This window comes from Gastrolobium bilobum, unplaced genomic scaffold, assembly GCF_033153095.1.
Source record: "Gastrolobium bilobum isolate Gb01-03AN ecotype WA unplaced genomic scaffold, APGP_CSIRO_Gbil_v1 utg16899, whole genome shotgun sequence".
In the NCBI taxonomy this organism is placed as follows: Eukaryota; Viridiplantae; Streptophyta; class Magnoliopsida; order Fabales; family Fabaceae; genus Gastrolobium; species Gastrolobium bilobum.
Genome location: NW_026897411.1, coordinates 108,794 through 180,882, shown reverse-complemented (window position 1 = coordinate 180,882; position 72,089 = coordinate 108,794). Strand labels below are relative to the sequence as shown.

General features: G+C 32.3%; 5 protein-coding genes across 7 annotated transcripts in view; 1 reads left to right on the top strand and 4 right to left on the bottom strand.

Annotated features, from left to right (window-relative positions):
* Positions 1 to 18,328: 18,328 nt before the first annotated feature.
* Positions 18,329 to 26,213, bottom strand: LOC133306736 (polynucleotide 5'-hydroxyl-kinase NOL9-like). 2 transcript variants are annotated; one of them, XM_061507102.1, is made up of 12 exons: positions 26,080 to 26,213; positions 25,740 to 25,837; positions 22,835 to 22,883; positions 22,232 to 22,391; positions 21,768 to 22,045; positions 21,612 to 21,645; positions 20,894 to 21,063; positions 20,557 to 20,740; positions 20,265 to 20,445; positions 19,801 to 19,900; positions 19,331 to 19,458; positions 18,329 to 18,583 (listed from the first exon to the last, which is right to left on the bottom strand). In XM_061507102.1, exons 5-12 carry the CDS (start codon positions 22,027 to 22,029, stop codon positions 18,530 to 18,532), a joined length of 1,113 nt encoding a protein of 370 aa, XP_061363086.1. In that variant the 5' UTR covers positions 22,030 to 22,045; positions 22,232 to 22,391; positions 22,835 to 22,883; positions 25,740 to 25,837; positions 26,080 to 26,213; the 3' UTR covers positions 18,329 to 18,529. The 2 variants fall into 2 exon arrangements, with proteins under 2 accessions (XP_061363086.1, XP_061363085.1); XM_061507101.1 differs by having other exon boundaries at positions 22,835 to 25,837.
* A 10,917-nt stretch (positions 26,214 to 37,130) lies between these two features.
* Positions 37,131 to 41,230, bottom strand: LOC133306735 (syntaxin-132-like). Its single transcript, XM_061507100.1, has 13 exons — positions 41,039 to 41,230; positions 40,308 to 40,424; positions 39,994 to 40,050; positions 39,867 to 39,915; positions 39,510 to 39,598; positions 39,350 to 39,423; positions 39,223 to 39,265; positions 39,079 to 39,139; positions 38,900 to 38,925; positions 38,733 to 38,810; positions 37,790 to 37,870; positions 37,621 to 37,686; positions 37,131 to 37,519 (listed from the first exon to the last, which is right to left on the bottom strand). Exons 1-13 carry the CDS (start codon positions 41,054 to 41,056, stop codon positions 37,346 to 37,348), a joined length of 933 nt encoding a protein of 310 aa, XP_061363084.1. The 5' UTR covers positions 41,057 to 41,230; the 3' UTR covers positions 37,131 to 37,345.
* A 10,671-nt stretch (positions 41,231 to 51,901) lies between these two features.
* On the top strand, positions 51,902 to 52,462 carry LOC133306727 (uncharacterized). The gene has a single exon (XM_061507093.1). It carries the CDS (start codon positions 51,902 to 51,904, stop codon positions 52,460 to 52,462), a length of 561 nt encoding a protein of 186 aa, XP_061363077.1.
* Positions 52,463 to 64,495: 12,033 nt separating this feature from the next.
* On the bottom strand, positions 64,496 to 65,847 carry LOC133306750 (vascular-related unknown protein 1-like). Its single transcript, XM_061507125.1, has 3 exons — positions 65,277 to 65,847; positions 65,111 to 65,176; positions 64,496 to 64,807 (listed from the first exon to the last, which is right to left on the bottom strand). Exons 1-3 carry the CDS (start codon positions 65,604 to 65,606, stop codon positions 64,670 to 64,672), a joined length of 534 nt encoding a protein of 177 aa, XP_061363109.1. The 5' UTR covers positions 65,607 to 65,847; the 3' UTR covers positions 64,496 to 64,669.
* A 5,088-nt stretch (positions 65,848 to 70,935) lies between these two features.
* The window catches only part of LOC133306746 (RING-box protein 1a-like), a 4,318-nt gene continuing 3,164 nt past the window's right edge, over positions 70,936 to 72,089 (bottom strand). Inside the window, exons 4-5 of one of the 2 annotated variants that reach the window (XM_061507120.1) lie at positions 71,419 to 71,490; positions 70,936 to 71,321 (exon numbers count right to left, since the gene is read on the bottom strand). In XM_061507120.1, the coding sequence (XP_061363104.1) occupies positions 71,284 to 71,321; positions 71,419 to 71,490 (110 nt within the window). In that variant the 3' untranslated portion in view covers positions 70,936 to 71,283. The remainder of the gene's footprint in view (positions 71,322 to 71,418; positions 71,491 to 72,089) is intronic. The other variant, XM_061507121.1, reaches the window with a different exon arrangement.

The following is a 72,089-nucleotide window of genomic DNA, read 5'->3' as shown; positions in this document are numbered from 1 at the left end:
CCACATATCAATAGACTTAAGCAACAAATTCACAACAAGAGATCCGAATCCACTTATGATAGAAAGTCTGTAGCTTAGTCCATATAATGATAGATCTTCCCTTGCCATGGGCTTCTCATTGACACATCAAGGCCATTATCAAATCAAGACTAAGTTGAAAAAAAAATTATCTAATCAAATATATATGAAAAGTGGAAGGGTATAGTGCGACTCAGCTCAGCTTAACCTTGACCATCCCTAATTAAAACAGTATCTAAATAGTTAGGGATGTGCAAAATAACCAAAAAAATGAACCGAACCGAACTGCACTTAAAATAACCGATTTTTAAAATGAACAGAACCAGTTTTTACAATATCAGTTCATGAACCAAACTAATTTTTAAAATCAGTTCAAGAACCAAACCGTTTTCGAACCGAACCACTTTTTATTATTTTATTTCTTTATTTTTAATTTTTAATTTTTTTTTAGAAGAGAGTCGACCTGAATCGGTTCTGAACTGAACCGAACTGATTTTGAACTAAATCGAACCGGTTTCAAACCGAACTCTTTAAACAAATTCGATTCAATTTTTTAAAGAATTCATTTCAATTCGATCTATGCATACCCTATAATAGTTGATCCTATAATAGTTGATGTCAGAGCAAATAAATAAGTTGGGTAGTTGGTTGTAACCAACGCTCCGGCTGTTCAAGTTCGGTCTTAAATACCGTAGTGTTCTTCTCTCTCTCTCTCTCTTTGAAGATGATTAACTCACCCACCTTGTCTTTCTACGACTACCTATTCTGATGCATTAAAATCCAAAGCTTATTACTTATTAGATTGTGTTGAGTCGTGTTTGTGTGCGGGAATGAAAAGATGTGCACAGTAGATTAAGTTGAGAAAGCGAGATCAGGCGTTGAAGTAAACGCGTCAAGTCCTTGTCATTCATGCTCGAGCACAGTGCTATGTCTATGGCAACACTTTGCTGAATTGGCTGTGATGAGCAAAAGTCCAAATCATGTTATTGTTTGGGAATGTCGGAGTTTTAGGTTCAAGTTTTAATCAACAGTACAAGTCATAAATGTATGTTCAGTGAATCAGTATAATGTTTTGGTGACAAGAGTTTCAGTAATGCTTTTAAGAAACCTAAGCTGATATGAAAAATAATATTGTTATTTGTATTAAATTATTATTAGCTATGCAATTAAAATTTTACTTATAACTTAAAAAGAGCACATAACATATTCAATCAAAATCTAAATTTGTATTTTCCAAAAAAAATAAAATCTAAATTTGTAGTAAATATTTATTAATATTCAATTTTTTTAGGCTAATTAGGAGCACTTCTTCAAAATATGGAAGTAGGAATCTTTGTCTGTTCATTTTCCTCATGGTGAATTATTTGCGCTTTAATATGATTAAGAAGTCTCCCTTTTTTAATGGCTTTATTTTTGACGTCTTCTGAATTATTGGGGAGACAGTAATGATAATCAACCAGCTACCATTAACTCAACGACCACATTATGACATTATATAACAATATACTTTCTACTTCAATTTGAGAATTGTTAACTTTGTTTATGTTTTATAATGTGACACTTAACTAACCTATTATGAAATGTGAATATATTTAACTAACTTATTCTGAGAATTGTTAATATATTTAACTAACAATAACTGGGTTTAGCTCAAAACTAATCAGGACTAAGTTGAGTCTAGAAAAATTGTAGATATATATGTTTAGGGTAGGGTTCGGGTCATACTTCGAATTGGCCCGGTATTACCTTATATCATATAATGTATTAAAATAATTTTTTTTAATTAATAATAAAACCCTTAACTTGAGTTAATATATTTTATAAAATATAAATAAACATTTTAGATATCGATTATATTTACAAACTACATTATATATTTCGGGAAGTACATTTATAAGTAAGTATACTCTCAACAATACATAGTGTAGTTTCATAGTTTGTAAATAAAAAATTTATAAATATAATCCTTCCCAATATTTTATCTCTGTAAATTAAAAATGCGTTTAATGACACTTTCCATATTGCAAACTTCATTGTGAATAAACCTAAGCTATATATATATATAGACGAGTAAGTATGAAATTACTTAACTCGTTCAGTTAATTAAGTAATTAATTACACTTAAGACTCATTTGGTAGATAAAATAAGATAAGGACACATGAAGAAGACTAGATAAGAGAAAAAATATCTAATGTGTGAGCCTAAAATTTTTACGTTATATCCCATGTCTGATGGGTATTAAATAAACAATATATTATGATGTGATGTGAATAAAGAAAAATATCTTTTATAACATAATTTCATGTAATTTTTAAAAAATTATTAAAAATTTGTGAAGTGATGTGAATAACAGTGTTTTAAAAACTGACTCGGACTGACTGGATCGACTAGGGTATCGATGATCCAGTGGGTTCCTCAGTTCGAGCGACCATTTGAACCGGTTCTGCAATCAGCTCGATTTGGACTGGTCAACACTCGGTGACCCAGGTTAGACCGATTGACCCCTTTTTTTTATAAATCTTTTTTTTTTTGTTGATAAGAACTCTTGAATTAAATCACCTTCATATTTTGTGATAAATATAATTAAAAAGTAAGGTGAAAATGAAGGTGTTTGGGATTATGCCGTTCTTTTATATATAATTTAGTTGCATCTTATAATGATCTCAAAAAATTAAGTGGGGATGAACACTAATGGAAACGATGGGCACTTTCTCATTAATGCCTACCATTTGTTAACATAATTTAGTTTATCTGTGTTATGTTAAGGCACAAAAGGTACATTTAGCTTATATTGCAATTTTAATCCAATGTTAGGATATGGTCTAAAGTTAGAAGCCTAGAAGTATATACTATTTGCTATCATTGAGAATCAATTTATTTTTTGAAGCTCATTGATAGCTTTATTATGTGAATTTTTAATATAAGTAATATATTTATATATATTTTTAATATATGAACAATAACTCCAGTTGAATCCGATTGAACCAATGACCTATAGTGACCCAGTACCTCAACCGAGTCGATGACTGGTCCGAGTTTTAAAACACTGGTGAATAGACAAAAATTCATATAGTTTTAAAGTATTTTTTTTCTTTTGAGTTATAGATACATTAATTCCTAATTAAAATTATTAAAAAAGTTCTAAAATTCATAATTTTAAATAAAATATATGAAGACACGTCCACCAAAAAATATATATATGAAAACACATTAAAAAAACTTACAAAACTTTCCAAAATAAAAAAATATATTCTTATCAAATAAACTTTTAAAAATAAGTTTAAAATTGTTTAACACAAACATAATTCACAATCACATCCAACACAAAATAATTCAATTTGGATATAGCTCAAGTTAATTTATTTAATGGATAGAAATAATTATTAATCATGTCAAATATTCCGTGCTCAATATTTAGTTAGCTAGAGATTTATTATTATTCGGTGAAAGTTAATGAAAATTTTTTAAAGCATGCATGTCACGATGGTGGGGGTTGGGGGTGACAAAGGTTGTGATGAGTATATTGAGTAGCAATGATGGTAATGGTGACTGGTGATGACTAGTGGCGGTAGTAGGGATGACATAAAAGTTTCAAGGAAGCAGAAAATTACTTTTGGAAAAAGATCTTCTTATCTGTTTAATCATAACTCAATTCCTCCTTAGAATAGTTTATCAAATTATAGGTAAGATAAATGAAATAATATGATAAGTTTATTATATTATATTATGTTGATTTATCAAACAATAAATAAGAGTATAATATTATAATATGACTAATCTTATCCACCAAACGAGTCGTTAAATGAAAGATAAAACATTATTATATTGGGAACTGAAAAAGACATTAAATATTTTTTTTAACGAATTTGAAACATTTAACCAAAACAAAAAAAATTAACTGCTTCTTAGTCCGTATTTTACAGCATTTCTTAGCAGAAATAAATTTTAATTTAAAAATAAGTAAATTCTAGAATTTGTCTTTTAAAAATAAACATGTAACTATATTCAATATTTTTAACACCAAACTAGTCATTTAAAAATAAAAAACAATTACCAAATTTATTCTTTTATATTACCATTTTAGTTTTCACAAAATAAAATGCGATGACGTTTAAAATTTTTGAGAAACTATTATAATAACATTCTTTTAAAGACTGAAATATGATAATAACACCGCAATATATACTTAAAGAACTACAATAGGAATTTATTCATTTAGAAATAATTAACCACTCAAACTACAAATGTATTATTTATTAAATAGTTAATTGTTTGTGAATTCAAAAAATATTATCAGTAATTTTTTTTTTTAATGGATATGTGTGAATACTTCCTAGCTAGTTGTTTTAAAAAAGTTCTCTTCAACTAACGATGAATTTCTCAGCTACCTATCAAAGTGGTCAACTTCAACTACCATTCTTTTCTCTACTTTGCTTCCCTCTACCACCGTTCATTCTTCACTGGTCTATGAGATTACTTGCTCCTATAAGTACCTCCTAGTAACCTCTTCTTCATACACACAGTTCATTCACCGCGTCTTCAATATATATATACAACTCTGAATTGACTTAACATCTCTTTTTGAAACTCCTTACTCAAATGGCTGACACTGATCGCTCTTCTGATGAAGTTTCTGCTGATTCTACAGGTACCCTTTTTGAATCCATTTCTTATTTTGATTCATATATTGATTTTGAGATTGCAAAGTGCAAACTTGAGAATATATGGTGTTAGAAACTACTACAATTGAAATATACTTACTTATCATTAAAAATATTTTTTAAATGTTTAAGAAAATTAAACTTGTCACCTATAGCTACATCATTTTTATGGTTTTTCTTTTGTGAAGTGCAATCCAGTCAAGCATCCAAGGCTGAATTTTCTGAGGATGAAGAATTTCTCATTATCAGGATGCATAAACTGGTTGGGGAAAGGTGAGTATGATTTTCTTTTTAATTTAATAATTAGTGATCTTATCCCTTTTAAAACCATTTGAATATATATCAAGTTTATGAAAATTAATAATATCTTGTTTTTTTTAGGTGGTCTATAATTGCTGGAAGAATTCCTGGAAGAACAGCAGAGGAAATAGAGAAGTATTGGACTTCAAGACACTCGAGTAGCGAATGAAATACCAGAGAAAAACAGGGGCTCTTCACTCTTGGAGCAAGAAAATTTTTAGTGCTTTTTTAAATTGTGACAGTGGCAAAGTTGGCCTTATTATAGATATGTGTATTAGAATTCGACCATTAAAAGGGGCAGCAACTTCGAAAAAGTTTGCGTGTGTAATGTTATATACATCTCTTGGTGTGTGTTTTGAAATGTTACTTGGTGGCTGTCCTGTCGGCACCGTACTTATAGTGAAACCACCCACGTGTATCCTTCTTATCCATTTAGCTTCTTATCTTATATGCTTGGACCTTAGCTTGTAGCATTCTGAATTGTAAAATTCCAACTAAGGAAATGAGAATTGGATATAGATGCAGTTGTGTCAATCTTAGTTTACATACATATGATAGAGCCAAAAGAGACAATAATACAGCTGGCATGGGTTGGATTTATTATAATCTAAAAAACAATTGTGTTATGGACTCATTAATTGACAAACCTAACAAGAGGTAATTCAAGATTTAAATCAAGCATAACTATAGAAGAATATTCATCAAAGATATAATCCTAATATGACAACATAATATGTGGGTCTGGGCCATCATCAGAGGCATTAAAGGTCCAGAATTCACCACTCACAGGTAAATTCTATAAGTAAGAGGTAAAACCTACAAGTACGATATGCTCTCTCTCTTATTGTTATGTTGTCATTGTGCGCTCACACACACCTTTTTGGCAAAGTCGTTATAGTTCTTTGTGCACAGTGATCTGCTTGACTCAAGACTACCTCATCCATAGATACTTTGGAGAGGGCACTAGATCCAAGAGTAACATATTAGTCCATTGGACTAGACATCTCTATCTCTAAGACAGAACACTTGCGCTATCTGTGGAGAATCAGTAAATTCGATATTCCCACGATTTTGACTGACGATGGCAATTCGTACAAGGAGTAACAGCCAACAACCACAGCCTTGCAATCCTTAATTGGATCCCGTGTTGGAAGAAGTGAATCAACCTCAGACTCAACCAGAAAATGAGGTGGAATATGATGCAGTCCACGTCAGTGAGGACTTCTCGGACACTGCCTCTACGCCATCCCCCGCAACCGAGTTGTGGACCTAGCTCCACCTGTCCCCCTTCTCTGAATCCTGTGGATGCGACTTCCCGCATTGTGCCTGCCACATATCCTGACTCCCGCCTTGCATAGAATGCATTCGCCACGATCATACGACGGATGGAGGATATGGAGAATCGCAACAACCTCCAACGACGAGAAGATTTCAGGAGAATTGAGGAGGAAAAAACAAGGAGGATGCAAGATTTGGAGCGACGGTTGTTGGAGTTGAGGGGAATGGGACCTGAAGGGATGCAGATCCTAGATGGTAATGATCAGAATGTGGATCATAACCCCGATACTCAAATCAGGGTTAGAGAAATTGAGATCCAGGGAAGACTAAATGTCGGAGCAGCTGTGGACCCAAATATGGGGAAATTTGGAAATAATAATCAAAATGCGAATACGCGACCTCCTGCCCAGAATGCTAGGGAAGGAGGGGATATGTAGAGAAACCGGGATGAAAAACATCTCAATCGGGATGCTCAACCTATCAGAGGACGTGCTGAACCCGGTGTTTACAGAAGAAAATACAGTAAGGGGCAGTACAATAACAGTCCCTTTATTTGTGAGATACTAAATCTCCATTCCCGGAGGAATTTGATTCGGCACACTTGCTGAAATATGACGGAAGTCAGGACCCTCAGGTCCATATAGATGCATTCAACACAGACATGTACATCCGAGGGATTGATGAGCCTATCACATCCCGGATATTTGCTACAACCTTAACTAGAGCTGTGCAGGCATGGTTTTCAACCCTGCCTGCTAATTCCATTGGATATTTTGAAGAATTTGGAGAAAAGTTCTTGTTGAACTTCGCAACAAGCAAGAAGCGTCCGAAGTTCGAGTTCGCACTCGGAAAGATACGATAGCAACCCGGAGAAACTCTCCAGAAGTATTTGAACCGATTTAAAGATGCGGCGTTTCAAGTACCGGGTTTGCAGGAAAACGTCCATGTACATATAATTGTAGTGGGTTAGATGGATCATCTCGACTAGCAAAGTCAATCTATAAAGATCTTGTAAGGACATTAGAGGAGTTCAGAACCCGGTCAAAGAAGTATCTGGAACTCGAACAAATGGAGATAGGAAATGCATTGGGTGAAAAGAATAAGAGGATGAGCCGAAAGAGGAGAAGCCCAGCTCCTAGAGAAAAGGAACGATCCGGCAACAAAAAGAAGGATTCCCGCGGAAGAATCTCGGATGATAGATACCGAGTTGGAAGGTATGAAAAGTACACTCCATTAAATGTGCCACATTCTCAAATATAGAGGGAGGTGGCAATGACCGACATGAAGAAAGAAGAAAGACTTCGGCCTATATTTGACAGAGAAGGTTTGGACAAGTCCAGATTTTGTGCTTTCCACAACGGACATGGCTATACTACTGATTAATGTTGGGACCTTAGAGATGCTGTAGAAAAATTTGTCAGAGATGGAAAGTTGCGTCAATATGTTATCAAGACACAGGGCTTGAAAAATAATAAGAGGAAACCCAGAGGTCGGAGTAGAAGCAAAAGCCCAGCTTTCGAAAAGAAAAAGAAAAAAGATAGAAACAAAAAAGGACGACTCCAATAATGATGAATTCCTAGAAGCCGAGTTTGATTGCAATGTGATTAGTGGAGCCCTTGGAGGAGGAGGAGATAAAGTAAGTGCAAGACGAAGATATCTCAGAGAAGTGCTTTCAATCAGAGATCGACGAAAGTTTAAGGAGGATCCCAGTAAACCAGATCCTCCTCTACTCTATTTTACTAAAGAGGACATGCAAGGAATGTTACTAGGGCATATGGATGGTCTGGTTATCACTAGAACCCTGGTTAATTGTCGGGTTAAAAAGATTTTCATAGATGCAGGCAGCTGTGCCAATATCATCCTATGGAATGCTTTCAAAAAGATGAACCTAGATTCAGAAGATCTCAAGCCTTGTAAGACAACCCTAATAGCTTTTAATGGAAAAAATACATCCCCTAAGGGCTATATAGATCTCATATTAACCCTGGGAACCAAAGAGGCATTCAAATCAGAACGTGTAAGGTTCATCGTTGCCAACTTCCCCTCTTTATATAATATCATCCTTGGAAGACCAACCTTGCATAAATGGGACATGCTGGTTTTCACAAAACATCAAAAGATAAAGATGGTGAGCAACAAGAATGAAGTCATCACCATTCATGGGGATCAAAAAGAATCAAGGGAATGTTATTTTGAGGCTATCAGGGAAAATGAAGGTGAACACCTGAGTCCACCTCGGATTCGGCCAGGAGATAAATTTAGGGAAAAAGTCACCTCTCGTCATTCAAGTAGACTAGTCAATATAGTCAAATTGGATATGAGGGAAAAAACTGGCTTCCCAAGACCAAAACCAAAATCGGTAAGACCATTAACCCCAATGTCAAGGCAGAATTAATTGAGTTCCTCAAGAACAACAAGGATGTCTTTGCATGGAAATCATCTGAGGTCCCAGGTATTGATCCCAAATTCTGCTGTCACAAGTTGGCAATTTATCCCGGATCAACACCCGTGGCATAAAAGAAAAGAAAGCTGGGGCCAGAGAGAAAACAAGTTTTAGAAGAACATGTCAAAGAGTTACTCGATGTTGGGTTCATACGAGAAGTCCAATACACAACCTGGCTTGCCAACGTCGTTATGGTGAAAAAGCCTAGCGGAAAATGGAGGGTCTGCACAGATTATACAGATCTCAATAAGGTATGCCCAAAGGACTCTTGTATGATGCTTAACATAGATCAGCTGGTTGACAATTCAACCGGGTTCCAGTTGTTATCCTTCATGGATGCCTATTTCGGCTATAATCAGATCCCAATGTACCCAGAAGATCAAGAAAAAATAGCATTTATTGCTGAAAAGGAAAACTATTGCTACAACGTGATGCCCTTTGGGCTCAAAAATTCTGGAGCCACATACTAGAGGATGATAAACAAAGTATTTGAAGACCAACTCGGAAAAAATGTTGAAGTATATATACATGACATGATTGTTAAATCGTTAGATGTGATAAGTCATATCCGGGATCTGGACCAAACATTTCAGAAGCTCAGAACTCACCGCAACCGTTTGAACCCGATGAAGTGTGCGTTTGGAGTCCCGGCAGAAAAGTTCTTGGGTTTCATGTTAACCTAAAGGGGAATTGAAGCAAATCCAGATAAATGCAAAGCGATCCTAGACATGAAAGCTCTTAAGAACAAAAAAGAAGTTCAACAACTGGCAGACAAACTGGTTGCCCTAACCAGATTTATGCCTAAGTCGGCTGAAAATGCCCTTCTTTTTTTCAAGTTGCTAAAGAAAGAAGCAACGCATGGATAGAACCTGGACTGCGAGTCCGCGTTCGAGAAAATAAAAAAATGTTTGGCTGCTCCACCGGTACTGTCCAAACCAAACTAGGAGAAATCCTGATCTTATACTTGGCATTGGAGAATAGGCAATAAGCGTCGTGCTAGTAAAAGAAACGAATAAAGGTCAGGAGCCGATATACTTCGTCAGTAGGGCTCTGCAAGGGCTTGAACTAAGGTACCATAAGTTAGAAAAAGTGGCATTCGCCTTGCTTATCACGGCAAGGAGACTCTGGCAATACTTTCAAGGACATCAAATAATAGTCAGAACTAAACAACTCATACGACAGGTTCTGCACAAGCCGGATCTAGCTAAGAGAATGACTAACTAGGCAATAAAACTCTCTGAATACGATATAACATATGAAAGCCGACATGCCATCAAGTCACAAGCTTTGGCCGACTTTATAATGGAGTTCACCCCGGCAGATCAGAAAACTGAAGAAGCAAAAGACGTTTGGAAAGTATACGTTGATGGGTCATCCAATGACAAGGGAAGTGGAGCCGGGATCATACTTGAAAGCCCAGAATGAGTATCAATAGCGTACTCTCTATACTTGAGCTTCCCAACTTCAAATAATCAGGCAAAATATGAAGCCTTAATAGCCAAATTGATGCAAGTTAAAGAGCATGGGGCTAAGAAAGTTAAAGTCTTTAGTGATTCCCAACTTGTCACTTCCTAAATTGAAGGGAAGTACCAAGCGAAAGGACCTATGCTGATGAAGTACCTCAACAAAGTCAAAGAAATAATGACTGAGTTTGAAGAAATAAAAATCATTCATATTCCTCGAGGAAAAAATAGCAGAGCTGGCATCTTGTCCAAACTGGCAAGTACTAAGAACCCGGGAAATCATAGAACTGTGGATCAACAGAGTATAGCAGAGTCGAGTTGTGTGATGTTAATCACGTCTGCCAACGGTTGGAGGCAGCCAATAGTAGCTTATCTCGAAAGAGGAGCATTGTTAGAAGACGAATGAAGTCTAAGAAATTGGTCCGAGATGCAACACAATATACAATAGTCGAGGATCAGTTATATAGAAAAGGGTTGCATACCCCGATGCTGAAATGCCTAAACTCGGAGGAAGCTGAATATATCCTAGCCAAGATACATGAAATGAATCAACGGCCAACATATGGGGGCTAAATCCTTGGCTAGAAAAGCTCTTCGAGCGGGGTATTATTGGCCAACTATGGAAGCTGACTCAAAAGATCATGTTAAAAAGTGTAACAATTGCCATAAACATGCTAGATTAATGCTCTCACCTCCAGAAGAATTGAAATACATCTCGGCTCCATGGCCCTTATACAAATGGGCGATGGATTTACTGGGACTCTTCAAAGCTGTTGAAGGACAGCTGAAATGGCTAATTGTAGCCGTTGATTACTTCACCAAATGGATAGAAGCAGAACCTGTCACTACGACAACCTCAGCTCGAGTACACAGATTTTTCCAAAGAAACATTATTTCTAGATTTGGAATACCAATCGAGGTGGTGTCTGATAATGAAACTCAATTTACTGACAAAAGGTTCCAAGCTATTGAAGGACGGCTGAAATGGCTAATTGTAGCCGTTGATTACTTCACCAAATGGATAGAAGAAGAACCTATCACCACGATAACCTCGGCTCGAGTACAAAGATTCTTCGAAAGAAACATTGTTTCCAGATTTGGAATACCAGCCGAGGTGGTGACTGATAACGGAAACCAGTTTACTGACAAAAGGTTCTAAGAATTAATGAAAGACTTAAAAGTCAACACCATTTTGCATCTGTAGAACATCCCCAATCGAATGGGCAAGCCAAAGCTGCAAACAGAGTAATTATTGATGGACTCAGAAAACGAATGAAGGATGCTAAAGATAGCTGGATTCATCGGCTATACTTTGTTCTATGGGGATACAAAACAAGTACCCAAACAGCAACGAGAGAAACTCCATTCAGGCTTTCCTATGGATGTGAAGCTATGTTCCCGGTTGAGATAGGGGAACCTTCGCGGAGAATGATGAATGTTATCAAGAAAAAAGAAGAAGAGAATAGGAAGATACTTGCAGCCAAGCTAGACATCATAGATGAAGTCAGAGTTACGGCACATTGTCGTGATATGGCAACCAAACGGTTGATAGCAGCTAAATACAACATGAAAGTGAGACTAAGGGGATTTGAGAAAAATGATATGGGCAATAAGAATGCCAGAGATGGAAAGCTAGCTACAAATTGGGAAGGCCTTTACCGGGTTAAAGAGAAACTCGGAAAAGGAGTGTATATCCTGAAAACGACAGAAGGAAAGCCTATTAAGAGAACATGAAATGCGGATAAACTAAAGAAGGATTACAGTTAAATCTGGGATCCGAAGATCGACTATTTTGAAGTATATTCAATTTCTAGGACAATTATTTTCCTTTATAGGGATTGTTTAAAGCCGACTATATCGGCCAATTCATGTAATCAAAGTCTTTGATATCAAGAAATGAGAAATTTTTCTTTTCGAAACTTATCCTTATATGATTATGATGCATCAACGAAAATCTGATATATAAGTGTGATTTGTCATGCTGACTCTGGTCAAGTCGAAATGCTCCATACTAAGGTTGAATAATCGAGATAGGACATGTGATAATATTGCATTCACCTCGGAGAGAACCGACTTACAAAACCTGGATCATGATGGAAGGTGGCAATGCTCACCTTCATCAATAGTAAACGTTAAGTTAAGATAAAAAAACGTCATGAAAAATGACAAAGAAAAATGCGGAGTCTGTTCGATTTATTTTGACCCCGGCCAGGTCAATGAATAGCACTCGAGATATATATCCGAGTTGAATGTATAATCCATCTTGGATAGATAAAATTTTGATAAGATTTGAAATACTTAGAAAATTGTCTGAGTTATAAACCTAAATAACAGAGAGGCAGAGTTTGCTTATCAAATCAAGAAAGTGTCAAACTGCTTAGGCAAAGAAGTGTTGAAAAATGCTAAAGACCTAATGAAGTACATCAAGCAACCCGGCAATAGATAAATCTGAAATACTTAGAAAAATATATCTGAGTTATCGGGCAGGCATGAAGTATAAAATGCAAAATGCCAATATATGCAAAATGCCAGCATAAAAGTGAAATCATCGAAAGGCATGAAATAGGTGAAAAGCATCAAAAATATAAGATGAAAGGACCGGGTAACAACCTGGTAATATTCATTATAAACTTAAAGGGGGCTTAAAGGTCCCAAGAAAAGAAAAATGATTACAAAGAAAACTGGCATCCCGGCCCTTCACTTAGCCGGAGTCTTAACCTATTCCATTTGAACGTCATCTACCTTGGCAACAGCTTGATTAGTGACCTCCTCACCACCCTCAACTCGGTCCCCCTCAATCTGGGTCTCCGAATCACCGGCAGGGGATTCCGGAAGAGGTAGAACGATTTGATCGTTGTTGACGTAAGCCTTCGGATGCAAATCGATAGAATTAAATTGCAGACCAAGGTTAAGAACCTTAATTTGATTGAGTGCGTTATTAAAGGAACCCAGAACCGACTTCACCAGCTTTTCCCGACATAACTGGGTGTCATTCTCAGCTTCCTTTAACTTCGCCTCAGCACGCTCATGGATAATTTTAAAATCTTTTAAAGATTAACAGTTGTCGGCATGCAAATATTAAAGGCCATTATGCTCCTGTTGAAGGGTCTTGAGGTCCTCCTTCACTTTTAGCAGCTCGGCAACAGTCTTACCCTTCTCCTCATTAGCTACGCTCATTTCATTCAAAGTACGGATGTACTTATTCTTAAGAGAAAGCAAAGGCCTCGCCAGTGAAGCCATCTTCATCCAATTTACCTCAATATTTTCTAACTCCTTCACCTCATAAGCAGTAAAGGGAGTAGAACTGAAGAAATGGTCTGGTGGACAAACGACATCACAAAAATTACCACTGATCCCAGATTGCCATAAAGCATTTTTCGCGAGGCCAGTGGCAGGGTGATGAGCAGGAATTTTGACTAAAACTTGAGTAGAGGCAGGGGCACCCTTGTCAGCCTAGATCCTTTTGCCTTTATCGCCAGCAGTAGGCTTCTTGGCCTTGGGATCAGGGATTTTTCTTTTTTGGGTTATCAAGTCGACAACTGCGTCCTTCTTACCCCGGCTCAGGGCAGCCAAAAAATTAGGTTGCTCATTTTGTTGGTCTTCCATATCTGGAACTGCAAATATGAAATATGAAGTCGGGTTATGATCAAAACATCATATGACGAAACATAGAAGCAAATAAATAAAAGTTATACTCAATTTTGAATCAAGTTCCTCCTGGGATTTGAAAATGAAGGAGGCGACACTAACAGAACCATGTGATTGGACATACTGGCCCATGGAAATCACCGCAGCAATATCATCGTCTCTTAACTTGGTTTCCTTAAAATGGTAGCTGGACGAACTGAAATTATAATGGTCAGGAGACCAGGACAAGGGGAATTTCCCCACGACATCCTTAGAATCAGAACCTCTACGAAACCAAGGTTCTTTCCCGGGTTGTGCAGAAACTTTAAAGAATTTTTCCTTAAAATTCTTGAAAGAATCAGAATAAACATTAAAAAGTTTTCTCAAAGGGGCACCCCGAAGAATGACCCAACCCCTTCTCTCTGGGGGTTCACGGCCAGTACGGGGTGTGAGGGCTTGAAAAAAGAAAAAGAAGACATAAATGGTGCAAGGTAAGGCGAGGTATGCACAAAAATGCTCAAATGCCTTATCAAAACCCCAACCATTGGGGTGGAGTTGGGAAAGGGCTATATGGAGGTGATTCAAAATGCAAATTTGGAATTCAGTTAAAGGGAATCGAATGCTGGGTAACAAGATCTCGGTAGAAAAAGAAAAATAAAGGTTCATCTGAGTTCTTCCCAGAACAAACTGGCTCATCTTCATGTGGAGGAACTATATCTTAATTCTCCAGCTTCCCAACATTGAGCCCAGACACATCCTCCACGCTTATCTCGGAGGTAGTACTCAAAACCTCATAAGTCACTTAGGAAAACTGGGCTATTAAGGCGGCAGGAGGAGACTCAGAATCCGACTCAGCAGAATGAGACTCCTCTATAATCTCTGGTGAAGATGACGCCATAAATACCTAAAACAAGGAAAAGCATAATTAGAAGAAGTGAACAGATATACCTGAATAAAAAAAGCTACTAGAAGAAGAATCGCTAGAGGATAAAGGGGTGGATTTGTCCGAGATTGCAATCGGATCATCTGCTTTACCGAAAGTCGAGGTAGATCCCGAAACATCTCTGTGACGATAACTTGCCAAGGTAGACTCGGCTAGGGAGTCACATCCTTTCTCAATGAGTTTAGAACTCAGAAAGACACAAGAATAACAGGGGCCGACTTGCTTAGGCTAGGAGGATTTAAGAAGAACTCGGGAAGTGGATGACACATCAGGACCCAGGGTAGAAACAACTCTGGAAGGGTCTAACCCGGTTTGGGGAAAATATTGGGGAATACGTCTGTTAGCAAAAGGACCACCCTTACCCCGCCTAGAAGAACCACGACCCCGGCCAGTAGGGTTCTCATTTAAACCACGACTCGACAACCTAGATCTCCTCTTGGATCCCCTCCTACGATAACCACGAAGCATGGCTTCGCGATCCTCCTCCTCAGTTCTCGGTATCCCATACAACCAGAACCGAGCCCCATGGGGGACTTTCTTCTGTAAATCAGATTCCTCTTCCTTCCTCCCTTCGTCACGCACAATTGAAGAAGGATCTTTTTTTCCCCTCATTACAGCAAATATGGGAAACAACATAAAATTTAAAATGGAAGAGGAAAATGGGACAGAAAACTAAGAATAATCCAACAAGAATCTCAAAGTTGGGAGCAAATATATTTGCAAAGGAGAGTTCAAGTGGAAAGTTTGGACTACAAATTCAACAATTATTTCCAAGCAATATATATATATATATATATATATATATATATATATATAGCTTAAAAGTACTATAGACTTTGCCTGCAAAAAACATGTGCCTACTGGGAATAAGCTAGAACAAAAAAGAGCAATGTTCTAAAATTGAACCAGATCAATTAAGTTATTTTTTCTTTTACAATTGATTCTTGTGTTTATCCAAGATAAACATATAGACTCAGAGAGCTTACAAGGCCAAAAATGTTCATCGTACACTTTGTGTTTTACATTTCTCTTTTACAACTAATATCTCAAAAAAAAAAACAATTGATAACATAAAAACAAGGGAAAAAATGTGTCATTTTAAATGGCACACCTTATATCCTTTCACTCTCACAAAGAGGTGAGACCCACATCTTTAAAAAAATTCTCTCTCACTCTCTCTCCCATGATTTATCTTTTTCTCTCACTTAAAATGACACAACTTTGTGTCTTTTAAAATGATACACACTTTCCCCTAAAAAAAACAACAAACTACACATCACCTCACTTTCCCACGTCACTTTCTATCCCTACTTTTCCCCTATAAAAAATAGGAAAATCTTGTTCTTATGTTGATGTAGATAAATTATCTTATGTTAGTGAAACAAAATAAGAAGAGGGACCCACAAATGATTGGAGAGATAAAAAATAAAAGTGGGACACACTTTTGTTATGTGTGTGTAAGAATATGAGTTATCTCATGTTGCATGAGATAAATATAACCCTAAAAGTTATGTGCAAAAGGGAATCACGCAAAAAGTACAGGGATAATAATTTTGCTCGCGAAGCTCCGACCAGAACAGATATGCAGCCCTACCCATGTGAGCGGAGGTAGTAACTTTAAGGGGGCGTTTGGTAGAGGAGAAATTTTTATTTATCCGAGAAAAAAATATTACGGGAATGTAGCAGGGAATATATTTTACTGGAATATTACTAAAAAGCTGTTTGGTAGACTCATATTTTCCCAAGAAAATGAAGTTAATTTTACTGAGTTTGTGTTTGGTTGGTTATGAAATTTTAGTGGGAATGTGAGGTTATTTTACGAAAATAACCTCACATTTACCTTTCCATTCAAAACATAGGGTCATTTTGGTCTTCCTTTTCCCGCTTCAGTTTCCTTTTCCTGGGGAAGCCAACAATTCCATATTTTAATTGGAAATCTTCCATCGCAACTTCAACCACATTTAACACTCAGACCATTTTCCTGGAATGAAGTGTAGCCCAGGAAAATTTCAGGATCTCGCATACCAAACGTGGTATAACTATTTCTCCGTCTTAGTTTTCCCATGCATTCTCAGAAAAGTCGCATACCCAACGCGCCCTAATTATCAAACCAAGGCTCACCCAATTTACCTAAAATAAATGTTATAGTCATGTATCTGATAAAAACATTTACCTTTTCATTCAAAACATAGGGTCATTTTGGTCTTCCTTTTCCCGCTTCAGTTTCCTTTTCCCGGGGAAGCCAACAATTCCATATTTTAATTGGAAATCTTCCATCACAACTTCAACCACATTTAACACTCAGGCCATTTTCCTGGAATGAAGGGTAGCCCAAGAAAATTTCAGGATCTCGCGTACCAAACGTGGTATAACTATTTCTCCGTCTTAGCTTTCCCATGCATTCTCAGAAAAGTCGCATACCAAACACACCCTAATTATCAAACCAAGGCTCACCCAATTTACCTAAGATAAATGTTATAGTCATGTATCGATAAAAACATTTACCTTTTCATTCAAAACATAGGGTCATTTTGGTCTTCCTTTTCCCGCTTCAGTTTCCTTTTCCCGGGGAAGCCAACAATTCCATATTTTAATTGGAAATCTTCCATCGCAACTTCAACCACATTTAACACTCAGACCATTTTCCTGGAATGAAGTGTAGCCCAGGAAAATTTCAGGATCTCGCATACCAAACGTGGTATAACTATTTCTCCGTCTTAGCTTTCTCATGCATTCTCAGAAAAGTCGCATACCAAACGCACCCTAATTATCAAACCAAGGCTCACCCAATTTACCTAAGATAAATGTTATAGTCATGTATCTGATAAAAACATTTACCTTTTCATTCAAAACATAGGGTCATTTTGGTCTTCCTTTTCCCGCTTCAGTTTCCTTTTCCCGGGGAAGCCAACAATTTCATATTTTAATTGGAAATCTTCCATCGCAACTTCAACCACATTTAACACTCAGACCATTTTCCTGGAATGAAGTGTAGCCCAGGAAAATTTTAGGATTTCGCGTACCAAACGTGGTATAACTATTTCTCCGTCTTAACTTTCCCATGCATTCTCAGAAAAGTCGCGTACCAAATGCGCCCTAATTATCAAACCAAGGCTCGCCCAATTTACCTAAGATAAATGTTATAGTCATGTATCTGATAAAAAACAATTTTTCGTTTCGCTCATCACTTCATCTATTATTCTAAAATCAACACTTAAAACTTTATTATTCTCTGCACACAACCTTAAATTAACAGCCATATTTTTCAAATGACATTTGCCAGACTTGCAAACCAAATGACATCTTTCCAACTACGTCCCTTTTTTCTTGACTGGTCTGCAAGCAACGGATGCATCAATCGATCATTAAAATAATACATAGCCGAAGCTTAAAGGGGATTAAACACACTGCCAGTTGTCGTGAGCATAATTTTAATGCAACAGAGCCACAGATATAGCTATAAACAAAATTACCAATTTTTTTTTTAAGTAGAGAATTGAATAAATAGCTTGTAAGTTATTTCCAAGACATTTTTTCAGTAAAAGAAAATATTAATAAAACAGCTAGGAATCAACCCAATTTTGTAATTCCAATATTTAATTAGAGAAAAAAAAAATCTACATCCTCTTCCTAAAATTTTGTTAGAATTTCGTAACAGAAAAAATATATACATATATTCTGAAGAATATCTAAATTGAAATCCATGTGCTTCTACCATGGAAAGAAAACACCTATAACAACTATATGGAGTTGGCTACTATTACAATGGTCGTCTTTGCCAACTCAAGAAAATAACTAGCTTGAAGTCAAAGCATTTGCTGAAAAGTAAGGGGATACGCATCCTTGGACCTGAAAAAAAGTCATTCTTTATGAGAAGAAACACGCATTCATTAATAATGATATCGTGAAACAGAAATAACAATAACAATAACAAATCAATATCTTGAGCACTCCTCAACCTGCTAGTCCCACCGCAACATAGGTGATGACAGTGTATCCTCATTCAAAATAAAAAACCATTAATAAACCATCCCCCCACCCCCCCAAAAAAAAAACATTGCATTGAAGTTCTGAAACATGTGTCCCAAGCAAATAAACTGAAAATATTATTGATGGATGTGATGTGTTACAATGCCTTAATGTAATACTCATATTCATACTAATAATCAGGTTAAGTACTAGTACTCCTAGCATAAGCCCAAGCTAACTATCAAGAAGACTAAAACCTATTAAAATAAGGAAACAGATCTAGAAAGGTACAATAAGATAATTTAAATAAATCTTTAACAAGAATAAAAGATTCTCCAGAATTATGAAAGAGCAGACAGCACCCAATCCAAGCCACAGCCCCATGACATAAAAGACTGTAAATTATAGATTCCTTTTCCCTCCCTCTCCCTCTCTAATACACACACACACACACACACACACATATATGGTAACAATCCTTTTCTAATATTTAACAAAACACATTTTAACAACTAATCATCAAAGTTGTAAGACAACAAAAGAAAGCTTGGTTACACTTTGACAAAGTGTCTTTTGTTTCTATAAAATTATGTCAAGAAAATAAAATAGCATAAAACAATCACTTACCTGCAATAAACAAGTAGGAATTTGGATATAACCCTGTAGCAAAAGGTTGACTTTTTCTAGAGAACTATGTGGCACAGGTGTAATCACATAGAGCACATGTTTGACTGTGTCAATGCCCCTCACAATCCCTTAATCAAAAGAAATCAAAATGTGTTTAACAGTGAAGAAGCATGGAATTATCCAAATGAATAACAACTACGAGACTAAACATCTGTATGATCTGTGGTTATTGTTAAAAGAAACAATTCCAAGTTATCAAAAAAATAAATAAACAAAAAACAGTTCCAGAGGAATATCACTTTTTTAATTCTTTATCTTTTGTATTTGCGGAAGTATGATAGCCTAAATAGGTGAGAGGTCCCTTAAGTATATCACAGTTGAGATGTTACTGCAAAGTTAAGAGATGCTGATAAACGTGTTACGACCAACAGAATATGGGATCTAATGAAAAGCTAAGCCAAATTACCTACCAAGACCAAGACACCAAGGTAGATTTCCAGGTACTTCTGAATCAACTGCTAAGCCAACAATGCTAGCATTCAAACTGTAGAATATTTCAGAGCTTGGAACCTACAAAAATTTGGTTAGACCATAAAAAAAGTCCTCCTCATATATAAAAAATATAGTTGAAATTCCTAGCAAGAAAACAATTTTTTTACAAAATTTGTGTTTATATTAAAAAGATTTAAAATTCAAAGTGGGATTGGAATTGAAATAGATCAAATGCATCAAAACAGAACATATAAAGGGCAGATCAGTCATGAGATTCCACTATTGTAGGGCTTGTAAGTGTTAGATGTACGCAACTTTATATTCAGAGTGAAGAGGTTGTTTCTGCAACTACTACCTGTGACCATCATCAAGTCACAAGGCAGCAACCATACTGTTGCACAAGGTGTGACTCAGAGAGATAATAAGTAAAATTTGAACCAACCTCACAATGAAGATGTTGAATCTTTATGCTTGTAATTGGAACTTCATAAGGACAATGAGAGGCTAAGGAGTGTGCAAGTTCCTTGATTGTAGAAATATTTGAATCACTAGAAAAGCATTGTCTGAAATAAGCCATTATTCGTAAATCGCGCAGGAGAGATGCATCCTTCTGAACAAGCACCCTGGGAAAACAAATAGGTATATTCTATGATACTTGATGCATAAAAATTGAAAAATAAAGGGACCAAACTAGCATCTTCAATTGATAACTTTCTGATTAAATTTGGACTTACGATCTATTTAATGAGTCTTGACGAGCTGAATTTATCTCAATTAAGTTAACTGGTCCATCATGTTCCCCATCTAACCAGAATTCACCAGCAGGTAAATTCTTACTTACAGTGGATATGCTTATCTTAACTACATTTGTTGGACGAATATATTTCAACATGTCCACTAATACGTCATAGCCAACACCTGAGATGCAAGGGAAATGAAGAATCCATTGAATGAATACCATAACAGATGATATATTATTAATATTCTAGGAAAGCAGTAGTCTTTGTGCAGTAAATACAAATGCAGGATTAAAAATAATCAGATTAATAACTGCAAAAGAAGTGAGCTCACCTTTCACCCAGCCAGGAGTATTCACAATAAGAGGCAACTCAATCCTAGTTGGATTTTCTCCCTTATCAAAGATGCAATACTTCTTTCGGTAATAATCATATATAGCAAATACGTAATTTAAGTATGCTGATGGATCTCTCTTAGAAGAAACATCACCAAAGAAAAGACACCTGTTGCGTAACAAATGACAGATAGCGAGTCAAGCAAGTCCATCACTTGTTCATTCAAATAATACATAGATTGGTTGGCACTTACATAATTGAATAGATCCAATAGACAGACAATAAATACCATCCACCTCATTGTCTATAAAAAAAAAAACTTCATAACAATGAAAAAACAAAAAAAAATAAAAATGAAAACAAAGAGAGAAGAATGGCTAGGACACTTGACTCTTACAACATCTTCAGAAAAAGGAACAACCATGTAAGGAAGAAGATCATATGAAAATGGTCATAATATATAATATTTGCTGATAAGAAGTTATCTGTTGTTAAGAGAGCTACACTTAATCTGGAAAGCATGCAATAAACTTCCCCAATAGTAATCATCTTAACCTAACTAACAAATGAAGAATTCAATTTATGTGACCACTGAATAAATTATATATGCCATCACAAGCAGAAGCCTTGTTAAATATTTCAAGTTAAAAAGAACATAACAAAAACCAAGAATGACAGATTCAGTTCCCAAATTATTAAGAGGAGACAGCATTTACCTTTCTGGTGTTTTCAGGCACGGAATTGTCAAATCTAAAATAATTACAAAAAAATATGAAAGAAAGAAACATAAATAACTCTGGAATAAAATATAAAAATATCAAATAATTTTTTTATGTAAAAATTAGGATAGGGATTCATTACGATAACCCTACCTGGAGTTACTTTGTCAACAACGGTTAGTGATAGACAACCAGGAGGAGTAAACTCAGGTTGCCCGACATCAGTATCAAAATAAGCTACTTTCTTGTATGTGGGCAAGAGGACATTTAGGAGATGGCGGGAGAAAGTTGTCTTCCCACAATTCTTGGCACCGCATATAAAAGCTATTGGGGGCATTGAACTGTACAAAATGGAATCAGCAGCCTCCGACCATTGCTCTGGGATGTATATGTCCGGTGAAGGGGAAGAACCCATCTATCTCTCTCTCTCTCTGAAATTGCAAGACAGCTCTTCATTAAACAGCTTTTTAGTCGATGAGTCATGCAAATTTGCAATACATTGCAGCACCATGAATACATTTAAACAAAAAAAAAAGTCCTTCAATCCCAGTCAAAGACCAGTAGCAAGTCAAATAAGGTCACATACCAAAACCTAGTCCAAGAGGCCAGACACATACCTGTCGCTGGAGAGGAACACCTCGCAGTCGCAGTCACTAGCAAAAGGGTCGCAAGTCGCAATCGCAGGCCGCAGCAGCAGAAGAAGAAGAATGCTGAAGCGGAGAAGCCAAAATTACAAGAGACAGGGTGACTTGGCCGTTGCAGTGTCCCAGGTGTTGTCTACGAAATGAGAATTTGAGATTAAATTAATTCGGGTAGTGGGTTAATGATTGGGCAGAAAACAAACTTGAGACATTGGTAAATTTCAAAGTTGTTCATGTTCCTTTGCATACTTACTACTCAAGTTCATAATTCATCTTTCATTCCCTATTTTCCCTCAGGAACTAAGGACATTGGTACATTCAAAGATCATGCCTAATGATAACATGCTGATCCAAATTTAATTGATCAATCAAACCATAAACCAAACCAAACCAAATTCAAATGAAAAAAAAATTGGATTTTGGTTAAAATTACATTCAATTAAGCCTTAACAATTCATTATGATCTACATATTTATGAATGAGAACAATGGAATAATATAACAAATGATGTGCGGATTCAACAAGTAGAACAAAATCTCCATATTTCAAAGAAATTTAACATAAAAGACCCTAACTCACATTGTCAAATCAAACTTTGACGACGACGACAGCACCGGCGTGAACGCTGCTGCTACCAGCCGCAAGGAAAAAGGGAGAACAATGAAGACGAAGATGAGATGATATGGAGATAGAAGATGATAACAAATCTGCAATCTTTTCTTTCATGAAATTTGCCAAATCACGAACTATATGATAAGTTATTCTGCCACCAATTTCATATCAAATACGTGAACCCCTTTCAAGTCCTCAATTTCATATCAAATACATAAAAACCAAGAGAAAGGACTTTGCCTGCTCATTTCCCATGTATGCTATTTTGTGTACTTCTAGTTGGCTTATGGAGAAAGAAACTTTTCTTTTAAATTTAGAAAGTTGTTCGGTAGAAAGTTGTTTCAGTAGCAAGGCTTTATTATAATGTAGATGACATATGCTGTATGTGTCAGTAAAGCTACCATTTATTTAAATATCTTGTATTTACTAACCGTCAAAAGTACTAGAGAAACATTTTAGGAGTCAGTGTAATTCATTTTACAAGCTTGTCTTGAATTTTATATTTTAAATTCAGAAACAAAAAAAAGTGTGAAGGATAATTCATTGTAGCTTTCAAAGTAGAAGATTGAAGAAAAATTCTGTGTGCAAATATTATCTTATACAAGACTTGAGCACTTTGGGCCTTCTCCCATCTCTGATCAAAAATCCATAAATGTTATTTGGCACATTTTTAAAGTTGAAATCCTAGATCCCTTTAAGCTGGATGCGAAGGCTGGAAGGGGGTATAGTTGTCTTGTAATGAATTTGGTTCTTTTCTTGTTCTGCTTGCTTTAACTGTTTAATTGAATACTACATTTCAAAATAATTGTCACTTTAGAAGTTTTTGCTTGTTTCGAATTGTTTGTCACTTCAGAAAACCAAGAGGGCTTTAATTACTTGGTTTTTTCTAACTTTATCCTTGTCTTTTGGTATGTCCATTAAATGGAATGAGAGAGCATTAATGGAGTAACAGGGTAATATAGTCAAATGAACATATATTTCTCTGAAATTGAGAGTATTTAATGACTTTCTTACTAATGTTTTTACACTTGAAGATGACAAATATTAAATTGCATCACAATGAATTCAATAGTCACTATCATAGAGGAGTTAGTGTTTTTACTATTATACATAGTACAGTGATGTATTCTTAACACTGAATTATATAGATTTATGATTATAAATTTCCTCCCACATTAGCTACATAGGAACATTTTTATACACATTATTACTGTATAAGCTACTGGATCTTCTATGAGGATGACCATCAGTTTTTTAAAGTTCATCGATATCAAGTGACATTTAAAGAAAAATTGGCCATTGTAATAATTCCTATTTCTGTTTTACCATTGCAAGATAAGGAAAAGGTCAATTTTGGATGTAACTCCTGTTTTTGAGCTACACCAAACATAAAACATCTCCAAATTTGGTTCTTTTTGCATTATCTAGGGTGAAGAAAATATCTGACATTTGATTACCAGACATTCTGACTTAACTCATCTTCCCTATTGATTACCAGACAGTTGAAAACACCAGTTTTCATACTGTGCCTGTAACAGATTTTCACTTGAAAATTGTCCTATGCCAAATTATACTTTTCTGCAGACCTCAATCTCTCTTAACTTAGTGTAATTATTTGTTTCTTTGGGCACAAAGTTATACTTTGACAAAAGCAAGCTGAGTTTATTTAAAAATTTTAAGGATTGATTAATTGCTAGCATTCCTTTGGCTTGATTATGTGATTTTGGCATTCCCTTTATTTTAAACACTAATTTTGTGAACAAAAATGGGCAATGGAACTCCAGAGATGCTGACATTTATTTTAAAAAAAAAAATAATAGTAGTCAGACATCCTCTAGAATCATGAATATTCTGACAAGAATTTTTCACTTAGAATAATAATTCATTATCTTCCCTAATTTTCCTTGGCACCTTTCTCTTCATTATTTTTCCTGTGCATCTTAAATCTCCTCTTTCCTCATTTTTGCTTTAAATTGTAAACATTGATTGAATCTTAGCAATGGTTTGGCTTGATTCTATCATATTGGCAGTTCCTTCATTATTTTCAATACTAATCTTGATGGAGCTCCAAATATACTGACCTTTATCATGAAAAGTGGCCATACATATTCTAGAATAATGAATGTACTGACTTGAAATTTTCACTTCCCATAACCTTGACACCTTTCTCTTCATTGTTTTTTCACCTATCTTATATTGAAAAGCTTAGCTATCTGTACTCGTGTAAAGTTCAGCAGTTTATGCTTTAACAGAAAATGTTTTTAACTGCCCTTTCTAACGAAATCTAAAACTTGGCTGCGATCCCTAGACAAACATAAGAACTTATGTTATGCTTAATAATCTTGAAAATATAATAGTGAAAAAGTGCAACGTTCCCAACTCACTGGAATAAGTTTACAGTACCAAAGCCTAGCATCACAAATTATGTATGACTGTATGGACTTCTAAACACTTTGTAAGTGTCTATCTTATAAAGCTACCTAATAGAATCTTCACTTCATTTCAGTTTATTTGAAAAATCAAACCCCTATGGAGGGTTTGGATGGATTACTTGCTGTAAGTATTGCATTTTTATGTTAATACTTTATGCCCATGTAATGAAAGTACTCATCACCCAGTAAAATCGTTAAAAATTTTAGAACCAAGGCAACAAAAGCATATCAGTTTGAACAAAAGAAAATACCAAATAGTTGATGAGAATCCAAAAATCTCATTGGTCCTTCAAAACAACAAACACCCAATATTTGTGTAGAACTAATGTATGTAATGCCTAAAAATTATGACTGACATTTGTGGTTATCAGGAACTACCGTGGGATATTTTCAAGCAAATCTTCACTAGATAAATTTTCATTAGAATGATATATGATTACGTGAGGGATAAATGAAGGAAGGAATTTCAGCTATGCCTGTGCAAGATTCGATGACAGTGGCAGAAAGCAACACCCTTGCAAAGCTGGTATATCAAGCTCTGCAAACAAATCCACAGAATCAAAGAAAAATTCAAACAAGAAGCCTAAAAGTTACTCGATAGCACAATTTAAATTGAAAAAAAAAAAAAAGACCCAGACGAAATTTCAAGGTTAAAGGGCAAACACCCCATGATAACATATGAAGCAAGCAGAAAAATCCTAAGATAAACATGCAGAAAAATCCTAAGAAAAACATATGAAGCCATTGAAGAGAAAAAAAACTTGTGAACGGAAACCGTACCTTTGTAAAGAAGAAGAACTAGTTGAAGCAAGAAGAAATCAGAAGAGAAGAAGAACTAGTCGAACAACCTCTGTGAAGAAGAAGAATTAAGAGAGGAAGAAGATAAAATGGGTAGTGGAGAAGAAGAACGACGACAAAGACAAATTACGTTTTGAAAAAAATCTGAGGGTTAAAAAATTGGGAATGGATCCACTGGCCACTAAAAAAATTTACAATTTTTACAATTAATTTAATTATCAATTTAATTGCCGTTGTAAATTTAAAAGTTATAATTTATTAAAAATCAATAAATATGACACTGTTATTTTCGTCACCCTACTAGTTACATAAGGGTTAAAAAACGGGGGGCTGAAAACAGCTCTACCTTTTTGTGTGTATTTATGGATTCAAGTTTAAGTTTCAACAGTAAAACCAAAATATGAAGAAGAAAACTATTACAAGTTTTAATATGATTATCATATTAATGGAAGATAATATCTATTCTTGTAAACAAAATCTCATTGACACTTATTCTTATCAGCTACTTACTAAATATGATTTAAGTGTGTGAAACCAACATTAAGATGGATTATTTACTGTCTACAAGGTACCATGAGACTTTAATAACAACATTGAGGATGTGTAGTCTTATCTTAAGTCACCCTCGGAGTTCAAATCCCAAGTTCTTGTAATTTGCGTAGCATTGCTAATCTCACAGAATTGCATCAAGTTGTTCTGTCCAGTTTCATTATAGAATACTGTTAATAGACCACAGTAACTTGAGAAGAAACCAACTCTAGGATGTACAAAATTTTCAAGTCATTTTTCCAAAATTTTCTGCTTAATTATACAACAAAAACAAAAGAAAAAAATTATTTAAGTAGTTCTAATTTTGTTTATTTAAATGTGTTTCGGAATTTGTTTGTAATAACATGTTAAACTTATTTTACCTTGTGCTTCTCTATCTTTTTTTTTTCTTTTTTTTTCTTGGGTATGTTTCTCTATCTTCTTAACTTTTTTTTTTTTTGGAAACTACAAAGAAGAGCAAATCCTAACTAACTATTCTGGGTCTCTCAGTATCCAATCTATCCTTAACTACCAGATTCATATAACCATGCGGGGGTGAGGGACTTAAAGTAATATCCTTCTTAACCATCAAAGCTTGATGAGCCAACCAGAGGGAGGAGGAGTCCATTTTACCATCTGCACTGTTCTTGGCTGCTGAATAAGACCCCCTGCTGTTAGGGAGTTTTTTGCTGTTATGAAACTCTCATAATGACACATAGTGCTACGAATGCTAGACTGAGTGTTAGGCTGCACCCCATTGAAAACAAAATTGATACTTGTTTTTAGTCACAGGAATAAGCTTATCTCCAAGTTGATACTTGTTTTTCAGAACTGGACCCAAAGAGCATACTTTTTTTTGTAAGAATTCCAAAGCTGATGGAAGGCTCTATTGACATCCATCAGAGATTTAAGTCCTAGACCACTAATAACTTTTGAAATAAATCATGTAAGACTTTTTTTTTTTTTTTTTTCTGTTGCAAGGTAAATGAATGTACAGTAATCATTAATGTTTTAAAAGTCATCCATATATTTTTTATTATAAATTTTCATATGACATCAAAATAAGTTAAAAGTGGCCTTACAGAACTTACATATATAAGTAGTAAATTAAGATTATAAACTTAATAAGTGCTTATAACTATTATAACTAATAACGAAAATAAATTGCGCTATATAAGAATATGTTTGAGTTTATTTATCTTGTACTTGATTTTTTTTTTTTTGGTAGTTGATAGGGCATAGCCCCAACTCTCTTGCACTTGAAATTTACTTTTAATCAAGTATTTTTATTGTAAAACTTTTTAATTAAAATTCTTTTTCAATATAAAATAGTTTCATACCTATATTCTTCGATATTTTAACATATTATTATTTGTTTCTTTTATTTCAACCAATGAAATAATAAGGGCAAATCTCAATCTACAAAGCTCCCAGAATTTAGGAAAGTAAGTATGATAATAAAATAACAATAAATAAAAATGGGTGAAAATAATAATCAACACCATTCCATTTAAATTCATAAAAATGATAAAATAAACTAGTTTAAATATGCTGTTGATATTTATCTATTAAACCGAAAAAACTTGAAAACTTATGGAGATACATGTTGAATTTAAACAACTAGTTTTGAGTTGTGAGTTTAATTAAAGTGAGTATTAATTATTTGGTAAGATTAAATTAAAATAGAGTTGGTGGTGGCACCCGCGCACACAGTCTCTTTCTTTTTCCATTACAAGACAAAAATCCACTGTCGCTGTCTCATTCTCTCTCTCAACTTTCACAAATCACATAGCATCGCATAGCATTGGCGATCACTGATCCAATTCGATGAGATGAGAGCTTCGCTGCTGATTCGCCATCTAAAATACCCCTCTTCTTCCAAATCTCACTTCTATTTGTAAGCTTTTCAAGGTACAAACTTTATTTCCTTCCTTTTTTATTTTCTCAGCTGAGACCCCCTTTTTCTTTTGGAGAATTTGATCGTAAAAATATATGCTTTTTCCTTTTTTTATTTATTTAATTTTCGTATTTTGGGTTATTGGTTTTGATTAATGTTCATAAAAACAAAAGCTTACATATATGGGAATTAACTTCATAAGAAGTAAGAACTCTTAAATCTAAATAAAATAAAATAAAATAAAATTGTAAGAGCTCACAAGTTCAATGGAGAACCCTAAAGCATGGATTTTTTTTTTTATACGAGTGTTCTTGCTGTGCTGCTAGGTTGCTGGTATTAGATCTTTTTTTAGATGCTGAACATTGGAATTTTATTGCCCTCTGGTTTGTTATTATGAGAAATTGTGGATCTTTTATGCTTTTTCAATAGGTTTATGGGAGAAGTAAATTTCAATGTTGGATATTGGTTGGTTGATGTTTGTCATATGATTGCATGAAGTTGCTTGTCTGCTTAGATGTTTATCTTCCTGTTTCTTAACAAACAAAAGAAATGGTCTGGTCGACATGGCTTTTTCTGATTTTGATAGTTAGATAATCATACTGCTGTCATGAAATAGTGCTATTCATGATGTTGATCTAGTTTCATATGCTGGAGGTCTAATAAATGTCATGGTTGCAAATATGGAATATATGAACAGTCTACTGTTAAAAAATCTAATGAATCCAAACTAGGAAGAAGTCATAATGACCCCAAGATGGCAAGAAATATGAAAACTTGTAGGGATAGAAATAACTGGGATTCCATTGATCCAGATTGACTTGAACCGATAGAAGTTGTTCATGTTGCTGTATCCAACAGCATATTACACTGTTTCTCTACTTCCATGTCTCTGTTTTAGTTCTGATAGTAAAATATTTTTCCATGTGCTACTGTGGAGTCATTCTTCAAGGTAATATATGAAATTCTGTGTTGAATATGTTTGCTCCTAGACGATGTGCCTAATTGAAAAAACTATAATTCCTGCTATTCATTTAATAAATTATCTTAGAAGGGTGATATTTAATGATTAAAAATTATATGTTTCTAGTATAGGGGGGAGCAATAATCCAAAGGTAAGAATAGAAAGTTGAAATTTGGACCTTTGGTGAGTGGTGGCTGCTAGCAGCTTGGAGCTGACAAACTTGTTTTAGTTTCTTGTCTTTAGCATTGAAAATGTCAAACTTAATGATAGTCCATGACTCCATTGCCCATCAAGCCCTATGCTGAGGTTCAATTCTCTGTCCCTCCTGGCCAAGGAACATGCAATATCAAAATGACCTTTAAATTTTGTGAGGATAAGTCAGATCATTGCGACTGGTGAAACTCCTTGCCTATAAGTCTTTCTTCATGCCTTCAGAACTTTCATGTTAGCTTGCTGTTTTCCATGAGGTCTGGATGCTCAGGTAAGGAAGTTTTTTTTTGGTAGCTTAGCAATGATGATGTTACAGAAAATGTGTTCTACTTACAAAAGATCTCATGCTATTGCCAGCCATGGAGACAATAGGTGGAAAAAATCAATCTTAGAATTGTGGAGGATAAATGAGATCTTTGTATGATGATAACACAAGCAGTGGCAGAACTAGACTAAATATTTTGGGGAATGATGAGATCTGGATGGGTAGGTACATAAAAGAAAAATTACTAACATTTAGAACAAGGCATGGTCAATTTTAAGACATTGAACAATGCTCAGTTTTTTAGAAGTCATAAGAACATATCTTTTCCTTCTTGTTTTGATAACTCGTCAAAGTTTGGTATGTAACTAAAGTGAACTTGTCTCTAAAGTGAGTAAGGGTGTGTCCACTATTGATTTATTTAAAGTACATTACGATCTTAACCCACTAAAATATAAGGGTGAATACACTCTTACTTTGCTTTGGAAACAAACTTAATTTGGGAGGAGGTTTTTTTTTTCTATAACTAAGCTATAGAGATTCCAAACATGAAAAAACTTCATCTTTCATTAACAACTAACTAAATGTCTGTGGGAAGTTGTTGAGTGAGTGTTAGCTATAGCCATTAGCCACCATAAAAGAAACAGCCAGTATGAAAGTAGGGGATTATTTTCTGTAGTTCTGGCTCTGGCCTTGTCTCAAAGTAAGCTTGTGTTCAAACCTATGAAATTAGCATAGGATTGGTAAAAGGCTATTCTATCTCTGACATTAGTTTCCTCAATTCACAATGGGATTATGGTAGTCTATGCCAAAAAAGTAAAAAATAAAAAAAGCTCTGCTTCTGGGCACAAGTGTTTCTAACAGCAAATAATGGCCTTAAGATTTCTTCCTCCTACTTGTTGTACCATCATTTGTGTATGAACTTTTGGCATATTTACCCTTTCAAGGTTTCTCAACCATTTGTTTTTATTCAATAAAAATTTGACTTGAACGATAGAAGTTGTTCATGTTGCTGTATCCAACAGCATATTATTCTGTTTCTCTGCTTCCATGTCTCTGTTTTAGTTCTGATAGTAAAATATTTTTCCGTGTGATACTGTGGAGTAATTCATCAAGGTAAGATATGAGATTCTGTGTAGAATATGTTTGCTCCTGGACGATGTGCCTAATTGAAAAAACTATTATTCCTGCTATTCATTTATTAAATTATCTTAGAAGGGTGATATTTAATGATAAAAAATTGCAAAATGAAATATTTTGCTAGTATACGGGGAAGCAATAATCAAAGGGTAAGAATAGAAAGTTGAAATTGGGACCCTTGGTGAGTGGTGGCTGCTAGCAGCTTGGAGTTAACAAACTTGTTTTAGTTTCTTGTCTTTAGCAATGAAAATATCAAACTTGATGATAGTCCATGACTCCATTGCCCATCAAGCCCTATGGATGCTGAGGTTCAATTCTCTAACCCTCCTGGCCAAGGAACATGCAATATCAAAATGACCTTTAAATTCTGTGAGGATAAGTCAATTCATTGCGACTGGTGAAACTCCTTGCCCTTCAGAACTTTCATGTTAGCTTGCGCTGTTTTCCATGAGGTCTGGATGCTCAGGTATGGAAGTTTTTTTTTGGTAGCTTAGCAATGATAATGTTACAGAAAATGTGTTCTACTTACTAAAGATCTCGTCCCATTGCCAGCCATGGAGACAATAGTTGGCAAGGATTTCAAAATTTCAAATCATTCTTAGAATTGTGGAGGACAAATGAGATCTTGTATGATGATAACATAAGCAGTGGGAGAACTTGACTAAATATTTTGGGGGAATGATGAGATCTGGATGGGTAGGTACATAAAAGAAAAATTACTGACATTTAGAAGAAGGCATGGTAAATTTGAAGACATTGAACAATGCTCAGCTTTTTAGAAGTCATAAGAACATATCTTTTCCTTTTTGTTTTGATAACTCAAACAAAATTTGGTATGTAACTAAAGTGAACTTGTCTCTAAAGTGAGTGAGTAAGGGTGTGTCCACTATTGATTTATTTAAAGTACATTACGATCTTAACCCACTAAAATATAAGGGTGAATACACTACTTGTTCACATTGGAAACAAACTTATTTTGGGAGGAGGTTTTATTTTCTCTAACTAAGCTATGTAGATGCCAAAGATGAAAAACTTCATCTTTCAATAACAATAAACTAGATGTCCGTGGGAAGTTGTCGAGTGAGTGTTAGCTATAGCCAGCCACTACACAAGAAACAGCCAGTATGAAAATAGGGGATTATTTTCTGTAGTTCTGGCTCTGGCCTTGTCTCAAAGTAAGCTTGTGTTCAAGCCTATGAAATTAGCGTAGGATTGGATAAAAGGCTATTCTATCTCTGACATTAGTTACCTCAATTCACAATGGGATTATGGGAGACTATGCCAAAAAAATAAAAAAACTCTGCTTCTGAGCTCAAGTGTTTCTAACAGCAAATAATGGCCTTAAGATTTCTTCCTCCAACTTGTAAGTTGTTGTACTTGTACCATCATTTCTCTATGAACTTTTGGCATCTAGTTACCCTATCAAGGTTTCTTCTGATCATTCTCAACCATTTGTGTTTATTCAATAAATATTTGACAGAATTCAAGCTTACCTCCGTTGTATGCATACCCAACTTTTGAATGCATTACCCCTGCTTTAGTTTTCCTGAAATCATATCAATCATTTACTTGCACCAAGAGAAGAATAATACTACTCATAAACACTCTCATACACATTACCTCACGACATTTTAACTAACCAACCATCAAACTTATATAGCCAGTAATCTACATAAACTCAACCACTTAACTAACAGTAGTTAATGATGATTCCTGCCACAATACCTATTAGATTGGTGGTTAAGTATAGGTAGATTGTTGGTTAAATAAGTTTGATAGTTAGATTAATCAAAGTAATGAGTATGGAAATGTGCTAGTACTTAGTAAGCATTATTCCTGAAAAAATGGCCATGGATAAAAGCTTGCAAGTGTATGATAGCCATGCATTGCAAAATTGCATGTTCCCTTTCATTATTCAGAGAGGGAAAAAATATAAATCACATCTTATTATGCATTAGCTGTGCAAATATTAACAGAAGGCCATTTTGACAAAAGGTAAAGTACTATAATCAAATCACGCCACTGTAACAACTGTAAGTTCTCATGCACTTGGAATATAAATTATATGTGAAATATTGAGATTTCATTTTTGAGTTATATTTATCTCATTTTACATGAGATAACTAAATTTTCAACAGAAACAAAAGTTTGGTGAGTCTCACTTTTTTTTTTTTTTTTCTCTTTCTTACTTATGGGTCCTATTTGCAATCTTGTTTCTACAACATAAGAAAACTATTTTCCTACAACATAAGAAAATCATTTCCCTTCATTTTTTATATGTAAACCACTTTACTCTTCAGCTCACTTCTTCCATGGTTTTAAAACAGCTAGTACGATAATGATGGCAATGGCTAGCAGCAATATAATGGAAATCATCATGCACTTCCTTGACTTCTTTTGCAAACTCTTTGCAGTTTGGAGAGCGTCGTTACCCGATCTCACATGATCAGTTGCGTTTGTCACCTGCTCATTACATAATGCCATTTCGAAAAGGCATAAAATAATTAGTGGTATGAATAGTAAAGGCTTACATGGTAATTGAACAATTATTTTTGCAATTGAGACAAGTACCAAGTGATCTGGCCCAAACAGCTTAATCAAACTAGTAATGCGACTCACCACAATTTATTTCCACAAATATAAATAGTTTATGGGTTTAATGTCTTTCTTGTTGTAGGAGATAACACATATAAAAGTGTGAGATTCATATTTTTTTTTATCTTCTCTTTATATGACTTCATATGGATCTTATATATTTTTATGTGTGTGTAGGATATAATTTTATTTCTTACAACGTGAGAAACATCAAACCCATAGTTTATATGACTATATCTAAGTTTGATGAATTTTTTTTTTTTAAGTTTTGGTGAACTTAACATATTTTGTACTCAACAATTCAGAAGTGGTTATTTCCTCCTAAAATATTCAAATCCAAATATCATCCGGTGTTAAATTTTACATGACCTTGTGTAATTTTTATATCTATATCTTTAGGGTTAAGATCATTTTACATTTGTATAAGTTATGCTCTAAATTTTTGCTGTTAGATTCTATTTATATCTAACGGTTGTGATTTATTAGATATGTGAGTTGTTAGATGTAAGCAAATTAATGATTAAGATTTGATATAAATTTTTTTATTCTTATACTGGTGAAAGAATAATCAAATCTTATGTTTAGATATATCTATAAAATTTGATAAAGTCCCTCCTTTTAAGAGCCTATAAGAGAGATAAATATAAAAATTCCACATAATCTATACAAAAGTTCTAGATGATCTGTGAAATTTTAACATTTCATTCAGACTCAATGGTAGTAACATTAGCATTTTGTGCACAATTTGCATACACTAATGGGAGGAAAAATTCTCAAAAACAAGTAAAAGGAAGTTGGTCATAAGTTGACAAGATAAGGGGATTGATCCTTACTACTCAGTTCTCTCAAGCGATAGAATAACAATGTAGATATTATTTTTTTACTATTTATGTAAACTATTCATACTTTTCATATCTAATGTGATATGATCATTATCCTATTTGACCAGGAATAATGGAGGACATGAGAGTAGCTTAGTTATTGAATCACAATTCAAATCATGAATAGCTTAGTTATTTTCTGAATCATAAATTGTATCAAATCATATGATTCAAAGATATACTAAAAAATAACTTGAATTATATCATATAAATGATGTATTGTGCATAATGTAATGATTTAACTAGGAACTAGAAATTAATAAAATAACTTAATTATAAGTCATGATTGAAATAAATAAATGAATAAAGTAATTAAGTGCCGACTAGTGATTAATCTCATAGTTGGCTCAAAGAATTAAATCTTGTGGAGATGCTCGAGAGGCTGATTCACTCAAAGAAATACTTAGGATCAGCATAACAAAAAAATAAATAAATAAAGTAACTCCACAAAGCTTATGTTATAAAAAAAATGAAAATAAAGCAATGATATAGCTAAATAAGGTACATATAAAGTGAACAAGTGATTGTGTGAAGCCTATAGAAGAATGAAAATAAAACAACAACAAAATAAGATGCATAGAGTGAGTGTGTGAAATGCCCCCACTTCAAAAGAATGATAGAATAATCAAATGGCGCACATTCAATGTTGTTCCTTTTGATTTAACAACTTAAGCTTATTTAACTTTTTAATTTCTTTTATGGGAATTGATAAAAAAAAAAAGAACCGATATATACATATAGGTACCAATGTGATATTTTGGTTAGTGTATTTTTGAGGCATTTGGTAGAGGAAAAGATTTTTTTTACCAGAAAATTACAATTACTGTGGAAAAATGAATTTTCTAGGAAAATTAAAAAAAAATTGTTTGGTAGGTCAAAATATTATCGAAAAAATTGGTTTAAGTTTCCTGAATCTATATTTGGTTGAAGGTCAATTGCTGAAAAAATGGGGTGAAATTATGAAAATAACACTTGCCTAAAGAGTAATTACTGTTAAACTCTCTATAAAGCTGAAAAAGAAGAAGAAGCAAATGTAGCTTTTCCATGCAAATCAGAATACCACCATATGAGTGGTATTCTCATGTGGTGATTTGCTCTCAATTTTACACACAATGTCACTTTTTCATGCAAATTAGAACCGTCGACAAATATTTTCAAAACCCTTACTAAATGCAACTTTCTTTGAATTCCATGTGTACTTTCTTAGGCAACAAATCAAAACTTCCCTACCAAACACTCCCTTAGAGTGAATCTAGGCAGGGATGGATACAAAACATATCAAAATTAAAAATGGTAACATATTAGGGTTTTTTATTGTCTAAATATATAGTGGATTTTAACCTATTCATGCTGACGTGCCTTCAACCAAAGCATAAGGCAGAAGGTTGGATTTACTCTACTTAAACTTCAACGTCTTTACACTATCATGCAACCCATGTCTTCTTCCGTATTGTTTGTTCATTCTTCCTCTCTCGCTATGCAAGATAAAAGGTCTTTCTAACTTATTCTAATATATAAATATTATATGAGATTACTCTTATCAATCTCAACAAATTTGAGATAAATGTGTTGTTAATGTTGGATATTGATATGAGATTCCTCTTCTTTTGGTTATTCTCAAAATGTCAAAATATAAATTATTCAAAAATAACTAAAAGGGATAAAATAGTCATATTATCAATCTTTGCAAGTGATTAATTCTTTAAATAATTGAAAATAACACATTAGATAATTAATCAAGAGTTCAAGAGCTAAGCATTATAATAGATAAATTTTCTTTCCAAAAAAAATATATATGTAGATTGATGGGCACGTCAGTGCCTATAAGTACCTGTCAATACAATAATAATAAATACCCTAATAATAATAATAATAAATAATAATATTTTGAGAGAGTGATATGAAGATGGCAGCGCAAAAATATATGAAATTATATAAGGAAAAAATATTTCTATTTTTGCATCAGAAAATATTTATGTGCCATTTGGACAACCTTATCTTAAAGTAAACTATCGACCAATAAATACCTTAACTGCGAACAAATCTTTGGTGCTACTGTAGTACCAAAGATTCAGTACATCCCACCAATAAAAATATTACATGTCAGCTAAAATTTTATTTTCTCTGACAAATTTTTTCTCTCTTCTATGATGTGTAATGCTCTCATTGGTGAGATGCACTGAATCTTAATGCAACAGTAGCACCAAAGATTTATTCCTTAACTGGCTGACAAACATGAGAACTAGTGAGAGAGAGAAAATTTGACAAAAAAATATAAAAAATTAACTGACATGTAATATTTTCATTGGTAGAATGCACTGAATCTTTGGTACAGTAGTAATACCAAAGATTTATTCGAACCGGTGAGTGATAAATGGCTAATCGCTAAGGGTGTTTTGGCCCAATGGCCAACACAGCCTAGGCCTAAAAAAGTAAATTAGAAACATAAAAAAGAGGACGAGAGAAAGAGACAGAGAATGAGAGAAAGAGAGTACTTTCTTTCCAAGAAAAACAGTAATCCAAGATAGCTTTAGAATGGAACAAGGGAATAAGAGACTGATAAACTTTGAAGGCTACAAAGAATATGAATTTCATATAGTGAGACACACCAAAGTATATAGTATAGTCAGAAATCAATCACACCACACAAATCAAGCATCATACAAAATAAAAAAACATGAAAATCCTGCTCTAAGATGTCCCGCTGACACATGCAAATGCTTTCAGAACCAACTCAACTATTGTATATATGGACAAGGGACAAAGGGCCAGACTCAAGCACCCTTGTTACTCTTCCAAGGTTGGATAACACCAACAACTATGATAGCTACTATTATCAACAGTATAATGATGGCAATGCACATCCATTTTCGAGAGTTCTTCTGGAGTTTCTTAGCATTTTGAAGTGCAGTTGTCCCTCTCTGGACATGATCGACTGCATTGTTGACCTGAACAAGCCTCTCATTAACTCAAATTGAACTAAATATACCCTTCATTCTCCATACAAACATACAAACAGAAAATCAAGGGTGTGTGAGTTCGAACAAACCTGGCTTTCAATGTTATCTAAAATTTCTCCTTGAGCATCAACTAAGACTGCCATGTCGAGGTATATCTAAGAAATAATAAAATAGCATTAGACATATTATTATTGTTATTATCATTATCATTATCAACTAAATTAAATCTTTAAGACTAAGATCTTCAGGCAAGTAAACCTGATGTAAATCAAGAAGTTTTTTCTCAATTTCTTTCACAGCATCATGTCTCTCTTGAATTTCTTCTACGGTGTTTACGACCTGCAACAAACCAGATTTCCTGAATTAAACTTTTACATGAAGAAAATGTTAATTCTCTACACAAGCGCAAATGACAGATCATAACTACATTTATACTTGTAGATGTGTTTCAAAAATAAAACAATTATGGACAAACTTCTAATCCAGCATTATAGCTTTCATTCTGCCTCCTAACTATGTTTGGATATCTAATGATGGGTAGAATGAGATGGAATAAAATTGTCAAACTGTTTGGATATTTTATGATGGAAAGGAGTAAAGTTTCCATTCCATTGTTTGGGGAGTGGACCAAATGGTAGGAGTTATAACTTTATTAAATTGGTTCCCTCCCGTACACCCAAATTGAGGGAGAAGAAAAATAGAGGTATTATTGTATAGAATGGGATGGAATAGATTCCAGCAGATTCCATTCCATTCCACCCTATTTTAAATAATCCAAACAATGGCAACTAATGTCATTCCATTTCATCCCTTTCCATCAATCCGAGCATAACAAATCGTGAAAAAGGCATAAGATACTCCCCAACCCCCCCTCTTTCTGTCCATAAAAAACAAAATATCTCATTTTCTTGTTCATGAGATAAATTACTTGATTAGATACAGTTATTCTGTTTTAGAGTAAAGCGAAAAAACAAAATATATCAAATAATGATGAAATATTTGACTAAACCCCCCTTTTCCGAAAAAGGCATAAGATACTCCTCCCCCCTTTCTCTCTTTTCTCTCCATAAAAAACAAAATATCTCATTTTCTTGTTCATGAGATAAATTACATGATTAGATAGTTATTCTGTTTGGCATAATGCCTTGTTAATTTTCCAAATTAAAAAATAAGTTAAAAATAAAAATCATAAACTAAGTACCTGTCCTCGGCCTGCTTCTAGAATCGCCTTCTGAAAGATTTGCTCACTGTTTCCAGTTTCTATCAGGTGATCAATTGTCTAACACAGTCATTAAACATCCAATTAAAACAAAATATATATGTAGTGGATAGCTCATATCAAGTCACAAATTCATGAGTCAAGCTCACCTCATCATCTGGCCTAGTTCCCGTGACTATACAATCAAATCAATCAATCACAGTGAAAAACATTAGAACATAATGAAATAATACTTTCTAATAAGTATAAAACACATTTAATAGAAAAAACTATAGTACAACCATAGTGCAACACAGTTAATTCCATCAAGAGGCTGAAATGTTCAAACCTGTAATAACTCTTCTCTCCACAACCTCACGATATTCATCTTGTATTCTTTGTCTAAGAGTCTACAATATAAAGCATTGATGAGAGATAGACTCAAACTTGGAAAGACAGCTTCTGGTGTTTGGTGTTTAAAAACTAAACATACCTGAAACTCTATCATGAGATCCTTGAACTTTTTAGTCAAGGAACTGCAGTTGCAAGGAAAAGTAGATATTTCAGGTTTCCTGTTTGTTTTATAAAATATAAAATAAAGATATATATAGCCAACTTACTTTGTCATATTCATCCTTGCTCTATCTATACCTGTCCCCTTCTCACAGCCAGGCTTTTGTCTATTGGTTAGGTTCTGCACAAAATAAAATAATTCTCATGTTTGAAATTTCACAACAAACTGACATCTGCTAAAACAATATTCAGCCAGTATCTAAGTACATCTTTGTTTATAGCTTCTATTTTTGATTTGACTCCATGTGCTATCTTTCCAACTTCATCAATATCTTTCTCCATCCTCTTCTTAATAGCTGAAATTGATGTTACAGGTCTATTAGTCTTATAAAGAGCATTAAATTTGTGTCAAAACAAAAAGGCACACACACACACACATATATGTATATGTATATATAAAACTCGTTAGAGTTGCCAGCAAGGTAATTGTCATGTGTTTGGCTTGGCTATAACTGCTAGACACACCGAGTCATCACTGATACCAGCAAAATCTTATGAAGTTATTACTCAATTTGAAACAAAGGCTTTCAACTAAAAAATATCAAACATTGAATTGCTACATACATTTCATGGCAGATGCCTTCGTAACAGATTTTGATTCCTCATTAGCTTCCTGCAAAAGTACACTTAGAAACAGTTACAAATGAGACCTTGCTGCCAAAAAATGATAAATGGTGAAGATAATGGATACCTTTAGCTTTTGAAGTAGCCCAGACAGCTTATCAATTTGTTTATCAGCCTCTTGGATCTAATAAGAAGATAAAGAATATTTGTAAACGTTGGATATTCAACTTAAATATTGAAGAAACAGCTTGAAGGAAAAGTTGATTATAGAAACAGAAAAAATCATCAGTTTTATAATCCCCTTAGACTAACAATAGATTTTCGTCCTATTGTAAAATATAATCCAACAAATATATACGCAATCACAAACTATAAAATGCCTAAGGCCAAATCAACATTTTGAACCATCAAAAGACCAAATAGCATGCACACTGTGTACACCTGCTTATTAAAAGTTTCCATTCCCATATCAGAGTTGCTTCTCGGAACATGCATTCCCATTTCAATATCACTTTGTCTAGAAGGCTGACCATTATTGGCCTCACTAACAAATGAATCCTGCAAGAAAAAAGAGAGTAAAAGATTAAAAAAAAAAAAACCCTTGGACTTTGATCTTAAAAGACAACAACACGATACTTAACTTAATCTAAGTGAAATTAACAGTTATAAAAAATAAAAATAAAAATCACTATCAGAATAAATCCAAACAGCCAAAAATCAAGTCAATCGCATATGTCTTCCTTCTTTAGGGGGATACAAATCAGACGATCATATTAGACTAGGAAACATGACTAAGCATAGCAGAGAACATAATCACTTGAAAACTAAATATGGGGATTAACTATAATCTGAATTAAAGCAATAAACCGTCTATAGAAAAATTTCCACTACCATTAGCTATTCAGCGATTCCACATTCATATTCTAGAATTCCAGGCTAAAAATTTCACCTCTCTTAGCATTGATCTAAAACTTTTTTTTTTTAAAAAAAAAGAAAAAAGAAAAAAAGTCTACATCATCCCAAGTCATAACATAAAGAGGGTATCAAATCTGAGAATGAGATAGCAGAAACTTTGAATCCAATAACAAAAACTTTAGCAACAGAGCTAAAAAAACCCAGTGATCAAAATTCAATTTTGGCATCAAAATAGGGAGTTACAGATATCAACTTACACTGAGGAGGTCGTTCATCTTGAAGGATCAAATCAAACACAGGCAGCGAGAGAGAGAGAGAAAGAGAGAGAGAGAGAGAGCAAAGAGTAATGTCGAAATCAGATACCAAAACGGTAACAATTCTTTTGTCTTTGGTCGTTGGCCGGCGAAACGACAGCGAAGCAAAGCAAGGCAACCCACAAACTCACACAATGTTGTTTCTTTCTTGTCTTGTCCTGTGTTTTCAATACTTTCGTTAAAGAGAAAAAAATTGTGAAAAATTTGTATTTATATTTTTAATAGCTTTTAATTGGATTTTATATATTTAATGTTAAAAAAAAGAAAATGTTATATTTACTACTTTTTTATTATTATTTGTTATTACCAAATCTTAACCGTTAATTTCTGTCAATCTAATGGTTATAATTTATTAGGTCACACTTATTAATTAATTATTAATTCTAATAAATTATAACCGCTAGATCGACGGAAATCAACAGTTAAGATTCAGTAGTAACAAGTAGTAAGAAAAAAAGGTAGTAACTATAACCTCTCCAAAAAAAAATATAGACACAGAATTTTTACATTAACAGATTACGTGAAATTTTAATATAATAAAAAAGGAAGAGGTTATAGTTATTATCTTTTTTTTTTACTATTTGTTACTACCAAATCTTAACCATTGATTTCTGTCAATTTAAAGGTTATAATTTATTAGAATTAATAATTAATTAATAAGTGTGACCCAATAAATTATAACCATTAGATTGACGGTTAAGATTTGATAATAATAGATAGTAAAAAAAAAAGATAGTAACTATAACATTTTTCTAAAAACAAATCACTTTAAAATTATATTGGATATTTTCATTTTCCCTTGTCTATTATTTATTTATATTATATGAAATATCATCATTATTATTATGCAAATTGCTTTCTTGCTTTTTTTCTCATTGAAAAAAATATTTTTTTAAGATAAATGAAGGTGCTCATAATTACTAATTACCACTTTTTTTTTTTTTTAAACAATTGGTTCAGGGCAAAATAAAAAAAGTGCTGCTGTGTCAAATGTTGTTGTGGTCAAGGAGAAATGGAGAAGGAGTAGAGTGGCCAATGGATATGGACTTCAGTTATTCAGTAGGCCCATATTGGCCTTTGGACTGTCCTCTGGAATGAGGAATGAACGCAAGCTTTCTATTTGCCCATATTGCATCCAGCTAGAATCAAATCAACAAAGATTTAAAAACAAAAAATTAACTTTTGGCTCCATTGCTTCCCAAGGGACTCCATTTTTTTTAATGTTAATATTGAATGTTTTTATTACAATAGTCACAATCATATGTTTGGTTTTGAGAATTTATCTTTCGTGTTCTTTCAAAGGTTTGGCTTCATCTCAGAGAAATGCTTTTCAAATATATTTTAGCAATCAAAATTATGAAATGCAGTAGCAAGTATTGTCTTTTATTAAAAGTAATTGTATATACTCTAAAAAAACTAATTTGTTCTAGTGGTGGTGCCTTAATATGTCCTCTAACAAACTATATGTGCGTACCTCTTACTACAAGTTGACCATAATGACTTTTGTTGTATTTTTAGCTAATAGTATTTAAACTTTTTTCATATTGATTTCTTTACAATAGCTTTTTAGTATCTTTTATTTATTTAAAATATATATTTGAAAGCTTATAAATTACTTACATAATTTATTAGGTTATAATAATTTTATTAAAAGTTAAAATTGTTTTAACACTAAAAAGATTACATTTTTTTTATCTATTTAAAGACTTTAATGTAATGTGGATATTTAAATAGGCTCTCAAACTATGCTGAGCTTTTATATTTTTATAAAAAAAAAGCCTGGCCGAATTTAAAAAGAAAATGCCTATGATGAATAGAAAAGGTTTGAGCACTTAATCTATTATTGCCCCTGGTGTGCGTGTGTGTTGTTTAGTTAGAAACTCTGAGTTTTTTTTTTTTTTTTTTATAGTTTAAACTGTGTGAGTTTTACTCCATAGCATTTGTTTTTTTTAAAAAAAAAAAATAGTAGATTTATGTTACGTTTGGTGCAAATAAGAGAAGAGTTAATATTTTATCACTACATGATATTCTTCTCTTACACACACAATAAATATATGGGTCCCATTGAATTTTTCTTTTCTTTTCTCCTTTTAATGAGACCCACATATTTATTGTGTATGTAAGAGAAGAGTATCTTCTTATATAACATAAGAAAATATTAACCCATAATAAAATTGCATGGAATAAGAAGAGAATAAGTTCAGGAACAAGAGGAAATTTTCATTTCTACACATGTCCCGGTTGGACTTGATACGATACATAATAAATAGCAATTTCATGGATCTAGATTCCTTAATGTTGAAAAAAAATATGGCATGGTCACGTGGAGAATCATAATCATAGTTGTTAAAATCTCAATTTATCGGTATAATTTTACTATTTTACAATTTTTTTCATCAAAATGATTTTACCAATATTTCAAACGCTTTTACGTTTTTACGATCTTTTACTGTTTTTTTACATTATGATTTTATGTTTTACGATTTTTAATCTTCCTATGATTTTACTTAAAATCTCGATTTTAACAACATTGATCATAACATAACAAAGATGGATTAATGGTAATAAAGGAAAAGAGAAACAAAATATTGAAATAAGTAATTACAAAATCATAACCATTGATTCATCTTTGTATGAGTGTGATCTTCCCACATGATCATGTCATATTTTTTTTAATGAAAGAATCTATTTCCCAATTTCATATTTTGAAATACAGGACACCATGTAAAATAGAATCCAAATTAATATAAATGTAAAAAAAATAACACAGGAACCTTTTCTTCCATACACACATATAAATGTGTTTTTATATTCAAGATTAATTTTTCCAGAATGGAAAACAAAACACAATTAAGACTCACTTCTTTGTGTAATTAAAAACATTTATTAAGGAATACCCTAAGGCTTTGTTTGGGAGTTAGTTTTAGGAGGGGAAGGAAATGAAAGAGATGGTTTTAGTAAGTCCTTCTCTTGTTTGTGAGTTTAAAAAAAGGAGGGGAAAGAATTGAGAATTTTTACTAAATCCTCCAAATCCCTCAATCTTCTTAAAATTAAAGTTCTCCCAATTTGAGGGGTTTAAGAGGGAAAATATTTAAAATTATTTATTTACCCTTAGTATTAAAATGTGAAAACTACATTAATTTGAAATCATTTTTAGATGTGACGTTATTACAAAAGTCTCAAATACCGACATAATTTATCAACGAAAAACATTCCGTCAAAAATAGTGATACATTTTTTGATGAAAATCATATACGTCAAAACTAAAGACGAAACCAAATTTTACCATAACCATTGAAATAAATTTTTTACGGAAAAAAATTATTCAAAATTATTGATAGCATCTAAATTCTGTTGAAACTTTCAACGAAAATATTTTTGTCCAAAATTTTGACGAAACACATTTCCATCAAAAAGTTTCGACGTAAAACAATTACGTCCAAATTTTATACGGAAAACATTTTCATCAAGATTTTTCGCAAAATTTTTCGGTGAAAAATATTTCCATCAAAATTTGTGACTAAAAATATTTCTATAAAAAAATTTGACGAAATTTTTTCTTTGTCAAACTTTTTTACGGAGTCTAAATTTTGTTAAAATATTTCACAAAAAAATATATTCGTCGAAATTTTTGACAAAAAATATTTTCAACGAAACACATTTTCATCGAAAATTTGTTACGAAAAAAATTTCATCAAAATTATTTACAGAATTCAAATTTTGTCAAAAGTTTTCGACGGAAACATTTTCGTTAAATTTTTTGACAAAAAAAATTTCCGTCGAAAATTTTCGACGAAAAGTATTTCCGCCAAGCTTTTTGATAAAAAACATTTTCATCAAAATTTTCAACTGAACACATTTATGTCAAAAAATTTTGACAAAAAATATTTTCGTAAAAATGTTTGACGAAAAATATATTGTTAAAAAATTTACGAAAAAAATATTCTGTCAAAATTCTTTACAGAATCTAAATTTCGTCAAAATTTTCGAATAAAACATTTCCCTCAAAAATTTTGACAAAACAATTTTTTTGAGAACACATTTTGATGGAGGAAAACATTTCGTCAAAATTTTGAACGGAAAACATTTCGTCAAATTTTTTACGGAATTCTTTTTTCGTTTAAAACATTTGATGGAGGAAATCATTTTTCTCAAAACTTTTGACGAAAACTAAATTTCGTTGAAAATTTTGACAGAAAATTTATTTTTGTAAAAATTTCATCGTCTTTCGATGAAAAGTATTCCTACGAAAAAAATAATTTTGTGACGAAATTTTTCGTCGTTTGCAACATAGAAATTTCATCAAAAATAAAATCTTTTTTAGTATTGTGAAAAGTACATAAATAATTTTTTTAGAAATTTTAAATTTAATTTAATTTGTAAAATATAATAATTATATTAATTTAAAAAAAAGGCTAAAATGGTCAAAATATATCATTAACCCTCCATTTTCTTCCTTACCATTTTTTTAACTCTCAAACAAGGGAAGGAGATACCCTCCAAATTCCTTCACTTCTATCCCCTCCCTCCCCCTTGGATCCCTCCCCTCCAAACTTCCAAACAAAGCTTAAGAGTTGGTAATAATATAATGAATATTAAAATAAAATTAAATAAATACATTGATGGGTGTTTTGGTAACCTATTAAAAAACACTTAAACTCTTGAAGTAATTATTAGGAAGGTTTATAAAAAAGATATATAGAATTAGCGTAAAGTAAAATAAAAAATTATTTAATATATTTATCAGTATGATTTTTTCCTAATTGATTTTCCTAGTTACTTAAATAAAAATGTTTCTAATATATTTTAAATTTGCAATACTTTAAATACTTTTGCTTTTCACTTATTATTTACTATATACTGCAAATAATTAATAGGATACATTTAAGATAATAAATCCTCTATATATTATTTTTATATGTTTTAAGGTTATTAAGTAAAACTAAAAAATTTATCAAATAATCCTGAGGATAAGTAAAACAGTTCCATTTAACTTAATTATCCTTCATTAAAATAATTAAAATATTACTATTATTTTATTGATCTTCTTTCTTACTTATTAATGTTAAGTGTAAATTTTAAAATGAATACTTAATACTTTAGTGATTTCTTAAAAAGGCAAGCAAAAAAATAATAAAAATACTTTTCGAAATGACAGATAAATAAAGTATATCATCACTTACATTCATTTTATATTCGTAGTTTATATTATTTACAACAATTATTTATTATGGTTGTTGCTTTAGATTTCTACTCTTCTGGTTGGAGCCTAGTTTTTTTTTTATAAAATAAGATTTTTCGCAATGAGTTTATTTTGAAAGTCATGAATAAATGAATGTATTAATATTTTTATGTTAAAATATATTATGATCTTAACCAATAATTAAAATTCGAAAATATATATATATATATATATATATATATATATATATATATATATATATATAGGGTCAGGATCATTTTACACCAGTGTAAGTTACACTCTCAATCTTGTCCATTGATCCCACTTATATCTAAGGGTTAAATTTTTTTAGTAATGTGAGCCATTCAATACAAGTAAATCAATGGTCAAGATTGAGTGTAAGACTTCTAACTCTTACACTGGTGTAAGAATATCCTGCCCCATATATATATATATATATATATATATATATATATATATATATATATATATATATAATCACTTTAAAACTAAATTCAATTTAAAATGTTTTTTTTGTTATGATATTTAATATTGATGGTATTGAATTCAATTCAAAAAATTTTTGTATTCATTTGTCTAATTTTTCAAGGGTTCATTTTTCTGCAGTTATTGCAGATAAGTTATCTGCAGTAAGCCCAATACGACATCATTTTGGTGCAAAAATCATGGTGCTTTTATAATTTTAATTTATTTCAGGGTTACAATAGTCTTTAAATTTATAATTTTTTAAGATTTCAATACCAGAACGACGTCATTTCAGATATAAATGCAGATAACTTATTTGCCTGCAGAAATATTTTTCCATTTTTTCAAATAGAGAAATTTTTTTTTCTTTTTAAAGATACAAATTATGTGATTTTAGTTTTTAATACTATATATTACGGGTACTCCATAATTATAATATGAAAAAAAATTCTCTCTCCTCAGTCACTTCAGCTGACGTGGAGAGAGAAAAAAAAATTCTTCATATTATAAATATGTTCTACCTATAGTATATAATGTTAAAAACTAAAAAGACATAACTTATATTATTTAAAAGGACACACAGTTAACCCTTTCAAATAAGTTTCAAAATACCAAATCAAAGCGGAAAATTATTTAGCAGAATTGAATTCGGCGCAAATTAAGTTGTAATTGCAATCAGATTCAGTGAATCAGATGGAAATCATATAAAGATATAAGTCAATCATTTAGTTCTTAAAAAAAAGGTCAGATAAACGCAAAATCTTTCTTTAATCTTAGTTTGGTTTATTATATTTTGGCTAGCAAAATCATATGCATGTATTCTCCAACTCAATAAAGAATTCAGATTCTCATAGCCGAATGTTCTTTCTGACAAGTTCAACGCAATAACTATTGAAGCATGAAGATCTCGGCAGATTGCAGTCAGTCGTTACTCTCATTAAAGTATGTTTCAAGGTGAATAAGTGATGCTCATGAAATCTATTGAAAATCTCTCCGATCCATTTGGGTTTTGTTGAGATATATAGTCTCACATTGATTGTGTGGGCAACTAATGTCGCCTTTATAAGGCCTTGGACACTCCCACCCCTTGAGCTAGCTTTTGGGGTGGTGTATCTCAAGGTTTTTTACATGGTATCAGAGCCTCACCGTCCCCCACTTTCAAGTGGAATTAAAAATAAAAAAAAACACAAAAAGGTAAACCAAAAATTGGGCCCGTGCAATTCCACGCTTCTAGCCCAAAGGGCTCTTGCGTGAGGGGGCGTGTTGAGATATATAGTCTCACATTGATTGTGTGGGCAACTAATGTCGCCTTTATAAGGCCTTGGACACTCCCACCCCTTGAGCTAGCTTTTGGGGTGGTGTATCCCAAGATTTTTACAGGTTTAAAGCCTTAATTTCGGGACTCGTTCCAAATCGGACAAGTCGTGAAGCAATGAACTGATTATAATATTTTGAGAAAAATAAAAATAATATATATATATATATATATATATATATATATTATTCTCAATTTTCATTCATCTCATTTTCTATCCTTTTATTTTTCTATTTTTCGATATAAAAAGACAACACTCAAATGAAGAGTAATGCTACATTTCAGTCTTTAAACTCTTCATTTAAAAAAAGGACTTTTATCCCAATAACAATATATTCAGGTACTTTTATCCCAATAAAAAAAACTCTTATTTTGCGTATATTTGCCTACCACTTTCAATACCGTTTGATTACAATATCATCCAACGGTAGATATTTGCGAAATAAAATAAACATTTTTTTCCTTTTTCTTTCTCCCACATCTTTTTTCTCTCCTCCCCTTTCTCTCTTCCTCGGCAATCAAGATTAAAAAAATCGTGTAACCAAAATCATTTCTTCCAAAATTAAAAACTCGATAAAAAAAAAACAAAAAACACATACGATTTGAGAAAAGGGGCTTATTTGTAGTGCAGACAAGAGTTTTAGCATAAATATGATGTTGTTGTGTTGAAATATTTGTAGTGCAAAAAAATCTCAGCACCATTCCCAGCAGTAAGCAGATCGTGTTGTTGTTTGTGGAAGATAAACACATATATGTAATTAATTAGAATATAAAAATATAGATTTGAAAACACATCTGGTAACCAAAATCAATATTCATTGTGTATCCCTAAATAAAAATATCCAACAGGTGCTTATTCTTTAGGGTTCATAGAGCGGGTCTTATATTTCTGCAACTGCTGTATGTGCAGCAATCAAATACTTGTCATGTATATACGTGAAAGTATTAAATGCGGAAAATCATAATCATACACATGTCGTTGTTGTACGTACAACAGCTGCAGAAATGATTTTACCTATATATAAGGTTTACATTTCTGTAGCGTGCAGCAATCAAATACTTGTTATATATATATAAGTGAACACATTAAATGCAGAAAATCATAACCATACAAAACATGAAAGCATTAAATGTGAGAAAACACATGTTATTGTTGTACATAAAGCGGCTGCAGAAATGATTTTATCTATATATATATAGGGCTTAACATTTCTGCAGCAGCCGTAGATAGTGTTATCTACAGCTGACACAGAAAAGTGGGCCACACGGCTTTTTTTAAAAAAAAAACTCAGGATCCGTTGTCGTATCCTAGGATTCGGACGTGTATCCTTGCTATATATATATATATATATATATATATATATATATATATATATATATATATATATGGGGGAAAAGATCTGTTTACAAACTTTTTTTTACAAATTACACTAAGTATGATCGGTCATACACTATTGGTTGAAGTATGACCAGTCATACTTAGTGTAGTTTGTAAACAAAAAATTTGTAAATATAACCTTTCTATATATATATATATATATATATATATATATATATATAGGGTTTACATTTCTGTAGCTGCTGTACGTGTAGCAATCAAATATTTGCCATATATATACTTGAAAGCATTAAATGCGGGGAATCATAACCATACAAAGGATGAAAGTATTAAATGTGAGAAATCATAACTATACACCTGTCATTGCTGTACGGAAGCGGTTGCAGAAATGATTTTACCTATATATATATATATATATATATATATATATATATATATATATATATATGTTCTAATTTTAAAGAAGTTTTTTTGGATAATTCCAAAATCTAATAATCATAATATAAAAGTTGTTCCACTAAAATGATCATATGTCTTTTCAAATTTTCATTTTTAATTCATTTAAATTATAATATTATTTTATTTTGACTTCTCAATTTTTTCTTTCATGTATATTTTTACTTTTCATATTTTTTAACCTTTTACTTTTTAATTTTTAATTTATTCTTAAAAAATTTAAACAAACAGATATAAAAATGTAAAAAATTTCAATAAATTAAAAAAACACATTCTTTATTTCATATAAGAATCTTAAATAAAAAATAAAAATATACAATGGTAAAATGCCCTTAAAGTACTATTATTTTACTTGTTTTTAAATTCCATTGTTTTTAAATCTTAATCTTATAAGTTTAATGAAAAATATTTGATTAATATTTATTTAATTTAATTTAATTTTGTATGTTTCTTTCATAATATATTTTATTTTATTTAAATTAAAAATATTAACATATGATGCACCAAATTTTATTTTATTTTGGTAAACGTTTTAGTCTAATTTTTAAGCTTTCGATAAAGGTTGAATAATTTTATTAAATAGAGTAATATATTTTCTAATAAAACAATTAAAATTAATAAAATTCAAGTTTAGAAGTTAATCAAACTATTATAAGCGACTATATATATATGTATATAAAGTCAAAATATGTATATAAAGTCAAAAGAATTGTAAAATTAAATCATATTATTATTATTATTATTATAATTGAACAACATGTTCCATTTAGAAATTAGAAATTAGAAATAATTTTTTTATATCATAATGATTATCGAATACAAAAAAAATAAAAAATTATGTATTTAAAAAATCCATCGCGAGTACCAAAATAATGTTATGATTTTTTAATACGAAGTTTATGAATTTTTCTTTGTCTAGACAAAAATGCATTTTAGATGCGCTCACATGGTTGAGTGTGTCTAGACTCAAAAATATTGTTATACCTATGCAAGAAAATCTCCATGTTTGAGCTATATATATATATATATATATATATATATATATATATATATATATATATATTGTTTAAAAGGGCGTCTGAGAGAGGATATTTTTTTTTTACCAAGTAAATAATTATCAGTAATATGATAGAAAAGTGAATTTAGTAGGAAAGTTAAAAAAAAAATTGTTTGATTAGCCAAATTTTTACCAAGAAAATTGAATTAAATATTATGAGTTTTTGTTTGGTTGAGGATGAAATAATGATGAGTAAATGTGTTGAAATACCGAAAATAACCCCTAATTTAATTTTTGAATCTGTAGACATGTATCTTAACCGAGGATAATATAGTAAAGTGTTCGCTCACCTTTTTAGATTGCCTAGCCTTTTCTAGGAATACCACACTTGAATTGGTTAAATTGCAGAGTGATTTTTCTTTCATTTTTCACATGTTTGTCAAAGAATGGAAAAAAGAAGAAGCATGGCACAATTTTTGAATTTTGTCTCCCAAACAAAAAGACATTAAATGCCAATTATATTTGAACGGGAAACCAAATCAAAAGCCTCAACCAAACACACCCTTAAGTGCATTCATTACACATGCACAAAATTTATGCGACAGATGCAGTTTATGTCGCAGAGGTCAGAAAAAACCGGAAGAAAAGGACATCTATGACTTCCTTCATTTTGCCTTTACTTCCGCACTGTTAGTGGTCATCATAGTAGTACTTGTCATATAATTAAATTTTTGTGTTGTGCTTAGTTTTGTATTGGCTATTGCAAAAGAGTGGTCAAATTAGATATCAAAACAAGGATCTCAAATTAGGAGTCAAATGCCGATGTTTTGGGTTAACATTTGTTCTGATTCATGCCAACTGAACAAAGAAAAATTCAATTTGAATCCCTAAATCAAATCTATATATATATATATATATATATCAATAGAATCGTACATATAGCGATTAGCCTCATTATTTCATACATATATATCTCAAATTTTATTTAATTCATTGATTCTCCCAAATCATTATTTTTTTATTTCTTATTCATGGCTGCAAAAGGCTTCAAAACCTACTTGGGAGTGTGTGTACTCTTGGTGATCATTATAGTAGGGGTGATTGTGATCATCACTCAAACCATGTTCAAACTCAAGGATCCTGATATCAATCTCCACCCTGTTGGTCTCGACAAATTTGATTTTTTCCTTTTGCTCAATTCAACCAAGAATGTGACTCTAGGCATGATGATCTCAATAAAGAATCCAAACTATGGAACCTTCAAGTACAAAAACTCTACTGGTTATGTCAATTATGATAATACCATTGTAGCTGAAGTTCCAATAGAGGGACGATTAGTCCAACCGCATAGCAAGATGAATCTGAGCACCCATGCGTATATAATGCCTTCAAAGTTGGTAAATGATCCCCAATTTTTTACAGATGTTGGGGTTGGGACATTGAATTTGACATCAAAAGCTGAACTTCATGGGAAAGTGAGTTTGATGAAGGTTATCAAAATGAAGGCCACAGCTTATAGTTCATGCAACATCTCTTTGAATATAAGTTCTAAGGATGTTGATACCAAATGCATATCCAAAATTAAGCTTTGATTGTTGTTTCCAAGCTAGGATTTTGTGAACCCTTTTTGATATAGATAGCCTTATTATATTGTTTTTAAAATTAATTAATGTGTTGTTGATAGTCAAGGATAGGCAAGGATAGATGAAAGCATTTATTTATTTTTATGCTGTTGCCAATTTTACAGGAATTTTTTTTGTATGGGAGTATATGTTATTCTTTTGCCATTGAAGAATGAATATAGGAGCAAGACAGTCAAACAAGAAAATTATCATGCTCATATTCTTTTTTATTTTTGTCCAATCCTTTTTATCCTATTTATTTCTATTTTATCTTATTCACCAAACCGTGTTGGGATATTCAAGTGTAATTGAGTGAAGGACATATAAGTAGATGGACTCATAAACCAAATGTCTTCAGATTTTGGGTTGAGACATGATGTCAAACCCACTTGATACAGTAAGTGTAGTTTAGTCCATTGATAATGGTCCTCCACCATAGGCTCCCCTGGCTCGCCTGGCAATGGTATCAGAGCCGGGTTTGGATTGGGCTAACTTGGTAATTTGGCTAGAGGTGGGTTGTGTTCCCGTTGAGGGAGAGCAATGAGTTTCACACTTTAAGGGAAAATTGTTAAGATATTCAAGTATCATGGAGTGCCAAATTGATTGGTAATGGGGTAAGTTAAGGACATATAAGGGACCCATAAACCAAATGTATTAATGTTTTAGATTGAAACACGGTATCAAACTCATTTAATGTGGTTGGTGTAGCTTAGCCCATTGATAGTGATCTCCTACCACGGACTCTCCTCGACCCGCCTAACAAACCGATCCTGGTGCTTTTTTTTTTTTTTTTTGAATAAGTACATTCGATATTAGTAATGTGATTGATATAGCTTAGTCAATTGATGATGATCTCCGCTAGAGACTCTCTTCTACCCGCCTAACAAACCGGTCCTGAGTTATTTTTTTTCTATAAGTACATATTTAATACTAGTGATGCATTCCATCACAAAGCAATAATCATAGGCAACAATTCGTGCGCAAAACCATGGGGTATATTGCACATGGCAGGGCTACGACACCATTCACATGTTAAATTCATAGAACCTTCCCCTTTCCACAGTTACAAATATTAATTATCTGAGGAGGCTCATATTAAAATATTAGAGTTAGCTTGAGGTACAATGAAGAAAATAGAAATAGCCAAAAGAATGGGCCCAAATCCTAAAGAATAACCTTACCTTTCGCCGGCCAGAAAGATACGAGATTAGTTTGATTGGATATTGTGCTCACTATATTCCTCAAAAGTTATTCCGTTTATGCTGAGGTTGTTGGTTGCCGGCCATTTTGATGTACAATCTCAGAGAATGTCTGCAGCCAAAAGAAACTTGGAATAACTATGTTTTTTCAACACAATCTTAAAAAATAAAATAAAAAAACTATGCATATTAAAAAAAAAATTAAAAGATTAACTTACTGTTTGGGAATAGTAAAGACACTTTATTACAAACTTGGGAGCTGTGCAAGTAACTAAGAAAAGAGTAATGCTTCTTAGCTGAAGATACGTTTGGTATGTTTGAGAGGATAAATAAAGTTATATATAAAACTTGATAGAAGTGAATAGTATTATCTTATGCATTATATAAGATAAAATTTAACGTCTTTTACTAAAAAATAAAATAAAATTTTTTTACATAAAAATGTACAATATTTGTGTACAATACTATACTAATTTTGGGAGAAACAAAAATTCCTGAGACCTGAAATAATTCTATGAAATCCGAATGTGTAACTCAGTTGGTAAATGAATTGTAGCTCATAGGTCGGACCATGTGGCTGATGAAGTCATGGATTCGATTCACGAAAAACACTTTAAGGCCAATAGTAAAAATTGGTACGCTCCAAGCCACGAAGGAATTAGTCTTGATGGGGATACACTGAGTTTACTAAAAAAACTTAATTTCGTGAATGTATATTTAATATAAAAAAAAAGGTTTGTTCTCTTGTGCATAGGATTAACAAAATTTTAATAATAATACTAAATGAAGTAGCCAATAACATATTTATTAAAGTGACGATCTACAAAAATTTCAGACCTTTATGGTGACTTAAGGTCCCTTTGGATGGGTTTTAAAATATTTATGATTTGTTAATTTTTTGAAATGATTTTTTTCTTTCAAAAACTATAATTATTTTGTATTTGGATCAATATTTAAAAAATACTTTTAAGTAAAAAGTCGTATTTTTATTTATTTTTTGAAAGAGAAATCTTGACTTCCAAAAAAAAAGAGCATATTTTTTTACTTTTTTTTCTGACTTCATGTTTTTTCAAAAGCTGCATTTAATTAAATACACACATGAAATAAAAATGCTTTTATTTTTATTTTTTAAAAAGAACTTCTTGGAGGAAAAAAAATCCGTGCAAACGAATCCTCAATTGATATTTGTATATTTGTAATATTTTTTGTAAATAATCATATGCACTATTTTTTTTACTGCCTATGATTGCAATATAATCAATTTTAATTTTAATTTTATTCTTGTATTTAGTATGTTTATACATATAGTTGATTAATTTTTTAAAAAATATTATTTAAAAACTTGATATTGATTTAATTTGTAATAAATTTTATATATAAAAAGTATCATTTAATTTTAAAATAAATAATTATTTAAATATTTTAATTTTATGATATCGGCTTCAGTATCATTTTCTCCCTTAAGTACATTTATCCTAACACTTATGTCTACAAGATTACTACTTTCAAAGCAACAATTAGTTTAAAGAATGCGTCAATTGTGACCTTGATTACCGCCACTTAGGGGTATAGTTCATTCTGGCTAACTCCTTGTGGATTGGAAGAAAACTTTTGATTAGGTACATTCATGTTAAAAGGAAAAAAAAATTGAATTTAAAAGGAATTAAAAAAAAGCATAAATAAAGATAAAAAAATAATTTCCTTTTTTAGTAAAAAGAAAATATCGAATTCAATACTCCCATAGTATTAAAAAATTTCGATTGGACCATATACGGATCTATCGGTCTTGTTCAATAGGGTACGGTGCATTTCAAAAACCTATGATCTATAATAAATTATGGAGTTTGCATTTGTCATTTAATATGAAACAACAAATTTTTCTACACACACAATATTTTGTGGAGCCCACATTTTTTGAAGAAAAAAGAAAAAGAAAATTACGGCACGCAAAACGAATCTCTATAACATTACACAATCATTTTTCTTACAACATAACTCTTATAAAACCCATAAATTATATGAGCTTGTACGTTAAAACCGAATCAGGCTTAATTTCATCCTCTAAGGCCCGAAAAAGTCATCTATCATTTTAATGTTGATAATGTTGGGATATTCAAGTGTGATGAGTCTCACATTGGTTGGTAATGGATTAAGTGAAGAGTATATAAGTGGAAGGACCCATGAACTCAATGCCTTAAGATTTTGGGTTGAGACATGGTGTCGGATCCACTTGCTACGGTTGGTGTAGCCTTAGCTCATTGGTGGTGGCCCCCCGCCACGGGCTTCCACCTGGACCCGCCTGACAGTGGTATCATAGCCGGGTTGGGTTCGAGTTAGCCTGGTGATTGGCTAGGAGGCGGGTCGAGTACTCTGCGCTTGGGGTACTCGGTTGAGGGGAGCATACCAATGGTTAGTTTCACACTTGAGGGGGGAGATTGTTGGGATATTCAAGTGTGATGAGTCCCACATTGGTTGGTAATGAGTTAAGTGAAGAGTATATAAGTGGAAGGACCCATGAACTCAATGCCTTAAGGTTTTGGGTTAAGATATGGTGTCGGATCCACTTGCTACGGTTGGTGTAGCCTTAGCTCATTGGTGGTGGCCCCCGCCTCGGGCTTCCCCCTGGACCTGCCTGACAGATAAATCAAATTATGACATGTGAGTAGCATTTCTTATAGATTAATGGTTGCGAAATTGCATTCTTGACAAAGTTCAATGTAAGTGTTACATAAATATAAAATTATTAAAAGAGTTTCATTTAAATTTTTGGATTCAAATGATTATTTATCGTAAGCAAAATTGTCCATTCTCCCAACTTGCTTCTCCACTTTGCTTCCATTCACGGGATCTAAATAACTCTGATTTTATTCTTGTCACGGGGGGACAAGAGAAACATGTTTTCTACAAAAGTCAATACAATACACATCACCAAGCAAATTAATACAAAATTAAAATTCACACACAAGCGAATGGGAATGGGTTTAAGTGTTAGAGGGTAGCACATGCTGGTTAATTAATGGTGGGGGGGCCATAATTTGAAAACGAAATGGTTTCTTTTCTTGGGTGGCCAAATGGTTCAATCACTTTGTTCATTGCTTGGCTTTCTTAGTGTTTCGGTGGCCATAGACCGAAAATCCCGCACATATCATACCTTTCCGAATATAGCAAAGAATAATGCCTATACATATAAAAGGAAAAAAATCGACACAGATGCATGAGAGAGAGTATAATGTACAATACCATAACGTAAGGCCTAATTTTGCTATTTTTTGATAAGGCCGAATAATTTTCTACCATACGTTTAGCTTGTTGAATCTCTCGGGGGTAAATATTGGAAATGGCTTCCTATGTATCCCTTTCTATATAAATGGCTTCTGCTGACTGTAATTTAAGCCTGAATTCCTACATAGAAACGCATATATTGCCCAGCAAATGTTATTCTTACACTTAAATTTTTAAACTTTTCTGTTATGCTTAACTTTTATATAGAAGAAAAAGAGATGATATAAGGTGGTGTTAATTAGTTTGTTTTCTATTCTCATTTTAAATTGATATATTTTTATAATTAAGAGTTGAGCGTTTTTCCTGCAAGTATTTTGAAAAAAAAAATTATGTTGTAAGAGTAAAATAAATTTTTTAAAATATCATGTAGGATTGATGGAGATAAAATTTATCTTCTGTGATAGAAGAAATATTTTTCTCTTTTTATTAATAATTATAAAAAACATCATATTATTTTTTTTAACATTTTATAAAGGGAATGGTTGAATAAAATTTTATTAATTTATTATTTAATAAAATCCTAAACACATGAAACAAAATAAAATCAATGAAGTATAATTATTACTAACTCAAACACCTTCTCTATCCCTTTTTCCCCATAAAAAAATGTATATATGCTACCTAGAGGCCAAGAGACCTATTTCTCTCTCCGATCTGCTTGTTTTCGTCGGGTAGAACAAGCTGAAACGACTTCCATAATCCAATTGTTGAATGCATGACAAGAACAAATGAAATTAAAAGAATATTATAATGCCATTCAAGCTTTCGATTCTATTATATCGTCTTTATAGATAGGTAAGCCACCAAAACAATTATCAATTATTACCCTTTCAAATCATTTAAGTGTGTAAGCTTGTATATAGATACATTGCAACAAATAAATCTCACTGTAATTAAGAGACATACTGAAGATGATGTGGTTGGTGATTTATTCCCACAGTGCTCCCATGCTAACAATCGATTATTGTAGAATGTATGTAATAAAATATGAATATACTCAAGAGTTGTTGGTCTAGTGACGACAGATCCTAGAACTTGATCTGCCCAAAGGGTATGGTTCAATCCGAATCATGAGAGTCGCAATTGCTGAGGAGCGTGGAGAAGGCACAAACCCAAAACCAAATTATTTGGATCTATATTAAGACTTTGATCGAATACCGGTTGCTATCTTTAAAAAAAAAAAAAAAAGTGAAGATGGTCCTCTAATTGGTAGTTTTTGGCTTTGAGTTAGACTTTTGATCTACCATCTCATAACATAAATCACATCATCATTGGACGTTAACTATTTGATTGGTTACCTAACCTCTGATTTAAATCAATTATTAGCCAAGTGGCGGTTCAATTTAAATAATTGCCTTTTCAAGCTAAAAGTAAGTTTATCCAATAGAAGAGGCTTATACTAATTGACATAAATACATTTTAATTAATTATATTTTTCTTTATCCATTATCATTCTAATATAACCTTGTTGATGTGCAAAACTTTGATCTTGCCATGGCATGCAATTATACATAGATCGTTGTCAACAGTATCATCCATTTGTATTATTTGTTTGTGATGGCGACGGGCAACGCTTATATACAAAGCATATTTGAATCGCTGGCAATTGAAATCTTGAGCTTCAGCATTGAATTGAGCACACTCGTATTGATTAATTTGGAAGCTTTGAACCATAACTTGATGTTTGACCAAATGGGTACATATACCTATACATATATAGGGGCCACATGTAACTATGGAATGTCAAGCTTATAGTTACTATATACGAATATATCTTTAAAGCTTCCTCGCAAAACCATCATTCCCATATGCACAAAGGTTAACTATAAATGACAATTATATAACTCATGCAAATTATACTAAATTTTATTTCGATGTAAAAGTGTGGTCATTGCAGCATGGGGTATGAACATCCATAGGTATAAAAAGCAAAACGTACGTGTTTATGATTGTATCAACTTACACATATATAGACGTAAAGTCATTCAAGAATTTTCATTAAAATTTATTATTAGCCGTGTAAGGGTTGTTTCTGCTTAATCGATGGTCTTGAGTTCGAATTCCTGAGAACGCAACTATGTTAAAACTTAGTAGGAAGAGTTTTGTCACCCATGTAATCTTATACGACTTACTCAGACTAGTCGAATAATCGATGAACCGATAAATAATATAAAAAAAGCTCTAATTATAACTGTACTTGTACTTTTGAAATAAAATAATAATAACCTTAGTTGTAGAAGAACAATTAATGGAGAGGGTGAAGGACAACATTATAATAGTGGAATTTTTATGTAAAAGTTTGTATTCCTCCGTGTTTACCTGTTTTAAATGCTTGAGCACATGGCTGGGTCTTTGTTGCAGCCATTTCTGGATATTCTTTATCAAATGAATGGCCAGCAGGAGGTAGGAGCTACCAAACTAATTTTTAAATCTATCAATCTAATTTTTTTTCCTCTTAAATAATTGTGATATATTATATATAAATTAAACACTTAAAAGGTTACAAGGAAGCCTGCATGTACATCTTTCGTGGTCCTGTGTTTTGACTTTAGGTATCATGTATATAATAAACTATTATATTAATCATTGGCATATTCGCAGAATAAATATATTGGTTGTTTGCCATAACTTTGTCAATGAAGAAATGGTAGGAGAGTCTCCTAAAGGAGACTAATGTTCAAGAGAATCAGGAAATAAATAGGATATATGTATAACATTCATGTTTGCTATTGTGTTAATTCTCTATATTTTATCATTTTTATCCTAATAAATATATCTTTCCGTTAGGTGTGTATGTTTTAACAATACATCTTTCCAGTTATATAAGGGGCAGGACTAGCTAACCTATCCTTCGAGTGAATTTAGACGTAGGGAAATTTATGAAATTTAAAGTTTTTGAGAGCATAAGTGGGTCTCCATGTAACTTAATATGTGTAACCTTAAATTCTTCAAACAAGATTATTACTAATAAAGTTAAAAAAACTCAGAATAAAATTCTCGAAAATTGATCCTCTCATATATGATTTAACATGAACATATCATGTGGGAGGTTCCTAACCATCAATAAATAAATCAAGGTAATGATTTTGTAACTTCCTGTTCCAATATTTTTTTTATCTCTCTTCGTTATCATTAATAAACAAGATTATTACTAATAAAGTTATAAAAACTTATATAGGGTAGAATAAAATTCTCGAAAATTGATCCCTCATATGTGATTTAACATGACCATGTTATGAGGGAGGTTCATAACCATTAATAAATAAATCAAGGTAATGGTTTTGTAACTTCCTATCCCATTTTTTTTTCTCTCTTCCATTACCATCATTGATTAATTTTTTATGGTTAGAATTTTTTCACGTGACATGATCATGTTAAATTACATATGAGAAGATTCACTCCCAAAATTCTCATATATACCAGCATATAATTTTTGCCAGTTTTTTTTATAGGTCAATATATATAGATAATTTTCGTTTCTAAAGTAATTATGCATCTGGCATTCTGGTGTTACAACCAAAAAAGTAAAAAAAAAAAAAAAAATTCTTTGTACACTACTGGATGTTGCATACTGCAAAGGACCTAATCACAAGCACATATAAATATGTATTTATTCAATCACTAAAAACAGACGTGTAATGTATCAAAAAAAAATAAAAAATAGACGTGTCACACTGTGGTCACTATAATTTTTGTGGTTTAGTTGTTAAATTCATCATAAAGATTGGTATCAATGGATAGCGACTCTCAAATTATATGAGAAAATTAAAAGTAATTTTAAAGCGTTAAGCAAAATGTATTTGTCATATAATAACATATAGAAAGAAAATACTAGAACAAGAATGTAATTTGAGAATATGAAACCTTTATTTTTTTCATAAAGATAAAAATAACATCACTCATTTGGGCTATTATTGATAATCACTTAAACAAGCCGTTTTAATCCGTACTTCGTGCAGCTATAAACATGTTAATGTTTATAGTCATTAATGTTTTACTAGTATACTAATCTATATGCATATAAATAAAGTGTTGTATGCTTGATGTTTTAATTCAGATTATAATATTGCTGTTAATGCTGCGTTATTTATAATTGATACTTTTTTATTCTTTAATGTAAAAGATTAGTCATTTTTACAATGCCACATCGATCGTTATTTCAAAGTATGTGATCATTATGGATTTACACGAGCTAACATGTTGCTTTTTTCTAATATGCCACGTATCATTTAAGGTTAGGTACGTGACATAATGTACTTTTAAAAGTCTAACTTTTGTTATTACTACTATTATTAACTAAACATATTTAGTAACTACACACAACAAAAGTTTAATAGCTGAAATTATTTTTTAATTATTTGTGACATGGCTGCCTTCTCTTTAATGCTTTGCACTTGGTTAAATTTTACTGTGTAGACTCTCATCCCCTCCCTCCCTTTCAATCCTGTCCCACATCTTTCAACATATCTTCTCATGGATCTCATGTTAGCAAGGAAAGTTTTTAAATAAGCACGGTCTAATATAATATCTAATAGATAATTTATGTAACGATTAACTATATACGTAGATAATTGAAAAATCAATGTATTTTATACATGAGTCACACAATTTATGCTTAATATTAAATGAAGTACTGCTGCCCACGAATCTTCGTTTTTCAACGTTCTTCCTAAAAATGCATTCTTACGGCCTTCATTTATATTTCGTATTCCCTACTCATTTCAAACCATTAGAAAAAAAAAAAGAAAAAAAAAATGCTCCAGCCTTCAACTGTCATCACTCATATATAAACCCTGCTCTCATTGAAGTAACAATTTCATGTAGCCGGTTTTAAGATTCCACCATTAAGGATGTATTTATTCTTTATTTGATTTAAAATTACACTATAATTTTAAGGGTTCATTTTTTCTGCCGTAGTTACTGCAGATTAGGGCTGTGCATGGGTCAGGTCGGGTCAGGTTTTTGTCCGACTCGACCCAACTTGGTTTTTATAGGTCAGGTATTTTGACCCGACCCGCTTTAATTTGATCCAAGTCAGGTCTGACTTGCATTGGATTTTGTTGAACTAGTTCAGAACCAGTTTGGATCTGACCTGACTTGGTTTCTGAAGTGGGTCTGACTTGGTTTCTGAACTGGGTCAAATCTGACCTGACCCGTTTTTGACTTGATTTTCTCACAAAATTTTGTCGAAATTTTTACGTTGCAAAAGACGAAAATTTTGTCACAAAATTATTTTTTCGTCGAAATTTTTACAAAAAAAAAATTTTCTATTGAAATTTAGTTTCCATCAACAGTTTTGACAAAAATGATCTCTTCCATCAAATGTTTTAAACGAAAAAAGAATTTTGTCAAAAAATTTGACGGAATGTTTTTCGTTCAAAATTTTGATGGGAATGTGTTCTGACGAAAATTTTGACGAAAATTATTTCGAGGGAAATGTTTCATTTGAAACTTTAGACGAAATTTAGATTCTCTAAAGAATTTTGACAGAACATTTTTTCGTCAAAATGTTTTATTTGTAAAAAAAAATTACGGAATTTTTTTATAGAAATGTGTTTCGTTAAAAAATTTGATGGAAAATATTTAGTTAAAAAATTGCGATGGAAATGTGTTTCGCTAAAAATTTCGACGAAATTTATTTTTTGTCAAAAAATTTAACGAAAATTTTCGCCGAAATTTGAAATCTGTAAAGAATTTTGATGAATTTTTTTGCCGTCAAAATTTTTTGATGACGAAAATGTTTCCGTCGAAAACTTTCTCCAAAATTTGAAATTTATAAAGAATTTTGATGAAATTTTTTGATGACAAAAATATTTCCGTCGAAAACTTTCACCGAAATTTGAAATCTGTAAAGAATTTTGATCAAATTTTTTGCCGTCGATATTTTTGCCGTCAAAATTTTTTGATAACGAAAATGTTTCTGTCGAAAGCTTTCGCCAAAATTTGAAATCTATAAAGAATTTTGATGAAATTTTTTGCCGTCAAAATTTTTTGATGACGAAAATATTTCCGTCGAAAACTTTCGCCGAAATTTGAAATCTGTAAATAATTTTAATGAAATTTTTTGCCGTCGAAATTTTTTGATGGAAATGTGTTTCGTCAAAATTTTCAATGGAAATTGTTTTGAGGAAAATGTTTCATTTGAAACTTTCGACGAAATTTAGATTCTCTAAAGAATTTAGACAAAATATTTTTTCTGTCAAAATTTCTTATCGAAATATTTTTGTCAAAAAATTTTACGAATTTTTTTACAGAAATGTGTTCCGTTGAAAATTTTGATGGATATATTCTTTATCAAAAAACTTGACAAAAATATCTAGTCGAAATTTTTTGATAGAACTGTGTTTCGCTAAAAATTTCAACGAAATTTTTTTTGTCAAAAAGTTTAACGAAAATGTTTCCGTCGAAAACTTTCGCCGAAATTTGAAATCTGTAAAGAATTTTGATGAAATTTTTTTCCGTCAAAGAATTTCGATGAAAATGTGTTTCGTCGAAAGTTTTTATGAAATATTTTGACGAAATTTAGATTCCGTAAAAAAATTTGACAAAAAAAATATTCCGTCAAATTTTTTACCGATATGTTTTTAGTCACAAATTTTGATGAAAATATTTTTCGTCAAAATTTTTTCGTATTATGAAAATATTTTTCATAAAAAATTTTGACGTAATTGTTTTACGTTAAAACTTTTCTTTTAATGTAATTATGATTTTTTTTTCACATAATGGGTATGGGTCAAGTTTTGGGTCAGTGGGTCATTATTAAAACGAGTCAAGTCAAAAACTGACCCAAATAAAAGTGGGTCAGTATTTAAACCAGTTCAAAAAATATGGGTATTTATGGGTCGGGTCAAGGTCGGATCAAGGGCAGGGCAAGTGAACCAGTTTTTTTGCACACCCCTACTGCAGATAAGTTATTTACTGTAAGCGATATCGTTTTGGAACGGAAATCATAATATTTTTATAATTTTAATTTATTTCAGGGTTATTTTAATCTTTATAATTATAATTTTTTAATGTTTCAATTTCAAAACGACATCATTTTAAGAGTAAATGCAGATAATTTATCTGCAGTAATACAGAAATATTTGTCTGTAATTTTAATCTACTAAAACTCAATATACACTTGTTTAATATATAAGCTTTAGATGAGAGCTTTTCCTCAAGTAAAATGAAGATTTGAATTACTTAAAACCTTTTGACCCACAGGTTCACATGGACTATTGTGTCACCATTCTTTGGCCTTTTTCACCTGCATCCATTACCAATAAGCAGCATGAAAAGTTGATCTTTTCCTCTCCCTTTCACACTAACTTTTTTAAATCGACGTTTAGTTTATTAATTGCAAATTTATATTAATGCCATCCACATCTTTTCCGAACATTATCTTAGTTTGCTTATCTACTTTGTTTATTCTTATTACTATTATTATTTGTGTGCTTATTGAGAAAATAGTCTCCTTTTGCAGACACTATCTAATTAAGTTTCTTTTCATGAACAAATCAATAAAACATAACTTCCGGTCTCATGTTAACATTGATTGGTATAATTATACAGATTATCAGTCATTGATCATGCTATGTGTACAGCAACATAACCTGAGCAGTTAAGTTACATAGAAGAAGAACACAAAGAAAAGGATACAAGAAGGGGAAGAGAGGGAGATAGAGGAAGTGGAGTCAGTAGACAAAAGTATCAATCACCCATAATAATTAACCAACATGGACAATGGAACAAGGCAAAGACCCCTTTTCTTCAAGTCTGTGCACTCAACATTATTTCCATTAAAATTTAGGTCACCTTCATCTGTCTTCAACTTTGACTCAAATCCCTTATCCTGCAGAATCGTCACCACACCACAAACCACAGAACTTGGTTAGGATAGAGAACCAAAATTATTTCTTCCCTTAAGATAAAAAAAAAAAAAGGAAAAATATACTCTTCTGTTGTCCGAGAGAGTTTTTTCTCCTACACATACATCGATTTCTGTGTTACTTTTTTATTCCTTTTTTCTTTTTCTACAATAGGTAAATTCCACACATGATTATTTCTATTGCATGAGAGAGTTCTTTCCTATTGCATGAGATTAATAAAGTCCAAAAAATAATAATAATAATAATTTATAAAGCAAAAGGGTTACCCTAGAACCATCTAGTTGATCATCAATCTTCCTTGAAACCATTTCCATTGGATTCAAGTCTCCTACCTGCAGATAAAAAGGATTTTAAAAAAGGTTCACCAATGAATAATATGGTGAAAGAAGAAAGAAGGAAAAATCAGATATGATTGATTACATAATTACATACCTTAGGACTATTGGCAGGGGAGCTAGCAGTGTCCTCCAAAGGGTCATCCTCTGATATCTGTTTGGTTCTTGTTTTCTTGAAACATAGTTTCTTAGGGTAATTATTTGATGAGTCCCTAACCCTAACTGAATGTGAGAACTTCCATGCAGCACAAGAAGCAGCATCTGAGACCAAAGAGGAGCCACCAAAACTGGAACAGGAACTGGGCTCCATGTCTTTAGAGAAATCTTCCAAGTAAGAAGTCCAACCACTTTCCTCATGATAACTTGGGTTTTCATTGGCACTGGCAGGTACTGATTTTCCCATAGATGAATTCAGAGAATGATCCATTAGCCTAACAACAACAACAACAGGAACAGGAACAGAAGCAGAAGAAGCATAACAGAAGGTGTTTGGTGTTTTTGTCAGAGGTTGAGAGACCTTTTTCTAGAGGGATTTATAAGTTATAACCCTGAAATTATGAGTAAAGAATGGAGAAAAAGGGAACCCATAATGTAGAATCTTGAGGTGGGGCCAGGCCACAATGTGGAAGTTAAATTAACCGTTGAAGCTGCTAAGCCTGCAACAGAAAACAAAGGCAAGACAGAAAGAGAAAGAGAGAGAAGTAGAGAACGTGCAGGGAAAAATAAATAATATATAGAAAGAGGAATATGACAATTGTGGTTGGGAAGAGATTTCCTTTAGGAATTGGAGGCCATTGGTCATAATCAAAAACTCACCTTTCAACCAAATGCATTTAATGAGAATGAGAAAACTTAAGTTATTAAAAATAACACATTCAATTTTAGGTCCCTAGCAGAAGGCTGACCAAGAGAAATTGAAGCCTATAATGGCCAGTGAGGTCAAATTGTGATGATGTGAATTTCATGGGTTAGGTTTACAGTAATTGAGTTGGGGGAGACTTTTTTTTTTTTTTTATATTCTGTCTTTTGAGAGTTTGTTGAAACGAATATATTCTAGTGTTAGTGTGTGTATATTAGGTTTGCATTAGTGTAAGAATATAATTGTAATTATCACTTAAATCAAGGTATAAAAAGTATGTCACTCACCAATGACAGCCAAGGGACTTCTAGTATAGTGAACAAGTACTGTATGGTATCAAGTGTAAATGGGCTAGGCCGGCCTACAAGGGGCAGGGGCCTGTGGCCTACATAGCCTATATTAAGGTAGGATTGACCTATTACATATAGTCAAATAAAATAGGCCTAAATTTTTCAAAAAAAATTTATTTAGAAAGCAGGCCATAGGCTTTTTTTGTATATGTCGGGCCTAGAAGCCTATAGGCTGCCCTATATCATATTATTTATTTTAAATAAAATAAAATTATTATTTTAATAATTTTGAATAATAAAATAATATTATTTTAGTTATTTTTTTAATTGTTAAATGTTTAATAGGCTTAAATAGGTTAACAGGCCTAGGACAAGACTTTTATTTTTTAAATATAAGTCAGATCAGACTTGTAATCTGGGGCCTACTCAGGCTAACAGGCCAAGCCAAACATATGGTCTTGTACACATGTCTGACCTATTTAAGTCAAAACCTAGCCTAGCCTATTTACATTCCTAGTATCAGTCATATGACTCTTTCTTGTGCATAGGGGTGTAAATGAGCTGGGTCGAGCCACGCTTTAACTTAAACAAGTCAAGCTTATGAAAAATATTTTGAACTTGGCTTGACCGATTAGCCTGGAACGAGCTAAATTCTACGCTTGGCTTGATTTGTTTATGAAAAATTAAAGGTTTGGTTTGAGCTTGGCTTAACTCATTTATAATTATAGAAAATATTTTTTCCAGACTCATATGCGTCCAAAGTTTGAGACTATAAATGCATCAAATTTTGTATTCCTTCGTCACAGAAAAAACAATCATAGAACTAGGGGTGTTCGCGGTCTGGATTGGATCGGTTTTGGAAGCAAAAATCATCTGATCCAATCCCTTCGGTTTAATAATATAATCATCCATTCGGTTTTGATTTTTTTTCAAATCCGATCCGATCCAATCCAATTTTTTTCGGTTTGGATTGGATCAGTTTTTGATTTTTTGAAAATCCTAAAATTTATTTCATGATTATTGTGCAAATAACATCTTTTGAATATATTGGCTTTGTAAAAATTTTTTTTGAAATACAAAAGAATTAGTAAACTATAATATAATTTTTTTAATTTTGGCAATGAGATATGAAGCTCTACAAAGATAAAATTTTGTTGATGAGATATGACTAGATTTTTTCTTGGATTTAGTTGATGGGCTAACGAGTCTTGGGTTTAGAAATTTTTAGGCTATGATTAGGGAAATACCCAAGTAGGTAGAGGGAAATTAATATATTGGATTGGTTTGGGTTGGATCGGTTTTTTGATGGGATGATGAAAACCGATCCAATCCAATTAAAATTTGCGATTTTTAATCGGTTTTCAGTTTTTTGGTTTTCGATTTATTCGGTTATTGATTTTTCGATTCGGTCACCGCGGTTTAAATCGGTTTGGATCGAGTGATGAACACCCCTACATAGAACTCACTTAGTCCACATATAATTACATCTTTCAAGCTATATAACCGGAACAAAATATATTATTTATTATAATAATATATAGAGTCGGCTCACAAACTTTCAAGTCAAGCCTCATTAAATTAGGCTTTGTCTTATTTGTTAAACAAACTTTTTTAAAAAACTTAACTTCATTCTATTTATTAAATAAATCAAGCCAAGCGAAACTTAAAATAATTCAAACCTTAAATTCCTGACAAACCGTTCGGCTGTTTACATCCCTATGCGGTTCGATTTGTTTTTACCATATGGAGTTCTAATTCTATTTTTATCTGTAGCGATCGATCAGTCACTTTCTATTTTACACGCAAGCACTAGCACTTCCAATACTTTACGTAATCTTTTTATCTTCGCATGCTTCACAATTATAACACTTTTATTTTCACAAAAAATATTCATAAATTTATTTACTAAAACAAATATAGAAAAAATATTTGTCCTTTTAATTAATGCAACTTCTATCATTTTATTCTCATAAAGGAGAGCATATTTAATACTCTGGAGCACACAATATTCAGTAAGCAAAAAGTGAGAAAGAGAAAAAAATTGACGAGAGAGGAGAGAGAAAAAAGATAAAAAAAAATTTAAATCAAGTGTCAAAATTTCAATTGAAGGACCATGGTGATCGCACCATAAATTTTTTCCTCGTAAAGAGGTGGGACATCTTTAATTTTTTTTTATCCATTCTCTTTCTCTTCCTTTATCTATCTCTTTCATTTCACTTAAAATGATATAACTTTACATCCTTTAAAATGATACATATTTTTTCCAACAAATATTCATAAATTTAGAAATATTTTATCACAATTATTTTTCTCTCTCTATCTCATACTTTTTCTTATCACATTTATGGCTGTTAATGAAATTAGTTATGCCTGCGTTTTACTTAGGCTTGACAATGGGTGTTTGGGCGGGTTTTTTTCAAGCCCAAGTCAATCCCTCATCCCTTGAAAATCAAAGATCAATTTATCTCGTTAAAAATAATTAAAAAAATTAAAGTAAAATTAAAAATAAGCACCACATGGATACTAGTGGTTAGATTGGGGAGTCTATTTTATTAGGTCATTAGTGTGGGCTCACTATGATTATATGTTATTTATTGTTATACTTAATGAAAAAAACTATTTCTAACTATTCATCAAATAAACAAGGGGATATAGTTTCTTATATTAATTATCTCATGCAACACATAAAAAAGTGGATAGTCCCATAAAAAAAATGAGAGAAAAAGAAAACAAACAAGTCATATTCACCTTTTTGTATATTATGTGAGACAATTTGTCTCATGCAACATGAGAAATTATATTTTCAGTAAAAAAAATGTTAATTCATACTAACCTATTTTGTTTGGTGGTGTTCCGTTTGCATTCAGTTTTTTTGTTTGTCATATAAGTATAAATTCAACACGTAATATAATACAAAGTAGTTAAATTGCTCAGCACTAAACCAAACCTAGTGGGTTTGCATTGAGTCTTTTTATTTAGTTGTCTACTGATTTGACAAATGGAGTGGAATTAGAAAACAATAGGGAAATATATTTATGGGTTCAATTTTTTGAGATAAGTTACCTGTATTGAGTCCAAAATGATATTATTTTGGAACGAAAATCAATGTGTTTTTGCATTTATAATTTATTCCAAGGTTATAATAGTCTTTATCATTATAAATTTTTAATTTTTTAATTCAAAAGACGTAATTTTGAGAATGAATGTAGATAATTTATGAGCATTCACTATAGAAACATTAGAGCCTATGTTTATACACAAATAACAGGTGAGATCCACTTTTTTTCTTTTTCTCTTTTCTCCTTTGTGGGTCCTATGATCCTATCTACTTTTTTATGTATTACATGAGATAAATTATGTCATGTAATATGAAAAATATATTCCCTTAACAATATATCCAAAAATATTTTCTCCAGAGACCTTGCAGAGAGCATAATAATTGGATGGCTTAAAGCAATTTTCTAACCAGAGTAAAATATGTGCAAAACCCTTTCTGTACGACTAACATTTCTTTGTCAGTCACTCGTGTGAAGCAAAATTAGTAGCATATAATAGTAATGATAATGAAGAATTCAGGCAAAACTGCTCGTATACGAAGGCTAACTTGTAAAGTTCAAGAGTAAATATCTTTTTTAATCCTTAGCAAAAAAGACTTACATTAGTCTGTCAAAAGGATTAAAATGGATTTATTTTGAATTTTTTAAGACCACGAATAACCTTTTTATTTGCTAGAAACTAAAGCGGATATCGTGAAATTTACTGAGTACCGAAAAAGATATTTACTCAAAATTTAACTTTAATATTGAGCAACGTGCTTCATAACGCTATCTCATTTTTGCTGGGAAGTTTGTTGCGTGTTTGAGCTCGATCTTCAGGTTATCAATCCTACTTGCATTTTACATTAAAAATTGAATGGATTTCTTCTCTTGCTGAAGTTTAGATCCTAGTTTAACATTTTCAGAGCAAATCCTTTTGATTACTTTAAACAAGTGTTATATCAAAGAGTACAATGATTTTATGTATTGGGAATTAAAATATATATAATATTTTTCTTTGCGTAACTAGGATAATCCATTAAGAAAATTTATTAGGCGAATATAGAATTTTCTTAAATTCTGTTCGTGAATATTTTCGGAACAGTATGTGCTATATTCCATATAAATTGTGTCATTGAGTGAATTACCACAGCTGGAGATGCGACATTTGTATATTAAAAAATAAATGTTTCTCATGTCAATAGAAATAATTTTATATTCTAAATACATAAAAATATATTAAACCTATATTTTCTTTCTTTTTTTTACATGAACCCACATAAATTCCACATATTTTAATATATATGTAAAAAATAAAATTATCTCGTGCACGAGAAAAACCCTAAAAAATTACAGGATCTTTTCTACTTGAAAAGTAATAACATGATCAGATGTTGAAGTGAAGGTGTAGCTGTGTGTGACCGTGCATTAGAGATATTTTCAGTATTATCATCAACTCGATTGAGGTATTGAATCATTGGATCACCAATTGAATCAAATTTGTGTAAAGATATGTTGTAAGATATATAACTAGTAGAAATAATGTAACAACCAAAATAATGACTTTTCTTATGTACCAAAATAATATGACTTAGTGATTAACATTTCATTCCTTTTCTTATGTGCCAAGTTTGAATCTAAGAGCGCAATTGTGATGAAATATTTTGCCACTATTTTCAAGAACCGGTTCAAACTGATACAAGGTCTGGGTTTGCACTAATTGAACCCGGTTTATGACCGGGTTGCATACATGACCATCCATTGACTAAGACGGACATGTTCATGATCCGATTCCAAGTTCAACCAGATTGTAACTCTAGAAGAAAAGCAAAAGACAATAATGCACGCAGCTGTAAATGTTCAATAGAAATGAGACAGTCCAAATGTCCAAGTACGAAGTAGCTCAGCCGCATCAAAGTTCTAGTGACCGTATTTCTGAAACTCCCACTCACTGTTATCTGTATCAGAGCAGACATACACCAAGGAGGTGAGAAGCGCAATAAATAATTGGGTCCAAATAGAAAAGGAGAGGTGAAAGGATCAAGGCCCACATACCTAGTGGGCATACTTGACGGGTCTTGAGCCATCGGCTTATGCAATGGAAGTGAAAAGCATGGTTACATACCCCTGAACAAGGACATCAGCCAGAACAAGCAACGGTTTTAGTAATCATGCACTTCATGCTAAGCCAAAAACTAACAACTAGAGAAGCTTATATAACTAGAGACATGACCTATGAACTATTCTTTAAAACACCACCTAATAAGCCAACTAGGATAGGTCTAGTGATGAGAGATTAAGCCAACTAGGATAGGTCTAGTGATGAGAGATTTAGGTAGTTTCCATAAGGTCATAAGTTCAAACCTCAGTGCAACCATTCTATTTAAAAAAAAAAAACCACCTAACGAAATAGTTTAACATGGAATTTTACTGTGTTGCCCTGTGCCCAGATATGGATACAAGTATCCAATACGACATGCAAATATGAAAATTTAAAAAAAAATTAAGATACCGGGAGGATAATATAATATTGATTATCGAATAATATACATATATATATATATACATATAAATTATAATGTAAGACAAAATTATCCAGATGTGATTATCCTATCCCAACCCAATTCCCATGCATTCTCCGTCTCTCTTGCAACTTCACGCCCTTATTGTCTGCTCTCTCCAGCTCTCACCCGAGTGCCTTCCCTACTCTGTCAAACTTAACCCTG

Excerpts from the sequence above, each read along its gene's own strand:
- LOC133306736 (XM_061507101.1), bottom strand. The coding sequence starts at position 22,029 with ATGGGTTCTTCCCCTTCACCGGACATATACATCCCAGAGCAATGGTCG. Across the intron at positions 21,646-21,767 it reads TGTTGACAAAGTAACTCCAG|ATTTGACAATTCCGTGCCTG; the intron begins GTAGGGTTATCG and ends TAATTATTTTAG. Across the intron at positions 19,901-20,264 it reads TTCAACATCTTCATTGTGAG|GTTCCAAGCTCTGAAATATT; the intron begins GTTGGTTCAAAT and ends AAATTTTTGTAG.
- LOC133306735 (XM_061507100.1), bottom strand. Across the intron at positions 40,051-40,307 it reads TGGAAACTTTTAATAAGCAG|ATCCAAGAGGCTGATAAACA; the intron begins GTGTACACAGTG and ends TCTTCTTATTAG. Across the intron at positions 39,916-39,993 it reads GGCTACTTCAAAAGCTAAAG|GAAGCTAATGAGGAATCAAA; the intron begins GTATCCATTATC and ends GTACTTTTGCAG.
- LOC133306727 (XM_061507093.1), top strand. The coding sequence starts at position 51,902 with ATGGCTGCAAAAGGCTTCAAAACCTACTTGGGAGTGTGTGTACTCTTG.
- LOC133306750 (XM_061507125.1), bottom strand. The coding sequence starts at position 65,606 with ATGGATCATTCTCTGAATTCATCTATGGGAAAATCAGTACCTGCCAGT. Across the intron at positions 65,177-65,276 it reads CCCCTGCCAATAGTCCTAAG|GTAGGAGACTTGAATCCAAT; the intron begins GTATGTAATTAT and ends TTTTATCTGCAG. Across the intron at positions 64,808-65,110 it reads ATCAACTAGATGGTTCTAGG|GATAAGGGATTTGAGTCAAA; the intron begins GTAACCCTTTTG and ends ACGATTCTGCAG.